Genomic DNA, 71330 nt, shown 5'->3' with positions numbered 1-71330 from the left:
GTTTCAAGTTGATTCATCAAATGATTAGCTGATGTTTCTGCTCAGACTGATTCCCAGCTTGCTAGCTTGTGAATGTTTCCTAAAAACCAAATCAGTGTGAAACTTCTTCTCTGGAGGTCGGTGATAAAAAGCTTCACTGTGTCGAAGACAGCGTGGAGAACGTGAAAGTGCACAGTTAAAAGCATGAAACTTATCTCGCTGACGAGGCACCGACTGGTTACTCAGGGTCTTTACCAGATCACAGTTTTAAGGGACACTCGCTAAATAAGCCAGTAAAGGATTAGTTGAACTGTCCTGATCCCATCTTTTATTTGCTCAGGCTTTTAGAAATAAGATTTTTTGTTTGTAGGGAAAGTCAAAGACACACAAACACACATACGTGATCCTGGAATGATTAACGGACAAGAGCCAACCTTCCATCCATCTTTCTCTTCCTGTCTCCCTCCATGGCTCATCTGTGTCCTGTTGCCAACCTCTCCTCCCCTTGACCCCGTCTTGAGACCCTGTCCTCATGCCTTTTCACAGTCCATAGACAGGAAGTCACAGTGATTTATGCCTCCTCTGTTTGTGTATGTGTGTGTGCGCTCGTGTCCTGTGTTGTGTCTGACTTATGGAGTTTCACCATGAAGAGTCGTGTCCACTTTCAAAACGCCAACATGGCGCTAACTGGAGAACAGATACGTGAAATCGAGTTTTCAGCAGCGCCTGTGCTCCTTGGAAAAGTGACGGATTGAGTCATCAAGTAAGAGTCACTTTGTCCCTCGTGGTGTCCCTGCTGTTGTTTTAGTTCTTTTAGGAGAGACACATCAGTATGTTTATTGCACCAAACAAGGGCCATTGTGGAATATTTCACAATAAAGAGGACTGGGATGAGAGAAAGTTTCATTTTTATTTGACGAAATTATTTTAAACTAACTACAGTCTGGCGATAAAATACATACATAACTCACTCATGGTCTGTTCAGCCGAATGAGACACACTCAGGGTCTAAAATGAAATTATTTCACTACAAGAATGAGATGATAAAATAATAACATATGCCATTCATTTGTGCAGGCAGATTTTACATCAGCTTCCTGTGTACGTATCTCTGGGATGTTTTTCAGCCACAGTATGCATACACTTTGGCTGCTTGGCCCGTGGATTTTCTTCATCTGCCAGTCAACTTGCCTGGTGAGTCAGAAAGTTAATTCTGCACGCTGGATACAATCCAAGCCACCGTACAAGAAGAAGAAGAAGAAGACAGCAAGTGTCTCAGCGCCGTCTCACACAAACACTGTACAGTCACTGGGACATGAAGACATAAATGTAGAGAAAAGAGAACTCTTGTCATAATTTTTTTTTCCAAAATAAAGAAATTTCTTCTTTTCTGTAGCAGAAAAGCAAACATGCCAAAGTGTGAATCCTTTTTGTATGCCTCAAACATCAGTTCACATGTAAAAGACATAAAACCTAAATGAAAACAGCTGTGTCTCCATATATCTGCAACCTCTTAGAGCCTGGGGAGCAACAAGTCTCCAGTTACTTCATTTGTGACAGAAATTTCATTATTGTCAAAGCCTATTAGACTTGATTTCCAGTGATGCTAAGCATCCATTTGTACTTCAGGATAATGTCATTTTTTTAATATCCTTGCCGGGAAGCATAAGAAGAAAAAGTACAACGGTAAGTTAATTAAATTTGGAACATTCCAGATTTTAATCATTGACTTGAGGACAGAACGGCAAGAAAAGCTAAACAGTGATTTTCTGCCCACATTCACTTAAAGAGTGGGAGAGAAATGCATGGGTTTCGTTTGCTGGGAGGTCCGTCTTCCAGAGGTTCAAAAGAAAAGCTGAGGCATCTTAAATTAGACACGGGACCCAGTACTTCTGGACTGGTTTTATCAGTAATTACATTACTCATCTCCAAATCACACTCTCATCATGCTTAATCGAGCAAAAATTGGGCACATAAGAAAAAAATAATTAAGGTGCCCTTTTCCATCAAAGAAATTCATTTATAAATACAGGAGACATGTTCTGGGATTTTCTTCTCCCTTCACACTGCGAACACTAAGCACCACTCATTTCGAGCAATTTCAGACATTTTTCTTCCAAGGACACTCACTCATTATACTCAAGATCTTAATTGTGTTAAAGTGTAAGGGACGTTTTGGTGACCATCTGCCAAGACTGTCAAATTGTTAAATAACAGCAATTAAATATTAAATGTGAAAATTATTTTGTAATGAAGTTCTTCGATGTACAAGCTTTATTTGGACATTTCAACCTGTGTGCACTTTATTTCAATTAATAATCTTTTAATAGCTCCAGAGGAAATATTCAAATTCGCACTCGAGTCTGATTCAGGCAGGCCAGAGCCCATTAAACAGTACTCTTAATAAAGCAATTATTAAATATCCTGTAGCAGACGCAAGTCGGAGGGGTAAGAGGCAGCGAGCGTCACTTTGCTACGCACCAGAAGACGCTTAGTTTGACAGATAATTAGAGTGTGAAACTGTTGATGTAACAGTAAAAGTGAGCTACCGATTGTCATAAAAGCACCTTGCAGCAAAAAGGAGGGCCAACAAAAGGAAAAGGTGCATAATAGCTTCACAGTTTAAGACCTTTCACAAGAACAGAGAGGAGAGGAAATAAATGACGGTTTATCCGCCAGCCACGAGGAGAAGGAGGAAGCACCAAAAGCAGGAGCCGAGGAGAACAGGGAGGGAAAGAGGGAGAAAGGAAATATTTAAATGATGTTATCCAGTTTCTGAACATTAAACTCCAAAAGAAAAGTAGTCAAGCAGAGCAGAGTGTGCCAGAGTCTGTTTTTGGCTGGATGTACTGGGCAGCCATGAATGGCTGGATGAAGTGCTGATCCCTGGAGCTGACTCGACTGAATATTTTTATCCTCTCCTTCACTGCTCGGCTCTCACATTGAGCAAATTCCCTTTGATCTCCAACGCCAAACCCTTCTGTTCGTTTTAACGTCATTACACACACGTCCACACACGACCTACACAACGAGCTCTACTCATCATCTGAAGGCACTGATTAATCTGAACTGTGGTTAATGGACGCTGATTATCTGTAAAGAGCTCAGATTGGCCTTCCCTTTGACACACTGAGCCTTGACTTATTGAAAAACAACAGAAGTATTTTTAGATTTTTTGTAATCCATAATTGACTTGACTGGATTTCATGTATTTACATTTTTTTGCTTGACTGTTCTGTTCATTTAAAATTCCACTGCTGATGTTTTATTGCCATCAGATGCATGATTTGTGGCAAAGTTTCTCAGAGTGATTACGATTAGCCTCCAGTGCAGCACTCAGCATCCATGGAGAATATCTACACTCGGAAACGCTGTTAATGCAACAGCTGAAGTGTAATATGAGCTACTGCACTGATACTGGTGCAGCACACCTCAAGAAGGAAGTTCACGAAAACCTGAAGGCCCTGAAGCTGTGACACACCACTCCTGTTGAGAAACACTGAGGGAGTTAAAGGAACGAATCAAAATGCAGCGTTCGTGTGTCTGCGTGTGCTGTGTGCAGTGCATTTCTCACTAAATGATTGTCTAACACTGCAGGAGTGCTGACAGGGAGGCTGTAACACTGGTGTCATCTGTTGAATGAAGAAGTGTTTAAGCACAAATTTATCTTCAAAACTGCAGGTGTCCTTTAAACGTTCCGCCCCCTGGTGGCTGCTCATCAAAATGAATCCAACACCGACATATAATCACCTTTATTATTCGACATGGTGGATGTGGAAAGCACAGAGTTGACTATTCACCCGTCCAGCAGATATGGAGCGATATTAGCTTTCATTTAGCTAACGTCATTTTTAACATAGCGTTAAGTTAGCTACCACACCGATGTACAGCTTTAAACGCTCCACATCACCCCACAGATCAGTGTATGTATTTGACTGTTTTCCAGAGGTCACCAGCCTGTGTCTGTGACACCAGACTGGGCTTCAGCAGGCCAGTGTGCTTTGGATTGCCTGTCTGTAAATAAACAATAGGACAGGAGTGCAGTGTTGTTTCCATGGCGATGGGTAGCAAACCAAAGTCAATCTGGAAACTGTTGGAGCACATTTCCCAGGCAAAGCGACAATTACAGTGGCTGTTAGAGCATCAAAGGCCATTACAGAACTGTCTCAGAGGAGGGAGTTATGGCAACTTTGGCTGCTCTTTAGGAAAAGGTGGCGAAGGTGGAAGGAAAAAAGAAAACAGTTTGAATTTAACAGCTCGTCTAATTGCCTGTCTTTTCACAAGCAGCATTAGCGTCTTTCATCTCACCAACACGGACTCAATACGAGCTTTTTTATCATCTTTTCTTTGTTTTGCTTTTAATTAGCAGACCTTCATCCTTGCACGCTGAGGTTGGAAGAGCACAGTAGTCCATTAATTCAACCCTGACATTAATTCTTCCCTTCGCCTCTGCCCTCAAAGCCACCGAATCCACTACATTATTCACTTCTCACTTTGAGCAGCAGTGGGCACAGCGTCACTCCAACAACAGCCACAAATGGTACAATATCAAAAAAACGTGACCATCCTCAAAACGATTCTCAATCTGTGGTTTTGGTAACTTGGCTATGAAACCGATTTCAACTTCCTTCGTTATAATTTGGTTACAGCGATCTTCTGTGACTATGAATTTTTTATGAACTGTGACTCAGATGTAGCCTCACATTTTATCATCCCTGATTGTCTGGAGGCGCCACACAGATTCCAATAACTGATGTAAAAGAGACCCCGGCGAGAGCAGGACGCAACAAAAGAACAATTAGAGTAGTCAGGCCCCAGGACAACAGGTAATATCTCAGATAAACCTGTTCTTTTACTGCGGCACATTATCAACAGACGCCCCCAGTGCTGCAGTCTGCTCTTCCTCTGGAAACTTTCCTGTCGTTCTGCATCCTGAGTTCATCTGAGTGTGGGGCTCTTTGGGCTGCGTCTAATTCCTGACCAAAGGCAATCAACTTTGTTAACTTTGTCTGTATGTTAAAGCCTGACTGAAATCACAGTCACTCATCCCTGTTTGTAACCAAAAATAACAAGAAAGCACTTTTTAAATGCATCAATTATTTGATAAAAATATTCAAAATATAAATTTTTCCCTTTTGGTTTACAGAGCAGGAATGTACGCTGCCCTTTAAACTTTGTAAGCAGTATATAAAGTTCACAGCCAATCTTTTTTGTTTTGTACTGTTAATATGAATATCAACCAGTGATTTGTTGTGGTTGTTTGTCGTGAGAAACTGTTGTTGTGCACTCACAAACTCGAACAACCGTGACACGTCTCTTCAGTGTCGTGTTCGTACGCCTCATGAGCACACGGATGTTCATGTGGTGCGCTCAAACTCACTGCAGCCTTTCATTGATACAAGCCTTGTTAAAGCATGCAGCCTGCCAGACGTTCTCTGTCAACTGTCCTGTTCCCATTTGTCGAAGCCTGCAGCCTCCTCTCAACATCACCATTACAAGGCATCTCAGTTTGGTGCTGGGGAAACGAGTGATGAGTGACACAGCTGGAGGAGATGACGACAAAGTCTCAAGCCGCATTCTTCCCTCCTCTGGGAACTGACTTCTTGGAGGCTCAGCTCCGCACATGCAGGGGCCACAGACCCCGGCGCTGACGGATCTCCAGGTGGTTGACCATGAGGGAGGAAGGGCCCATTAGCAGATGGACGACGGACCCTGAAGCCGACAGGATTGGTGTGAGACGCGGCACAGCTGAAGGGGGCCAACGGGGCCTGTCATCGTTACCGTGACGCCTCAAAATGGACCCCGATCCCAATGCTAATTACGATGAAACCACAGGCAGAATTGCAACGAAAATATGTTGATGACAGTGGCGTTCCAATTGGGTCTGGCCATTTGTCTGTGTCGAGTTACGTTTCACCATGTCGCCTAATAAAGATTATTCACCTACACAAAAAAGGAGACATGCACTCTTTCTTAAGATGCTCTTTAAGTCTTTGCTTTAAAGCAAGTGTTTAATATATCTGAAAGTAAAGCTGAAAGCTTAAGGTTTTTTTGAAAGCATATTTATAGTACAGTTTGCTCTTCCAGTCTAGTCCAGTCCACAGGATCTCAGCAGTGCAAACTTCTTTTCTAATTAGCCAAATGAAAATTTTTGTCCCATCTGCAGATAAGAAACAAAACTCGAATAAACATGGATGTCAGCAATTCAGGTCTCAAAGTATTAAAAAGCAGACTTTACAAATGTTTTCTGAGCAAAGTTAAAAATATATTTGAGCAACAATTTGGGAAAACATCAGAAGAAAAGAAAATATGGCAATAGATGTTCTTGTATAGCTTTTAAAATAACAGGGTATACGACACTTTTACAGAGATTTAAATCATTCATAATGCATTGCAACAGTACAAACACTACAACACAAGCACATGCAACTATTGCCATGCAAATGTGTGTCAATAGAAGTACATACAAACTTCTTCAGTATCTTCAGTACATTTTTAATGTGTCGGGTGAATTTGCTCCACATGTCTTTTTCAGTTTACGGCTTGAAATTTTTTAAATCATTTCTTTGTCAGGTAGACCCACTCACAGCTGGAAAACGGCAGCATGAGGGCTGTTTAGCAGTCACAGGTCACAGAGTCTTGACTGAATGTAAACAGGTTTGACAGCAGCACCTCCCATCAGTAACACGATACCAGCAACAAGGGACATCCCCAAAGCCCCTGAATCCCTCTATGGAGAACGTCTTTTCACACCTGCAGGCCATGAGCACCAACACCGCAATCCATCCGCTCCTCTCCCAGGCCAAGGTCGGCCATCTTAAGGGGAAGGGGGGTCACTCGCACCAGGTCAGGTCTACTGGGATGGAGTAACTTGGGGTACTTGGTTTTCACCCTCAAGGATGTTGGGCTCCTCCAGTCTGGCTAATGCTTTGAGCACCTGCGTCTACACTGTGGAGAGTGATGAGCTAGTTTTAGACAGAGAATCTAAAGGTTGCTATGATACAGACCTGTGTCAGACAGTAACAACTCACTGCCTCCAGCCCGGTGATTTACCGTCTGTCGTTATGTTCACACTGCAGGTGCAAGTGACCAAGTCACCATCTTGCTGCTCACATTCATCTTCGTATATGACCTGTACCTGACATTATAGGATCTTATAGAATAGCATATTTTATCCAGTGATAAAAGCTATAGATGGTTTTTGAAATATTTTTGCCTTCCATTTAAACAGCCCAGGTTGATGCACATCTTGGGGAGCTACTGCAAATACTGCAGTAACAGCAGAAAGTTCTATGGGTACCTTTAAAACATCTGAAAAGGTTTTAAATATTGATTGCCAGTTCTGGACAAGACCACAAAGCCATAAAATAAACTCGGTATGTCAGTGTGTGGGTTTTCTGGATTCCATTAAAGACTCTCCAGTCTGCAGATAATATTGTTGTTGTGAATTGTTTTTGCCACAATAGTCGTATTGTGAAAACCTACCGTAACAGATGTGCTGTGCCTTTCTAAACCAAATGATTACATAATTCAGTTGCCATAGCCGGTGGGTGACAACAATGTTGCCCAGCCACAAAGCAGAAAACCTGTTGCTGCGCTTACTAAGTCTCGAAAACAATAGATTGAATATATTGACTCTGATATGAATCTGTTGTTTTAGGTTAGATGCTTTTAGTAAAATGCACACATTTATATCCATGCTAAACTTAATTTTAACCTCAAAGTGGTGAAAGGTTCCGTGTGAAATAGCCAGCCACAGATTTTAATTTTACTGCTGTAGAAAAAAAATGTGCTGTCAAGGCACAGGACATTTTTAACATGTAATCTTCCCTCACAAATTATCCCGGGGGCTGGTTGCCATGGGAATAAGATCAACTTATTTTCTTCTAGCATCACCACAAAAGGAAAACAAACAGTAAAGAGCCCTCATCAGATATGGCGCCTCAGCTTCGGGTTTGTTTCATTATCACCCAAGTGCTCAACAAAAGCTAGAAGAATCCAGAGGTCCCTCTATCGCACAAAGAAGACAGACAGAAAACATGCCAAACAACTTATTACAGATACAGAACAAAACTGCACTTCATTTTGCCTCTAATTACACTAATGGAAGTCCCTTTGTAGGCCATAGCGCTTCCAAACGGTGGAGCTAAAAGAGGATAGGCACTCTCCTAAAGGCCCCATTGTGCTGGGTAAGCTCCTGGCTTAGACAGAGAGGCAGACAGGACCAGCTGTAATTAGTTTAGCTCCCTCCCTGCTTCACATCTTGCCAGGAGAGGGCTTTGCCCAGTGAAAGGTGTCTCCACAGGGCTCTCCGGCTAAAATGAGGGTGGATCATCTACTAAAGGTCCTATGGAATGGGTAGGAGATTCCTAACCTCCAATCTGACATGCTGTGACTAAATTGGACAAGAGGGAGTGACACAATATGGGTGGTTGGAACAGTGAAGGGGCCTAATTACGAAGGGAGGACAGTGAGGTATTCATTCAGCCACTGAGACCGGCAACCTACTTGTATAACTCTTGAAATAAAGGTCAAGAATCCATTAAACAGAAACATGGCTGGCTCTGGACTCATGCATGTGGTATTTGAGAATAATTCTTAGCATAATGAGCACAGAGGAACAGATGAATGGGATTACACACATCAGGACAATTCAGTGTCACTTTTAATCAAGAGTGGTGCGCAAACTCGCCTTTAAATACTTCAGTGTGATTTTCAGAAGCCTTGTTACAAACATCGTATTATTCCATGTGGGAAATCACTCTCAGCTGGTGTTTAATACAAATCTTAAGCATATTTGTAACTATGGTTACAGTTTGCAATGCTGTCTGCAGTCCATGCAGAATAGACAAAGCAAAGGTGTCTATGGAAAACATAAAAAAACATACACATAATGGGAATCGTATAAAATCGGGACCCGGTTTTCCTGGATAGGCTGCTATTTCCCAATGTTTGTCTTAAGCGAGCTGTTTTCCATTTTCATTTATTTCTTTTTCCCACTGCGGATGTTGTCTTTGGGAGGTGGGCTCTTCACACCTCAGTGAGCAGCCTCAATGGTCCCCGACCCAAAGTCGGCCATTTTTCCCAGCCCTTTGCCCTGTTTGAATGGATACCCTCTCCCCTCATTTACTCTAACCGTGAAAGAAAAGGGCCTAAATAATCTCCCCTTGCTTTAATCAGGGGAGCTCAGGAGGGTTGTACAGAACCAGAGAGTTTGTGCCTTTGTGCTGGCCTTGACCGTCTTGATTTTGTTGGCATTTTCTGGCAAGGTCCACCACCCGGGGCCTTTTTAATTTGCTCTCTATTGACTCTGTGTTAATTGGGTTGGGGAGAGATGCATCCAGATTCCAACCCCAAGTTCAGTCATCTTAAACCCTTCATTGTGTTTTTCACACATTTCACAAAAGATGCACAGCCTGCTGCGATGTAAGCAGCATGAGGGAAGGGGAGGAGTGGGAGAACGCAGGACGGGAGATGCTGGAAGAAAAGAAGGAGTTTTGATTCAGGGTTTGAACTGATGGAGATAACAGGCTGTTGGATTTCTAAGCTGTTAATCAAACACTGTCTTGCTTTTGGCAGAATTGTGATTGGGTGATCTCATAGGTTAACAGGGCCACAAGTAATCTATCTATCTGACTCCATTTCCTCCTGGTATTAACATGCAATCTACATCTGCATATCTTATCTAGACAAGCAGTCTATGTTAATAAAAGATGTAGTGTAAACATGCACAGATGAACTGCAACTTCCGATTGGCCAGACCACATCTGGAGGTTGTCTTGCCTGTCGAAAAACTACAGACAAGCTCTTCCTCCTCAGCAAAGGAAAAATAATTCGCACCCATGCAGCTTCATTAATTCGGGAGACCATCCGGGACTGTTAGGAAGTGCAAAATGAGGGTTATGTGACTGACAGGGATGGACAAGCTCCCCAACTGGCTGTGATTGACCAAGTTTCTTACAGCGTTGCCATAGTGACCAGAATATCAGATGACCATGGTGAAAAGACAGCAAACCCTTTTTCTACACCTATTTTTGTGGAAAAAATCCCCTCTAGAACACTCTATGTCGGGAAGGTTTCTCTGAGGCAGCTGTAGTCAAAGAATCATTTCATCCTCACCCTCAAAGCCTCTTCTCTTGTAGAAGTAAAACATAAAATACTACTTAAGATACTTCATTTCTGTAGTTCTTTGATGTTGGTTGGTCGCCGCCAACTCTTCATATACAGCAGCTTGGTCAGTGGTCCTGACCAAACTACAAGCTATCTGTTTGTAATCTCTAACTTGTACTTATTTTGTACTGTAATCTCTCGCATTTGTGTAAATAGACACAACACGAGGTAGTTGGGATGGATTCAGGCAACAGAGGCACTTTGGGGAAGGTTAGGAAATTGTCATTCAGTTTGTTAAACAGTCACAACATTTGACGGACACGAAGTTTCCAGCTTTAATTTGTGCTGACTGTTACAAAAAATCTGTATCTGTAGCTAAGAGTAATGCTGGTCATAGCTTCCTGTTACTCTCTCCGTATGTGGTTGTGTAAGGTTCGGGGGGCTGTGGTTTGCGGCCTGACTGATACAAATGAAGTGTCCTGGTAAGAGCGCCAGGGTGTTTAAGTGTGTAATCATTTGTTGCCTCTCTGTGGACTCACTAGCCAGATGGAAAGAAGTCAACGCTGAAAGAATCATGAAATCCCAGCAATTCGAGAATGCACCCCAAGGAATCTCATTAAGGAGCTCCACACGTCGATGGCGCAGCTTCACACTGCTGTTTTTCTTACAGAGCGGGAGCAGTCCATGGAGGATTTAACTGGATAATGGTATTGGTTTCACATCAGCGCGGGAGCAGGAAGACCACAGTGGATAAGCTGTGAGGACAGCCTCTGTTTCTCTCTCTCTCTCTGTCTCTCTCTCTCCTACTCCTTGACTGAGTAATTATTCCTTAAGCCCACCTACCCAGGCAACAAAAATAGAATTGATTTCCCATTATGTGAAGCATCACTCCTGCTGGGGAGGTCCTGTCAGGGTGACCAGGCAGCGAGCAGACACATCTGACCTGAGAGCCTGGGACCGGCAGCGCGCTGCTGCACAGGGCTATCGATGTGATCCTGTGCTTCATTTCCCAAAACAAAGCAGACACACTGTTGTTACACCTCCCTGCCCCGAGAACAGTCGCTTGACCGCAGTCAGAAGAAAGCCGAGGGGGAGGGGGGGAGGTGCTGGGTTTATTGACTTAAAAGTGTGTGAGTTTTAAAAGGTCTCTGATTCAGTGTCAGAGCTAAGATTGACTATGACGGCGCTAAGTCAGTATCATTCAGTCTTGTGTCACAGGTTAAGGATGAGACCAAGTTGCTATTTCTTGAGATGATATTACTTGGAATTTCTAAGATATGGGAGAGAGTTACATGACCAAACCACATGCTATTGAAACTGTTTGTCAAGCAGAGCCATTTATACACTGATAGATTGCCCTCTGCTGCATACTGTTGTTTATTTATTTATTTATTTTACATCTGGACTTTTTGTGTTTCTTCTCCATTGGCCTGGTATTGCCTGCTTACAGCAAACCATGCTCTTCCAAGTCATATGTATTTCCATGGTGGCCTCAAAACTGCGTTCAGTCGGTGCCAAACCAAGGCTGAATTTGGCGTGAAATTGACTGGCTCAACACGTGTGCTTTGGGTAGCAACTGGAATGAAAGCTTTGTTTTTGACAGGCTCACTGTGCTCAGTTCTCAGGGCTTTAATTTTGGATTTTAGTTTGACTCCTTCGCTCTTGGTTGCACTGTCGGATATCAGCCTTACTTCATGAAGATGTGTGACTAAGGCAAGCAGAACATTTCCTGTTGCCAGTGGCTTTTATTGTGAAGCAGGTTTAGGAAATCCTGGAAGATGTTGATAAGGCCTTCAAAGAAAACCTAACATTATCTCATACACCATGAAAAACAGTAGAAACATTTCTTCAAAGAAAGAGTAAGAAAAGTCCATTACTTACTACCTTTAGGTTTACTTCCAAAAAGCTGGAAAAGAATAAATTGAAATGATAATAATGAAAACATACTTGGAGCTAATGCTGGTGCCTGTGCAGGTACCACGCGAGGTGGGTGGGGCCTCTTCTCCTGTCCGGTCACTACCCAGAACCAGGTCAAGTAGAAGCTGAGAGCTCCTGTCAGGGACGGATGGTGGGAGGCGAAGGGAGGTGAAGCAGCAGCTGCTAGTAAAAGTGACCTGCTGGCTAGTTAGACAAGGAAGCAGTCGGGCAAACGGGTGGTGTTTACTGAATTGTGACAGACCTGCTGTGTATAAGGTGCAAAGTCTTACAGCGACACACACAAGTGTGCGTACGTATGTCGTGTGTGTGCACATGTGTCAGGTTAGAGAGAGTGTGCTGAGTGGAGTCTGGGGGATCTCATAGTTGTTGCGTGGTGTAGTGGTGTGAGTGGCCTTACTGTTAACAGTATTAACCTTGGCAATGTGTGTGTGTGTGCAAAGTGTGTATAGCCTAGTTAATTGTCTTGGCTTGGATCCATGAAATCTTGTATATTGCATACTGAGTCTGTGTAAGACTTCAGCGTTACACTGGAGCTCTAAGCAGGGGGGGCCCTCCAGTTGGCAGCTGGCATTCTGCACACAGCTGAATGTGCAAGGATAATTTCGGGAAAAACTGGAAAAATGAGTAACATAATGAAGCACCTCATCATGCATGGAGAGAAAAGGTATCAAATAAAGTACTCTAATGGTACTGGTAGAGTAGAGTTCTGGAACAATACACAGTTGTTCAAAGAAACACCCATGTTTGGGACTGGGATAGCATTACAGAAACGGGTCTGCGTCTCAGAGTCCCCACCAGTCCGGCACAACTGAGGAGGCCTTTAGGAGAAGCGAACGTCTCAGCTCCTCCAGATGCACCAGGACTCGGATGACTTCTGATTATTAGCAGTGATGGGAAGTAACTAACTACGTTTACTCAAGTACTGTACTTATGTACAGTTTTGACATACTTGTAACTGACACGAATATTTTTATTTTATTCCACTTCATACTTCTATTACACTTCAGAGGTAAATGTTGTACTTTTTGCTGTATTATGTTAATTGTACACTTAATTTACCCAGTAGTGCTCAAAACATCAAGAATACCCTCAACGTTGATTAAGTGTTAACAATGCTTTTACATGTGATCTTCAAGGATTGAAAACAGAATAATATAATATTCTACAATAACACAACACATAAAGGGGCCATTCTGCACTCTTGATACTTCAACATGTTGCTGATAGTATTTCAGCGCTTTTACTGAGGGAACAATTTGGATTCAGGGTTTTTACTGGTAACAGAACATTTTCAGTATTTCTAGATAGAAATAAAGTACCTGTGAGTACTTGTGAGTGCTTTGTAAAAACTAAAATCACTGTGCTACATTACAGAGCAACAAAACAGCAAATGAAGAAAGCTCTTAAAACACAGACCGTGACGTGCGAGCTCGTGTTGTTTCATTTCTTGTTTTGAGTCACGTCAGCTCACACTGTGAGTCACAGGCTCCTGACTGGTTGGAATCAAGCACAGGTGGAGCTGCAGCAGGTGTACTCAGGAGTGAGCTCAAAATTACAGCACAGAACAGCAGAATGCCAAACTCATTTTTCCCTTGTAGTTACTGCCAGGGTAAAAGCCTAATGATTCAGCTGGGTGTCACACACAAGTGCTGATGTCTGAAGGTAGCTCAGGCGTTTGATAGCAAAGAACATTTGTCACATCATCAGGAAGTGGAATGAACAGGCCAAAGAGGGTCATAACAAAACCATCTGACTGTCCTGTTGTCGACCTTCAGGGCACTGAGAGTATCTGTGCACAAATATCTGGAGTTTGTAATCAATAACTAAAAAATGTATTTTTTTCTTTTGAAGCACAGAAAAGCTCTGCTACATTTTTTATTGATTTATGATAATGCTGATGGCATTCGCGAGAGTCAGTCCTCTTCAGAGCTTGTTTACCGTGATGCTCTGAGGCTTATTACTGAAAGCACTGCCAGTACTCATCATTGTGCTCCGTGTGCTAATGTTGGCTCGCTCTCACCGGCTACACTTACACTCACCTGGAAAGCTTTTCCTCATATCACCTACGTATTTTGTGCCTTTTTATTATCCCAAATGAGGCTTTTAAAATGATTCCTCATGATGTGGTGGCAGGACGAACTACCTGTCAGTGTTTATGTGATTTTATTTATTTATTTCATGCATTTATTTTTGAGGATGTTGATATACTTAGACCTGTTCCCTTATTCTTATGACAGCTGCATTTATTTTGTTAGTTTTTTCCTTATTTTTTTTGTCGTGTCTGGCTGATTTTAATGTTTTTCAGCCTCATCTTTCTGCCGTCATCTCAGCTAAGACCATTTTGTAAAATATCCAAAATGCATTTTCAGTGTTATGTTAAGTAATATTATGTGTGTCTAAATGTCTTGTGTTACTGTGTGTACAAACGCCATGAAAAAGACCAAAAACAAACAACAGTAAAAATACTAATAATGAAAAACTAATAATACCACAGCCTGGACTTCAGAGCGCCCTGTAGTGTTCTGCTGAGGCAGTGCAACCTGCAAACCAGTGCAACCTAAATGCGCTCAAAAACATGAAAGATAAATGTGTTTTTCCACTGTCCCTCGGACGCAGTGACACAAAATAAAAATGACGACAATCCCTCAGCCTTCACACCACGACTTCACTGCATTATTTCCTCGAGGGGGGAGTCTCACCGGGGCTGAGCAGAACATTACAGCTGACAAGGGCAACGTACATATTTACAGCCCAGTTAACTTTCCTCCATTTTATGTTGTTTTATGTTATGATCATTTTTAGCAATCAGAAGTTGGCCTTAAGTTACAAAAGGTTAAGAACTCCTGATTCACCTGCCCATGTTTGTTTCATTCAATTCCAACTTGTTCCTTCTTACTGAACAGTGACTTCCAACACTGAGCCAACACATGTCAGCAAATTCTGATAAACAGCTGGGCACTGTAGTTTTTTACTGAACATTACTCAGACAGGATTAAAACACATGGATGGTGTATGTGTGTGTGTGTGTGTGTGTGTGTGTGAGATTGAGTGAAACTTGTTCATGTCAGTGAAGGAACACTGATGGGTTTTGGGACGAGGGAGGAGCTCACGGACACAGAGGGAGAAGGTTTTTGTCATTGTTGCTTGATGTGTTTTCATGGGATTTGAAGAAAGTGAGATAAATACAGAACTTCATCAGCCTCTCTGTTATTGTGTGTGGGCAAACTGGTACATATGCATTGCTGGAAACTACAAATGGCTGCCTCCAGTACCACTCCTGTGCTTTGGTACATCAAGCAGCTTTAAATAATGAAACATTTGTAACATCAAGCTTTGCCGTAATCTCAGTCAGTCAAATAAGACCTGGCTCTCTAACTGTTGATTGCTTTAGGATGGACTCAGTGTTCCCTCAGCTAAACTCTGCTTTCATCCCATTTCACCACCACACTGTCCTCCTAAGCAGGTGCCAATCACAGCAGGATAACTCGCCCAGAGCCCCGAGCCGCTGGAACTCATTAGGAAAAGCTGGGCACGTTTTGGTGCCGGCACAGCCCGTATTCATCCAGAACCCAATGTGAGACATTCCTTGGGGCGGGGAAAGGTTAATCAGCAGGGCAAAAACAATGAGCTCAGGTCCTGCAGGTAGGGAGGGGAAGGAGGAGGAGGAGGAGGAGAGGGAGGAAGAGGAGGGTGGATGATAGCTGGTGTCCGAGGTTGTGTGCGAAGGACGGTGTGGTGGGTCGACTGTGAAATGAGGAAATGCATCAGGAAATGCACAAGGACATCCAGAATGCTTCACATTTCTGTGTATGCAGCAGATTTTCTGTCACGCACAGAAAGTGGCAGCACGTCGAGTGAGTTACAGAAACAGAAGCGGTTGAAAGTCAACATCTGTTACGAGTGAAAGGTCTCGTGTTTTAGTAAGACTCGACTGCCGCTATTCATTTTCTCTCCTCTTTCTGTTGCAAAGCTGTCGTCGGGCTACTTAAAGCTTCAGCTGGTAATTGGGTAATAGGGACAGCTCATCAGTGGCCCCATGCAGGTGTGGCGTTTGAGGTCCTTCATTTCACTTAATTTCTGCAACCTTTTGATTTTTTTATGCACACATTTTCTAAAACCTTAGTTAGAATATCAAAACCGCAACTCCCTCCTGTCTCACTTCTAAGAAAACACCCAACAGGATCAAGAAGGAAAACTATGAACTTATATGTTATCAGTTACAGCTGTCAAGCTAGCGTGTTTAGTATTGTTCTCTGAGCGTTTGAGTTATCGGTGGCAGTCTGAGAGGAGGATGAGAGATTTTCCAGAAACATAACAAAACTATTTCCAGAATAAATTACTAACCCTTTTACTTCAGTATTATTGGGTGCTCGGTTTTTGAAAATAAACAGAAATGCAGAAACTAGACAGCCTTTCGCAGGCAGACATCATTATCCCCTGTAAAATCTAATAAACAAAATTGAGTATTTTAGATCGATTTTACTTTACTTTACTTCACTTTTTCCATCCACGTAATGTGGGAGCAGATCTAAAATATACGAGAGAGTGGAGAGCTTGCACAGTCGGGTATCTACACCACGACTCATTTTAACCGCTAATGGTTGCTGGCCAAGTGTCGATTCAAGGCGAGTCCAGCTGTAAGGCTCACTGCGGTTAGCTTTTTATGAGACACTCAGTGGACAAGCCTCTGGCCCCGGCCCGTTCCAGGGTCACCACATTTCCCTTGCACCACCACACATAGCAGACAAAAATACTGACCAGCAAACAGTTATGAAAAAGAACATGCGTCTACACATTCGTTTCTGATGGCCATAAGGAGGATAAAGAGATAACTTTACCCACATTATTTAGAGTTAAATGTCAGAACAATCGTGCTGAAAGCCTGTTGATTCACCTGCTGCAGCTGCTGGACACGCTAATTAGCATGTCGGGTCACTTTCCCTTGTTAACATGCGCCGGTCTCATTCGTTTGGGCCTTATTCGTTATCAGGCTGCACCATATGCTGTGTAGGTGGCAGCAGAGACTCTGGACAGATCCTATGGCAACTCTATCTACTGGCCCCCTGAGACTTTCCTCTCAGTTTGACTGCTTCACCACATGAGTTTATTCATCCCACTCTATGTTTGATAAGCCTCTCCAGGGCCTTTTTGCGTGTGTGTGTGTGTCTGTATCTGAAAACACTGAGGCACACACTCCTCTACAGGCATTAGTCATTCCTTTGCTAAAGTGTGCGTGTGTGATGTCTGAACTACATTCACTTGTGTTCAGGGTTTCTTTCATCTTGTTTCTTGTAAGGCAGAATGAACATGTTAAATCCTGTCTGCTGCTCCACCTGCACAACTCCGTCTTTGTTGCTCTGTGGTTTCAAGTTAATTTGACTTAAGGATTTTTCAGACTCGATCCATCTGACTTTGTGTCTTTATCTGAGTCCACTCCTTTATTCTGCTCATCTACAGAGCGCACAGATGCATATTTCTCCTTTCCACTGTTCCAGCCCCTGCTATGTATTTTTTTCTCCAATTATAACTGACCCTGCGCTGATACTGAAGCTAAAGCCCGTTGAGCTTTCCAGTCTGGTATGCAGTTCACGAAGATATCATTGGTAGATTTATGTTAGAACTTGGTGATAACTTTACTTAAGACACAAAGCAGGCTTCTCGTTTTTAGACAGTGACTGTAAATTTCACTGGCTGAGATGATGGTTGCTAGGAGATTTTAATCAGCTGTGTATAAATAGCTAACATCTCTGTTTTTAATGACTCTGTCTGACTTCCATGAGAATAAAAACCCACAAAAGGTTACTAAATGTGCTTTCACTTGCTACATACATGTGATACATGGCTTAGACTACATGACTTTCATGCATTCATACGTAATGTGAATCAGATGCTTACTATAGATCAGAAATAAATAAAATATTATTTGTACAACCAACAATGCCATGAAATGTTGTTCCATACAGAACAAATCCTACTGACCTCAGTCTGACCTTTCATCTCATGCCATCATGAGGTCTGTTGGAGGGACGGCCACTAAATATGCAACAGAAATTCTTTTTGTCCGTTGAATTGTAATCATTTTGGTCACACCATAATTCTTCATCTAGCTCCACCGTTTGGAACAAAATAAGAATAAAAAAATCACGGTTAATAAAAGTTCATGAAATAAATATCAGTGAGCAATTGAAAAACCAATGATTAAAACTTTTAATTTAATAACTAAAAAAAAAAAACAAAAACTAATTTAATAAAAAGGAAATTGTTAGCTGTAATGTTAGCAAGCTAACATGTTGAGCTAAGGTAGTAGCGTGGTAAACATTAGCCTATACGTATTAAATATCAGTATATTAGTTGACAGTCTTGAATGGGGCTTTATGGTAAGCTAATGATAAGCTATTTCTTGGAAAAACATTTTTTTCATTATTGTTATTTTTGGTTTTGGAAAGGCAATAAAGAGACAGAATCTCCAAACTCTTGAGATGAGAAGAATCAGCACTGCAGGACACGGGCCTCAACGGGCCTGCTGCTCCTGCTGGTTTCAGCTGCTCGGGGAATGAATGGTCAGTTAGCAAATGGTTGGTTATATCCTCGTAGTTTGTCCTGACTGTTTGGCTAGACAGATAATGAATGAGGCCTCAGAGGTCATTTCCCTTTTCTAAAGTCATCCTAAAGTCAGTTGGCTCTCAGTTTCATTGTGACGCCCTCATAAATCATTGAACACAGACATCAATTTACAGCTAATAAATGTGTGTCCAACGAGAACTGGATTCCTCCAACAGTTCTTCCAGCATACGTTATTTTGTTGCCAGATGCGCTGTGGGTTCCCTTTTTGACCTGATTATGTTCTATATTTATCAATTTAATTCCTCCTTTGTGGTTAGTTTTCATATAAACCTCAGCTTAGCTTTCACTAACATGGGAATCGATAGTTAATGACTGAATGACAGAGATATTCTATTGAAAGCATATGTCTTTAAAAACACCAGATGGAACATGTAGGCTTGTGGTCAAATCCATGTTCCCATTAATTTGTCAAAATATTGTCCTACAGCAAGTACAAGACTGATTATTATATGGCACAGAGTTGATGGGATTTTACTTAGTGTAGCAGCATGTCCACTCTTCACACCTGTCTCTCGTCTGTTGGGGGGAGCAGTTGGACCTCACCCACCAACAGCAGAGAAGTTAGCAACGCGACATCGGATCTCACCTGCAGGGGCTCCATGAGCTCAGCTGAAGCCAGATTTCAGATAGAGGGGACGGGTTGCCCAGACAGGCTGCTTGGACGTGAGCCAGCCGCAGAAGCTGTGAAAAGGTCCCGCGGCCTCCCTCACATTTCGCAAGCGTTACATTTGTTCTAGCTTCTCTTCACTTCCCCCGCCATCTGTGGTCTTAATGAAGCTGTCAAGAAGCTGTCATTCACTCATGACTGGCTGTGCCTCACAGCACGATGGCTAACAATTAGCCAACAGGGAGTCAGCAAAGCCTTGAGCTGTGGCATAAAGTTCCAGAATTGCTGTGTAAAGACTTTCAGTTCAGCAGACATCATCGCATGTGAACCTGCGATGATCATACAAGCTGGTTGAGTTAAAGATCAAAGGCAGGCCTTTGTTTGTACTCGTTCTCACTGAATGACTAATGACAAACCACAGCATATAGAGCTATGGACCACTGTGACATGATAGTCGCAAGGAACAAAAGAGAAAGTCTTCCTGTTGGTGGTGGAGGAGTCATGACAACGGCAGACCGCTGGGAAGTTGATGAATGACAGAAGGGATCTTTCCTCTTGTTCACATGGCGTCACACATGGCTACGGTGGAACTGGAGGCTCCATGTGTGTCCACGTCCTCCTGCTTAGTGACTGCCAATGTCCTTTGTTTTAAAGCAATGGGGTCCCTCCCTCAGTCTAAAGGTAAAGGTAAAGATAAAGAGCTCATGAGCGTGGGCATGAACACAACACAACACCATGGTCGTTTTACATGCCCTGTAATATCGTGAGCTCGAATTAAACCATTATTTCACAGAGCAAATGAGACCTACGGTGATATGCCAGCAGAGTTTAAGGACAAGGCTGGGATCTAATGATGACGTCCAGAATTTTGGGTCCAACTCAAAACCGACTCATGAAAAACTTGCCAGAGGTGCATATCTTTTATTTTATTTTATTTTATTTTTTTTTTAAGAGAGAGCCGTTCTGAAAGAGGTGTAACAATGGTCAGACCAAATCCAAACAGATTAGAGGATAATAAGATGTCGTCCAAAATGCTGTAAACCCAAACAGAGTCAGCCTAGATTGGGTCTTGGCTAGTTTTAGCTCTTTGGAAATGCATGGCCCCGAGATGATTAGCAGTCCAAAGTGTGGGAGCACCAGTCAAACGTATCATGAGTCTAAATTCACAGCTTCTGTGTATGTCCTTGGAAGAAAAAACCTTCTCAATTCATTACTGTTCTAATTCAGTTTTATCTCTCATGACCATAATTTCCACACTAATGTCATAATCACCCTCAGGCTGTAGCACTTCTACGGTGGTGAATTGAGGAGGAGAAAACAGAGAAGTAGATTTGGATACATGTTCAGTGTTTTTGAGGGCAGACTTTTAACCATGGGAAAGTGTTGCGGGTGCCGCTTTTTTCCACTGGAGCTTGTTGGGATTGTGAGAGGTGGAGGGCTTGGAGGCTCTTTTGCGCAATGCACGGTGCCAAATGGGGATGAGTAAGCAGTCCCAAGAGCCAAGGGTTGTTCTGGGCTATAAGGAGTGTGGCCACACTGACGTTAGCCAGCACTCTCCCTTTATAGAGGAGAAGGGTAGCAGCAAGCCAAAAGAGGCCGAGCGAGCCAGCCATAGCTAGCGGCACATCTTAGCGGCTGTGGCCCATTCTCATCGGCAGGCTGCTAAGCCTGGACAGACACCCGCAACCACAGAGCTTGGAGCGGACCGCTGCTCAGTCCCTTTCATTTAACCAATCACTCTTTCATTTCTCCAACTACAGCCTCTCTTTTTCACCCTCCACACATCTGTCTCTGTCAGTTTCTCCCTCCACCTTTGGCTCCCTCTCTATCTGTCTTTTTCCTTAGCGCTTTTTTTGGCTTCACCGCTTGTCAATCTGCAAAATCTATTAAGTATTACTATGAGGGCAAAAATGTAGCGTAATGAAATAATAGAGGGAATAACACCCTGTCGTGGGTGAAGATGAAACTGGACTATTTATGAGCCCAGAACAAATAAACTAGCTTTGAGGGTGTGCCTGGACTGTGTCTGCCGTGGAGTAGTGACAGGGCCCAGCACTTTGCTGTTCAATAAAGCTCGAGGGAAAATCCATTTTACTCCCATAACTGAGGTCTTTACGAACAAAGAACATTATGGTTGGCTGTAGCTTAGCAATGTTTCTGCCTACTGTGTCTGAAGCGCAGATGTTTTTTCTAAACTGCATGTAACTAATCACAATGTCTGGTCTTCTTCTTCAGCACTCACGTTTACTATTTAACAGTTGTACACTTTAGTATGTTTGAGCTGCTGAGCGCAAATGCAATCAGCCATTAAAGAAAACATCCACTGTCAAAGTCTTCATTGACTGCAGCATTTCCAGATTTCCCCATTCTGACAGAGTATATTTCGTTTTTACACACATAGCTGACGTACTGTTACAGAGCTGCTCTGGTTTCTGTACTATCGAAATCAAATCCAAAATCCCAAATTTTTGACATCCATATTAGAAGCAGAGATACAGATTTGTCTTTCACATGACAAGAATCCAGTGCAGAAGAAAATGCTGCTGCTGTTCCCTCTCGAGCACCATCACTGCCGCTCTTTCCACATGAAAGCAACGCCTGGCGTGTTCTCTGAAGATTGTTGAAAGGCACAACTTGTAATCTAGCATGAAGCACAAGTACTGTTGCCGTGGTTACCTGTAAACACTGGTTAGAAGCAGTGGCTACAGGATGTCTGATGTATTCAGATGTACCGGACACACCTGGTCAAACTCACTGACCATGCATCAGTAGGTTAGTTGGTTGGTTGGTTGGAGAAAGATAAAGACTTTCACAGAAAAGACACTGAGGTTATTACCTTCTCCTGATTTGTCATGTCATGTCAACAGGACTGAGCCATTTCCTTTGAAATTATTGGAAGGTTTATTTCAGACACAGATAACAAATTCTTTTTCTTTTTCTTTTTTTTTTTTTGTCAGAACATTTGATGTAAAAACAATATTTTATAAAATGCTTTACCAACCCAAGCTTTAAGCCACAGACCTGTGATTAGCATCATCAGGATCACAGCACAATCCTCCATCAGTTTAACTCCTGATCTTCCACCCTTTTTCATCTCACTTTCAGGCTCTTCTCCTCTCTGAGCTGTAGTTCACTGTACCAGCACAGGGCTCACCATATGACACTTATAGCTATACAGGACAGATTTATTCCAACATGGCTGACCGTGGATGCACCACCAAAAGGATCCTCGGCTGCTCCCCGAGCACCGCTGTCCTCTGATAAGATGGAGGACGAAGGGGGGGTGGGCCACAGAGGCTCGGTGGCACGGCAAGAAAAATCAGCCCCTTCTTTCTCATTATACACCTCCCTCACTTTGTCTGAGGATTCTCTCCCTCCACTGTTTAGCTCTCTGTCAGACACACACACACACACACATAGAGGTCAGTCATCCATACAGATTACAACACCCACTGAGGAGGTCGAGGATGGGTTCTCGCCTGACGCTTGGAAGAGCTCTCACTATTACAATGTTATTTTTGGAGCACCTCTGCCTGATCATCACCAGAGTCTCTGTGTGTAATCCTCTGCACTGTAGCCCAGGGAGGAGCTACAGGCTCGACTGCGCACACTAACATGTGCCACGATGACTCGCAGGATGTTTAGGATTAAACCATTAGAATTTAGCAGAGGAGCACATGGTGGTAGCCTGTCATGATACAACCCTGATCTCTGTCATCGACACAGCCTGGAGTCGTTTTCTGGAATGATTTCTGGAATTCAGGGAGAAATAGACAGCGTTTTTCAGCAGTAATTATGACATGTTGAAGCACAGAAGAGATTTTAAAAAATCAATTCGGATGTCAAATGTCAAAATCTTTTCTGTCTCAGCTCTTCCCATTACCTTTAGGTTTATTTAAGGCAAAATAGTGAGTAGTGAGTAGTAGTGTAGTGAGTACGCGACACTAATAAGATGTATTTTTATCAGTATAAATATCAAACAAACCAGCCAAACTGACTCTTGTTTTGGTGACTGATTCATTCAACCTTGTAACAAAGATGAGGCAGAAAATTAACATCCAAGGAAACATAGTAGATCTTTTCTTTTCTTTTGATAGGAACTCATTCTTTAGTGAAAACACTGAGTTGCACTTGGATTTTTATCACTCGGAGGTTAATCATAGGTGAAGCAGCTCTGCTGACAAATCTGAAAAATCCCTCTTGAGGAAATAGGTCAACTTTAATCCCAGATCTTTACAACTGCGTTTGGCAGGCAAGCACAAACTGAGGACAGAGAATTCTTGTGGTATTTGAAATACATTTACAGTGAGGCTGGACCCTGTCCTGTAGTTTGTGTTGCTGTGAGCTCACTGAATAAGTATGCATTTTTTAAAAAATGTTCAAATTTTAAGTCTGAATCCCAAAAACAACTCACTGGCAGGCAAGTTGGTTTTGCTTTTCTTGAGTGCAGCTGTTGATTTGGGTTTTCATTTCCAAATCACGCAAAGCTACCATTATAATCAATTAAGTGTGATGAAGGCTCTGTTTTTTTCAAGTGGACTTAAATTTATCCCATTTTTCTCTTGACCCAAAGGTTGGAAAGGCGTTTCAAACCTCAGCCAGATTCTGCAATTCATGTAATTTAAAAAGCAAGCAGGAAAAACAGGGCTGAGAACTGTGGAGTTCATAATAAAAAATAATAATAATAAAAAATGGGATGAGCCAGAGTAACAAGCATTAGGTCTACCTCCCGTGTCTGGCATCTCCTGGGAACTCTTGCAGAGCAACAGATGGTAAACTCAGAATGACTCAGGCACGGCTCGTTCGTGCATGGTCCTCTACTGCCACCTGCTGGTTTCATGCAAAAAGGATAAACGGTGCATTCAAACAAATTTAAGAGAAGGTTGCTTAAATAGATAATCCGTCGACGTGTGAAATACTCAATGAAAGCCATTTTATGACGCATTCCTGTGGCCCAAAACCGGCTGAGGAATGACCGAATGAACTGATTCAGTTATTGAAACTTGGACATCCATTGTGAGTGACGATGAAGAGATCTCCTCGCTGACTCTAATCATGAACACATGTGAGTCTTCCCACTATCTGGGCCAATTATAGGCAGCAGACACTAAACAATCTATCACAGCCGTATAGAAAAATGGGCCCCCTGATACAAAAAGTAGGATGAAAAATGATATGGAACTTGAAGAGGTGAGAGCAGATGGATTATGAACTATAAATGTATAACAAATGAACCGAGCAGGGGGCTCAGGACTGCCAGGCCAACTCAATCAATCACCGCCCTAACAAGACGGCAGGCAGCACGCTGTCGCTTCGAGGGGAACGACTCACAGGCGGCACATTTCTAACTCAGAGATGGCTGGCACACAAAGGCACATGTCTGCATGGAGAGGGATATAAGGCTGAGAGCAAACACACAGGTTTCCCCTCTGTGGGCTCTGTGTCGGGTTATAACATTTGAGCCGATAGCAAAACTGCTGTCTGGGATTCAGTACTGGTTCCAAACTGTATCTTCTTATTGTATTTACTGACTGATCAGTGATGAGATAACCTAAAAATGATCACAGAGCTGCTTGTGAACCTGCCATAACAGCTGTAGGCCTGTGGACTTCAACAAAGGAAAAGTAGAATAAAGTAGAAGCTTTATGGTTTTAAACAACCTTTAGATTTCTGAGTTTACAAGATTCACCTGAATGCACCCTGAAGTCAAAGACAGAAGCAACATGAGTGAACCACGATGAGAAAAGAGAAAAGCTGTTCCAGGCCTTCCTTGCGTGCTCATTGAATAGGTGGGCTCTAGTTTGAACTGTGTGTCATTTTTGTACCACTGACCATTTGCCTTCATATAACAACGTTTATGAAGTGGACTTTATGTATTTTACCTCCCAGAAACTCTCCTCTTCATATTTTCTTACAGAATATTGACATTGCAGAACCACAAGCTGTAATTGGATTGCGCCATCCAGAATGATTAATTTAGGTGCGCAAGAATAAGGCAAATATTTTACTGTGCCTCCCCCTGGAACCTGAAGACTTTACTCTTGTTCTGTGTTTACCTTCCCTCACCTGTCCATCTCTCTCCTCTTTGCTTCTACAGATTTTTACTTTTAGCCTGCATCCTCCCAATGTGCCACCACTGTTCCACCTCATTGTCCCCATAAAGATGACCTCACCGTCCGGCCTGGGCCTCCGCCTCCTCCTCCTCCTCCTCCTCCTCCTCCTCCTCCTCCTTCTGCCATCAGCAGACTCGAAGCGCCACATGCAGCTGTGTCCAATAAACACATTGTGAGTGCAGGCTGTGCAGTCCAGCGAGTCACAATGAGCCAGCAGCACGTATACCGGCCGCCGTGAAGCCATGGGAGAGGGATGTCCTGTCGTCAGGGCCCTGAGATTTTCTATAGGGCCAGAGGGAACAGAAGGAGTGAGACACAGAGGGAGGAGGAGGAAGGGTGGAGGAGGAGGACACTGCATCCCTCCTCACCCCACCCTGCACCCGACTGTCCTCTCAAAGTCACCGAGGTGTGGAGGAGAGAACAGTGACACAGGCAGGCACAGAAACCTTTCATGTTTATTTTCCCTTCTTTCTTTCCTTCTTTCTTTCTTGAAGCAACATACAAATACTTATACTACTCACAAATAACAAATGCGTCTCTATGGAAAGACACCATGTATCTTTTAGAAGTTCAACTTGACTTTTCCCTCAGTTTGCCCCAACACCTCTAATCATTGTGTTTCGCCCATAAAAGTGTTAAAAGTGCCCAGTTCAGAGTTTCTGGGCTTTAAGTAGTTGTAGCGATAAAGTAATTCAGTCTTCCTGGTGACAAAAACTACAACAACAAGGCACAAGGCTATCAGAACTAAATGAAGGTGATATGAGCAAGTAAATCTCTGTGGCTTATCATCATACTGAAAGGGTAACTGGTTGCTGTAAATGTTTCTCCTCATGATGAAATTCTTCTCTAACATGACGGAGGTGCAGCAGTGAATGGCTGCTGAAGCTAATATGAAACCCCACCGTCTGTTAGTCAAATCAGGTGAGCTTTTTCCAGAAGTTACAGCTGATGTGCGTGCTAACCCTCGCTAACAATGCTAATGCTTGTTCTTCTTCTTTACCAAAGACATTACATCATTAAAATAACAGTGCCAGTAAACCTATCTGACTTTATTCTTTTGTAAAAGGAAATGATGCACCTCAGTTCGGTGTCTCGAGGTCAGCACACGTGCACAAAGACCGGAGCGACACCTGCAATCAGGCGTCTGCAGACTCTCCTGGACGGACACTTGTGCACATGCACTTGCGATTCCCCTCCCTCTCGGCTTCCTGGCTCAGCTTTTATGAGGAGAGCAGTGTGAAATTGACACAGCCATTATCTCTGTTGTAGCAGCTCCACCCCTCCCCTTCTCTCACCTCCCCGCTTCACCTCCCTCCTCTGCCCATCTCTCACACAACAAGGACAAGAATGTCCTCTCAGAATGAAAAGACTGCAACCGCTTTGTTAAAGATCCCGGTTTAAGGTCACTGGTTGGGTTGTGAAGTCATGCAAAATAGCAGCGTGGGTTCATAGCAGGACTGGTCTTGGATCAGTGGTTAGGCATGCTGTTTTAAGATCTCCAGAGTCAACAAATTTTAGTGCCATTTTTTTCCATCTCTGCTGTTATTTTTAGATCCTCTATAATAAAATCCCTTGGATTTTTTTGTCTCCATTTGCCATGATACTCTATCGTCCCTCCATTTGCTTTGGAGCCAGAGCTGGCAGTGACCTCCTATAGGTGGAAGAGCCATTACTTTTGGTTATGTGAAAACGGATCCTCGGGTTTCATTATTTTTATGTTCTGCTACTTTTATTTTTTCTGTCTGGGGTCAACCATGTATCTTCCTTAGACAATTGCAGCCAAGTGGAAACCTTCCCGCCTGCACTCGTGTCACCTCCCAAGGCTCCGGTGTTATAACTCAGAGAGCCTCCGCAGAGGGCCTTGCTGTGCCGCATCACCTTCATTAACCACCGCGCTGGAAGCTTCTCTGTCATCCCTGGTTCGATGACTCGCCTCTCAACTCTGGCTTAGCTTCCCCGAGTTTATTTTTCCACTTATCTGTTGTGAGGACGGAGGGAGGCAGAGACAGAGGGACAGAAAGGGGGAGATACTCGGGGCTCGGGCTGTGGTTTTTAATCTGTTATTCTCCTGTATTGGCACAGGCGTCTCCAGTGTGGGGATTAAGAATCCAGACAGAGTGATGGAGCTCGACGCTGACCCCGAGGGCGGCTGAAGACTGGAGGAGGAGAGGGGAGAAACAAAATAAATCATTTCTGTGGAATGAAAGACAGAATGAGACGGGTGGAGGATTGTGAGTTTCTTTGTGTTTGTGTGTGTGTGTGTGTGTGTGTGTGTCAGTGACAGACAAAGAGAGGTGATAGAGAACAGAGCAAGTGAGGTGTTGGCAGTGGTAATGGTCTTGTTGAGGTAGGGAGCAGTCTAAAGCCTGAAACGTGACCTGAGAGGTCACCTCACACAGCACTGTGCTGATGGGTTGGCGTGTAGGAGCACAGCTGTGCTTTAACACCTCATTTCCACATGGATGAATGCATCAGATGAATAAACAAATTCAAGGTTTTGCAGATTCAGTGTTGTATTCCTCAGCATGAGGTTTTCTATCCTTTTTTTGTTTGTTTTGTTTTTTTTTAACAGCAGCAGAAAGGCTGCAGTGTTTATCCTGAAAGAATGGTGTCCCCGCGGTTTTTAATTGGTCTCGGATGCATTTTCACATGATCCACAAAGAGAAAGGTCAAGTTTGCCCTCGTTGCTTCAAGTGTTATTTATTGTTGCAGCATGTAAAATCAGACTCCAGACTTAAACTAAACTGCATCAGGAATACACATGGGAACAGGTAGGATTTCACCTATAAAAATGCCAATCTGTGTGGGCCATCAACAATCATTGAGGAAACTGATTGATTGTTGATGGCTCACACAGGATTTCAGCATCAAGGATATTTAGCATCAGTTACTGACTTGCTGCTCATTTGGGAAGCAGAGGCACTCATGGAGTTGGATCTCATGTTGCTTAGAAAGATGTTTCGTCTTGTGGCTGGTGTTTCCACCCTGACATAAAGTTATCATTTTAAAGACATCACACCTGCTGTCATCTTTGTGAAATGGAGCTTTGGACCGTTTCTCCCACATCCACGTGAGTTTGACATCTCTGTTTTGCCAAGTCAGAAAAATATGCCGGCATCGATAAAGAGAACAGAGAAGCTTTCAAGCATATGATTATTATGGATCAGACCGTACTGGTTCTCGATTCCCATCCTTAGCCAGAAATCAAAACATCTCTCAAGCTTCAAAGGGAAATTGTATTGATTTTCAACCATGTCTGTATGATTATCGAGTGGCTAGAAGATGCAAATGAAGAGTTTTTAACTTCTCTCTATGTTGTCTGAATCCTACAGTCAACTTTAGGACTGCTGCCCTCCATAGATTGTAAAAGCTGTTGGCTGCTGTGACCACTCATACAGTTCAGCCGTGAAGTGATAGCTGAGAAAACATTTAGGGACTTAATCCAGAGTCTACGTTTCCTGCAAATGATAATTTTAAAGTTTTTAAAGTTGAAGGTGTGTATCTTCATCCTGGCACGCAGGCTCATGGTGATTTGCTTTCTGTAACTTTCTAAAACAGACAATTTGCCATTCGCGTTGACTTCAGGTGAGAAAGTAAGCTGGGTTTGAATTCCTCTCTCTCAGGCTCTCTTTCACAGCAGTGAACGTCTTTCTGGAGAGACGTGTCCACGTTTCAAGTTCCCACTGACTGCTGGAACATGTGGAACATCGGTGGAGATGCTTGTGTGACTCTTTCTTTTATATTTAGCAACATTTTATAAGCTTTTCTTTTTGAAAGATTCAACCCAAAGATGCTGATTTCACCTTCTTTGCACAGATGCACATAAATATTTGCAATACTGTAAGTCCAAGTTGAACAGATAGTTTGGTGTCAGACACACCCCTTTAAGCATCAAATACTCCAAATTCTTAATCTATGCTCTTCTCCTTGTTATCTTTCTGTAGCCCTCACAGCACCACCCCCGAGTCTCTGCACTCTGGCATCTTCAGTGTTTTGTTTCCCTGCATTTCCTTCCCCATGCTTTATTTGTCAACATAGCTTCCTGGCTCAAGGTCATTCCTCCTCATTTGACCTCCTCTCCTCCATATATCGATGCCAGTAGATCCATGGTTCTTGGCTGCTAAAGCAAAATCGATATCCGCGAGTGCTCTGCGCTTGTGCTCTAATATCCTCCAAACCACCTGCCAAAATATTTATGCTGTATTCATGGGAGGTGCTTAGAGAGAGACACAGAAGAAGAACAAGAGACGGCACAGCCCTCGGCTTGGACGGCTCTCAACACTGCAGCTCACATCACAGAGGCTTGTGATTTATATTGTATTGCAGTTCTTATTAAATGTCAGTGTTGCTAACTGAGGCCAGTCTTTCAGTCTTAGCTCAAGTTTGGTGAGCAGTGTGAATATTATTGATGTGCGGGTTACAGCTGGGTGATTCACCTCATGTGGCCTTTTTACTTTTTCCACAAGAGTGAAGGCGGCTGCTCCTCTGATTGTTCTGTTTACTTAACACAGACAGAGAGAGTAATGAGAGTGGAAACGCAGGAGGCAGCAAGTCCGGCCATGATACATGATACAATGATACAGCATTCGCTTTCAGACGTAGAGTTCTCCACTTGAGCAGTGGAACATGGAGGATGGTTGCCACAGGTGTTGGGCCCAACAGCTTTCAGCCCAACCAGATGGGGAGACAGAACAAATATACAGCCCTTGTTAATCTCTAGTTGTCTTTTTGCCCTTGAGGTGAGTGTATGTGACGGCCGTGTGTGTTTGTATGAGGCGTATTGATGGTTTGACCTCTTGACTTGATAAACTCCTCTGCACTCCATCCGCCTGAGCAAACAAAAGCAAGGAACAAGGGGGGCTTTGGTATTCTGGCGGCGCACGTCCCATTGTGCCCCTGTCACATCACGACGGGAGGTATCGGAGGCCGAGCGGGGGGCGGCTGAGGGAGTCCTGGGTGGTTAACATGCAAATGAACTGTTTAATGGGTCTGAAAAGGTCACTTGGGTCAAGCGCTGTGATAATTCAGTGTCAGATTAAAGCATCATCAGTGTGTATGTGCGGGCGTTTGTGGGTGGCCGGTCAGCATTGCAGCTGGACTTGTTCCCCATGCTGCTTTGTCAAAAAGACCACAAAGAGCCTCCAGACAGAAACTTCCCAAGTATGAAATCAGATCTTAGCTCAGTTTAGGATGACATTTTGGTATCACAGAAAAAACGTTTCTTAACTGCAGTAATCACTACAGAATGAGCCTGAGTTAGCGTAGAGCCTAAACTCAAAATAACTGAAAACACAAGTGTTGGAAATGTTAACACTGACGTCAAAGAGATTAAAGAGTTGAGTTTACAACTGCATTCGGGATTTCTCAGGATTCACTTCTGTGAGAGGAAAATCTTTGAACCTCAAGACGGGACGGGATTTATTTTTCTGAATGGGGCACAAAGTCAGTGGTGGCTGCTGCTGCAAGAAACCTGACAAACTTTGCCTGTTGTTCATCAATCAATCACAGTAAAATAACTGCAATAGACAAAGAGGCAAACAACAGAAAAGAAAAACCCAGTGGATTGGAGGGCAACTGACAGAGCAAATAAGAAAACCAAAGAACAAATGATAATGATGGCGAGAGGCTGGTTTGATGGTGTAGGTGGGCAGGTTGTCTGAGGACAATCAATTCTGTATGATATCTTTTTTTTTTTTATTGATATGTGCCCTGGGGAGGTAAATGCCATCATGGCCTGCACTGCAGATGTCTGTTTGGTGGACGATTGATTGGTCTGGCATTTGATCCTCTGGCTCACAGTGAAGGATGGAGGTGATGGAGTCATGGGAGCACCCTTGGCCTGCCTTCCCTCCGTTCCCTACCCCCCGCCTATCCTGCTCATCCCCTCCTCTCTGCTCCTTCCATCATTTATCTGTCCCTTCTGCTGCTATATATCCCTCACTGTCTTGTTTCCCACACAAGAGCCTCTTAGAAGCCCTGGCGCAGTGTGGTTTTGTGAGGTCTTTTTGTGCTAAAAGCCATATAAATGGCCGGCTACTAAAAACATCCACCTATTAAGGACCCCATCAGCTGCCCATGGTGTCCATTCCCTCTGCTCTCATCTCCCTGCGCATTAATGAAATGCTGAAGTAATGCAGCTACCAGCTGTTAATTTGCTAAGTAATCTGAGTGGCACCAAACTGCTCTTTCTTTTATTCATGTTTCAGCTGAAGCCATTTAATTAATTGGTGAACACATGTGTAACACTTATTTAATGATGCACAAGACACACGAACAATGAGGAAACACGAAAGAGAGACAGAGAGACTGAGAGGATAAATCAATCATGTGTTTAATTTTCCATTTTAATAAGGCACTTGATTCACATGAAATCTGTATTCTCTTAAATGTGTGATGAATGAAAAAGGCGCAGGAGTTACCACATGAGGATTAAAGACTCCACTGCAAAAAGGACAGGGAGAATATGAGAGCTGTAATTGGATATCTGTGAATTAATTTGCTCGGCGAACATACGATGAATCACATCAGGTCATAAAACCCAGATGGAACAGAGGGACGATTGGCACGAGTGGGTGAAGGCAGATATTTAACGAGTCAGCCCGGGTGCAAAGTGAGGCTTTCGGTGGTCTGCACTGCCACCATGTGGGGAGAAGAGGCTGAACAAACTGCAGGGAAGGCATGAGTAGATAACACTGATTTATTTTCAAGTGAGATCCCCAGAGTGTGATAAATATTCTACCTTTCAAATTAAAATTGCTTTTCAGACTATTAATCACAGCTGGATAAATGCTACAACTGATTTCTTCTCTCCGGAGGGTGGGATGTGGAGAGCACTCTTTGGGAGAAACTGGGAGAAGGAGGCTAATCAGTTTGTGTGCATGAACCTGTGAAACCTGACCGCCGCTTGAACACCAAACTCCATTTCCTACAGGGAGACTCAGTGTAAAAGAATGCAGAGTGGGAGAGAAGCCTGGAGTCACTCCTATCACTGCCACCTCCTATAACCAAATTTATGAAGACATTTCTTTGGCGTGCTCTTCATAAACTTCAGTATTATAATCCTCAGTAATCCTCACCAAGAGGGTGATGGAGGAAGTATGTGACAGCTAGAACTGTACCTCCTTTCCCTGCAGAGAGGAGACGTTTTTCATCCAAGAGCAGGAACACAAGAATGTTTCTGTATGTTTCAGCAGCCATGCATCAATGTGAAGAATGTAGCCGAATCTAAAAGAGGATTCATGCTCATTAATTATGGTCCCAGTGCCCTATGCAATATTAGAATAGCACAGGGAAACAGAGACGTGATGCAAAGCCCTTGTTTTAGCCTCCTCAGAGTCTCATTTCACTGTCTGCTGGTTGAGTCCCACTTTTTTAAATTAAAACTTATCCTCAGAAACAACAAACGCATAAATGATGATGCAATTTAAGGGACGAACATCCCAAGTGTGCACTGCTTTCCCTCATCATTGCTTTGTTTCTTTATTTGTGTGTTATAAAGCGTAGTCTGAAGGGAGCTTCAATGAATCTCTAGTAGCATTATTAGCTGATATTACTGCAATGACTCTAACAGACTCAGGCTACCATTTAACATTTAACAATGTTTCCAGACAAGTAAAATGAAGAAGTGAAAAATTTTCTAATATACACAATAAGACAAACATACTGCTGCAGCTGCTGCTATTTCTATTACTGTTACTATAACTACTTACTACACTACTAAATAAATAAACAAATAAAGTCGAAGAAAATTAAAGCCTTTAGCCTAAGCTTTTGGGCTATTTATTTTTGGCTGGTATCATTAAGAGTGTAGGTAATTGCAAGGCTTAAAAATAATTTATCCTTCCATATTGATATGTGGCAAAAAAACCCGATTTATTCTGTTACTTTATTTCAGTTTTATCTCATACTCCAGGTTTGTTAAATAAAGCTAACGAGTAAGTTTCCAAATACTTCTAAATGAAATAACTGGAAAATTAATTTGTTATAGCGGAACTCTTTACCAAGTTGTTTCAGTCGGATTCATTTGAGCGCTGCACAAAACATGGAGGATAGTGGTAACTTGCAAAGAAGGCTCTCATGATAACAGTTGCATTTTAGCCAGATGATGATGTATTATTTGTATTGTTCCATCGTTAACTAATAAAAATATTTTAATTCCGGTAAGTCGTTAAATTCGCTAAATGAATGTCGTTAATTTCAAACGTGTTGTTGGTGTAATGCTAATAACTTGCTAGCTTGCTTCAAGTCCTTTTGACCAGAACGTTGTCTGTTTAGGGACAGAATCAGGTTTACAGTCAAATATAACGTATTTCTGTACAAAGTATCGTGTTGACAGTTCATACCGTGTTTATGAATTTGTTATTCCTAAATACGGAACTTTAAATTGGCGTGTTGTTTAAACGTAGCTCTTCAGTGCTCTCTTGTGTCATTTGTCTTGTCCTAATGTTAGTATGAGGCTGTGCTGTGAGTGTGATCACAGTTCCAGGCAGGTCTGAGATCTGCAGGGGAAAATGTCTTGTCTCCGGCTGTGCTTGTGGCTTCAGCCTGGGACTGAAGTTCGTACTGTCTTCCGGCGGAGTGTCCATCAACTTGCTTCTCTTCAGAAAGCCACAGCTCTTCCCCCAAAGAAAGTCCAAAGTTTACTTTACCCCTTCAGTGAGCTGGAGGCGTACCTGGACAGGTACTGTATTTTGTTTCTACATTGTTTATGGGGCACATGTTTTTGTGCTGTCTGGAGATTCGTGGCCTTTGAGTTGGACATTTTAATTGACTGGAATGACATTTTCAGGTCTGTGGACAGGACACAGTTCCAGCTCTTTCATCCCTGTTTGGAGGACATGGTTAAAGCAGAAAAGTTCTTCTGCTCCTCACCTTCTCATAAGATTCATTACCACATCTCTGCAGAGAGGATGGACCACATTCCTGCTCTGAAACAGCCAGAGGTTCGTAGGCCGTCAGACTGTTGACAAGTGGCTCTTGTTCAGTGCTGCCAAAATGTGTGACTTTTTTTTCTATTTTATTTTATTTTGTTCAGTAACCCTTTACAAAACAATGCTCTCAGTCCCTTTATACCATTGAATGAATTGAACTGATTTAATGTTTAAAATCTCAGAATTGCGAGAACTGCAGGACTGCTTTCCGCTGAGGCTACAGGTGGCTCATTATCAGGTAACCAGAGAGAGCACCAGTTGGTGTTAGCTGCAGTTTAAATGATTTATGAATGAACTGAGACGGGTCTTTGTAGGGTGCTGAGTGTTGGGGCAGACAGTAGAGGACTGTAAAGAATGTCCCACCTCTCTAACATTTTCCCATTCGTCTGACACACAAGGTTCCTGTTGATGCTTGAAATCCTTGAATTTGTGGGGGAAAATCAAGGCGCTGTAAGTGTTTGAAAAGAGACAAGGTGCTTGAATTTATGTAGTTTTGTGTAAGAATAGAAATTGAAGTTGTCTTTTAACTTCTGTGTCTCAAACTGCCATGTTGGGTGCTTGAAGATTCATGAGTGCAGGGTTTTTTGGTTTGGATCCTCACAAATCTTGTTTCAATGTCAGATTGAAAAGTCTAGAACTTTTTCTCTCTGCAGTAGTCCAGTCAGGGTAAACCAACTAAATTAAACAAAAATACAGTTTATTCTTTCATGAAGAGGGCTACAGTCTGCTGCCTTAAAGCCACTCATGTTACAGAATAATTTATCCTACCCTTGCTTTCCTCCCCTCTTGACTGATGTACTGGCCAGGATAGCCTTGTTAGATCTGTTAATGCCAAGTGTAACATGTGCTTGACGAGGTAAACAGCAGCTGTAAAAGAAAGAGAAGGTGTGCAGTTAAGGGTGTTAGGCTGTTGAACATGAAGCTGTTCACGTTGTTCTTCCTTGACCCAGAACACTATAGATGAAAAAATGTACCATAATGTCTTTTTACTCCCCTGCAGCCTCACAGATAATTAAGCACGAGTCCTCACTTGATAAAACATGAGCAGGATTCCAACTTTGTAGACGGTAGCCTTCACCAGTGGGTTCAGATTGGAGCACTGTGTTGATTGGACAGCAGGATCTCTTTGGCATGCTGAGCTAGTTACCTCCCTGCCTCTCTGCTCCTTCAGAGGATGATGTATTTGTGGCTCACTGGCAGCATCAGCCTCCATCCATCTGTCTGAGAGATGGATGAGCCTGAGCCGTGTCCTGCGGGACTCGCTGCTTGTTTGTACTGAGGCAGTGAAATGGTAGCAGCCAGTTGGCGTGGCCTGTGACAGTCAGAGCAGGTGTGCTGGAACGACCTCAGTGGGAAAAATATTCCAGTGTATCCAGTGGATTACTGTAAAAGCCTTGACAACACAGTGACACTTGTCACACTGATAAGTAAATTACACTGGTGGAACTTGTGTGTATTCTCAGGTGTGTTTCATCGGCAGAAGCAACGTGGGCAAGTCGTCTCTCATCAAAGCTCTGTTCGCCCTGGCTCCTGAGGTCGAGGTCCGAGTCTCCAAAACTCCAGTGAGTATTCTCAACCACATTAAGTTATCTAGCTCTGCCTCCCAGTCCTCTGTCCCGTACACAACTCCCTTTGGCTGCATGGGAGTAAAGGCACAACATGCGTGTCCATGTGTTTGTGTGTAAAGATGCGCAGATCACAGTCATCTCTACCTTCTTGATTATTCAGCAGTATGTTATTTTAAAAAAATGTTTGTCTTCTTCAGAGTTTAATCTCTCTACATCTCCTCTGAGTCTTTCCCTCTTTGTGTTCATCACTCAGGGTCACACAAAGAAGATGAATTTCTTCAGAGTGGGCAAAGCTTTCACCATCGTTGATATGCCAGGATATGGTCACCGAGCACCTAAAGACTTTGTGGATATGGTGGAGCCGTACATTTACACAAGGACAAAGTGAGAAGTTGTCTTTATTTAGCTGTCGGGGGTGCAAGTATTGAACTAGTGTGTGTTGACAGTATAGTCACATGGTGTTATTTGATGGATGTCTGGAGGGCCAAAATAAGACTCTCATCAACCATCTGTCTTGTAATAAATACAAGAAGTTGAAGAAACCCCACTGTCACCAGACACTTAACCTATGCTGCAGAGGCAAGAGATTTACAGAACTGAAATTCATTCATTAAGTAAAACAATTTCTTTAATGCAAAGAGCTTTCCGTCACAAGGACACTTTTTATTATCATTTGGCTGTGCTATGTTCATAATTTCTTCAGTCGTGTGATAAATGGACAGCTTGTTGACTGTCTTTTCTCAAGCCTGATGTCAAACATCCCAGCGTGTATCAGTAATGTACCACCAGGCCAACAAGTGACAGAACATGAAGTTCATTTCTCATGAGAGAAAAACCTTGTGAATCAAAATTTTTAAAAGGCTGTGCTGACAAGAACATCTCAAAAGCCTTTCAAGGAAAACAAGTTATGTTGTATTAATTCTAATAACATTCTGCATCTCAGAAATGAAGCTTTGTTCATAATGATGACATTCCATTTCTAAGCCGACTTTGGACTGCTGTTTGTAGAATTACATTCTTTTGGTGGCTGCTCGGATTGCTTCTGACTTGTGTCATCCACATATTTCCAATAATCCAGATTCTTAAGTCCAAAAGTCAAAATTTGTTGAAAACCAATGTAATCATTTTCAAAATTTCAAAATGTCTTTATCAAACAAAATAATCTGCCTTTAATCCATATTTGTTGTTTTTTATTAAGTCAAGAACAACATTTTCACTGCAGTAAAAACTATTTGCTTTCCAACTCGGCCCACACAAGACCGGTGGGTCTCCTGTGACGTTAACAGGGCCGCCGAGCAGCACCGTCTCCTGAGACACCAATCAGAGCAGCAGAGAAGCTGTGACTTCCTGTGGGCTGCGACCCGTCCACAAGGTGGTGCTGTGTAGTCACTGCACTGTCATTCACAGTTTCTTTGCGTTGTATAACCAGCCATGACTACCACTTGGCCAACGTCTCCTTGTGATCTTTTCAGTCTGGTGAGGACGTTCCTGCTGGTCGATGGCAGCGTTGGTCTTCAGAATACTGACCTGATTGCCCTGCAGATGTGTGAGGAGATCAGATGTCCATATGTGGTAGGACGCACACACACACTTTCTTCTTGAATGGTAACATTATTTTTTATTTTATTTAGTTGGAAGATTTCAAAGTGAAAGGCTGATTTGTATTTTTGCTCGAGAAGCAGCAGATTGTGAACTGTAAGTGCTGGAGGTGGTGAGCGTTAACCAGCTTCTACCCCTCCTTTTCACATTTTCCTCATTCCTCTTACAAATCCTCATCATTATGTCCACAGTAAATTAATGCTGAACGCTCTCACTCAGCTATTTAAAAACTGCTGTCCCCTCTGAAGCGCCACCGCTGAGACACTGTAATGAAGCACCGCCACTCGCTACGCTCTCTGCAGTCAATTATTCATGCTCTTAGGTTATTAAACACTTTGATCATTATTAAGGCTGTGACACTACAGCTTTTAACAAGGATGAACTCAGCAGGAAGATGAAAGAGTCATTTTCTAACCTGAAACAGCCTTTAAAAAGGTTGCAGCTTTACTGATGTGAAGGATAAGATGCAGTTTAACAGTCGCTCAGCCAGCTGTAAGAACATTTCTTATGTATTCATTCGTTCCTGTACTGTAATTTTATTTTTAACTTAGTGGGATTTGAAGCTGAAAATTGCTGATAGTTAATTACAAGTGCTGTAAATTCCAGTTACAAATGTTCTGATGGTCTAATCTCTTAATGTTTGAGTTTGTGTCTGAATGAAGGTATTGTTCATGAAGACGGAGTTGTGATGTGCCAAACATTTTGTTGTGCAGCTGGTGGTGACAAAGATCGACAAATGCGGACACGGAAAGCTGCTGACAAACTTACTGAATCTTGTGGAGGTGGTTAAAACCGAGACCACAAGCTGCTTCCCCCAGCCGTTCCTGGTCAGGTGAGAGTCCCAACTCTGAATGTACGAGGACTCCTAAAAACTCAGAGCCTGATGTGCATCGTTTCACATTCGATCGTGTTGTCTCTTTTGGATAAAATAAATACACTAACATAATTTATTATTATTTTTTTTTACTTTTAATATGTCTCATGAAAAACCAAATGTCAGTGTATACAAACCAAACCAAATTAGTTTTGTTATCCACACAGCGTCACACGGGACACAAATCTCCTGAAAATAATGTGTTTGATCGATTCACCCGGCACAGATTATCCCGTTTTATATTCACTATTTCACACAACTTCTGAAGGCAGACTTCTCCCACATCCCCCCAAACGGCCGTAAGGGGCGCCACGTTTCTCTCCACGTACATACGTGTGAAACCATGCGTGATGTGTGCACTGCACAACCACGTCCACCGGAGTGAAAAATCAAATATTTATGGATATTTCTGAATCTTAGCGTCAACAAACCAAAAAAAAAGGTTGAAAAATGAATTGACTCTAACATGTGTTATCATGTGTCTGGTATGTGTCATCAGGATCTTTGTCCTCCGTGTGATGAGCTCCATTGTTGTCTAAAAAGTGGATCATATGTTGCTTCATAACCATGAAGTCAATAGAACACCAAATGTGGATTAATTCACAGCTGGAAATAGCCCCCAGCACACACGTGCAGCTAGACAAGGAGACTTCATAGAGTGCTATTTATGAACTGCTTTAATGTCCCAATTTTCTGTTGAGATGTGGTTTCTGTCCTGAGAATAAAATAGACTTTGCTGTTTGACAGATTGCATCCACTCTTTCTTTGTCTTTGTCTCTCTTTCTGGTGGCCAGCAGCTCCCTGCAGTTTGGGGGCGTCTACCTCCTGAGAAGCTTCATCGCCCACGTAACAGGGAGCATCAGGTTCACGGACACCTCACAGAGACCAGAGGCCAGCTTAGCTTAGCAGAGCACATCTGGGACCTGCTAAGTTCCACACACATCTGGGTCCACATACATCCAGACAGCCGCTTCACAGACTTTTATTTTCTAATAAAAAGTAAAACTCTCTGTTGTTGTTGGCTGCTTGTCCTTTACAGAGGGATGCTCCACAACCCCACACCAAAGGTCCACAGAAGTACATGGACAGAGCCAGCAATAGTACTTGAAGCCGTGTAATTAGGTTAGATGATGTATAGAGTATGTAAGACTAAATTCAGCGTGTGGGATTATGGATGTGCAGGCTTTTTTGTACTCTTGCTTGCTAAGCAGACTGGTTGGTTGGCAGCTTAAAGGGTTACTGATGTGTTGTTTGGATGACTAATTGAGGATGGTTGGGTAACTGATTAGCCTGTCCAACTTACACTTTACATAACTTTTAACTTTACGTATAGTTCAGCTTGTGAAAAACATCGTAATGACTGAAATCTGCAGATCACTTTTAGGAAGTTTTTGAGTGTGGTCCATTGATGTTCAAGATGTTCCATGATTTTTTACAAATTGATTTTATTACAAAATTTTAATGAACTGATAAATGACATTCTGCAACCACAGGCTGTTTTCTACCTCTGATAATTAACCTCTGTAGGTTAGTGTGAGACATTAAGCTTCCGTTTTTGTTGATGCATTTTCCCATACAAAACGGAATCTGTCACATTAATCAAAAACATCGAAATCAGCGATTAACAAGTTACGCTCGTTAATCCAATACACTCCAATGCCTCCTCATTACGTAAGAGAGTGATTGTGTTACCGCAGACACTGGGACCAGTCTGTCAGCCCGACAGCCTGTCTCACTGTCCGGGCCCCTGGGCCACATGTGGCCTCGTCTCTTTCGTCACTTACACCTTCATCTGAACTTCAACCAGCACCAACAAGTTCCCATACGACACTGGTGAGTGGATAATTTATGATGCACTTGTATTTTCCCACGAAGAGTACCAGGAAGTTCTTTAGAACAATGATTAAAAGACACTCTTACAGGGATCCATATATGCCTTACCACGAATCCTGCTTCATCTTTATGTCATGGTTTATCTTAATCGCTTTCACTCTTATTGTTTTACGGTGTTATATCATCACTTACTTAACAGTACGAAACTTTTTATAATCCCATGAACCAGATAGTAGAAGTCATTGTGGTGTTATGAAATCCATGACATTATTGAATGCTGCATTACAAACGGCAGATATTATAGATAAGAACATTTTGCTTCCAAAATGATTTAAAAACACACACTTTCCACTCCTGTTACGGCTGCTCGCGGGGTCCTTCAGCTCTAAACATCACTGTGACATCCCTGACACAGAACTGAAAACAACAACTGTGAACTCTCTTTGTTAACTCAGATTTCTTCGTCAGGCCCTCGTTCCCTTAACAATCTGTGTTTGTTGTGTCTGCTGAAAATGGACATGGAATCACATGCCACCTGCTTCGGTCAAGAGGAGCTGGTTGTTATGATAGACGGCATTCATGACGACCTGGGACCAAGTGACACTGAAAATGTCTAAGCTTAGTAAGTTTTTGGCATTTGGAGTTGTTCTGTTGGATTGTATTGGGCAGCATATATTCCTACCACCAAGAGTTCTGTGAGCTTATGTGAAATAATAGAAAATTGTCTAAACTTTGACAGAACAGGTGCCTACTATTTCATGCTACTTGATGCTACAGATGTGCAGAGGGAACTTAAATTTTAAGTTGCTACAGGATCCGCGCTCAGTGATGCCACCACTCTGAGGCCAATGTTGGAATAGTGATCTTCTTCTTCAGTGTTTCCCAGCCTTTTTTGAGCCGTGGCACTGCTTGCTTGTTTTCATCAATGGATTAGTTGTGCTTTTGGAAAAACCACTCGTCTTGTTTTGTTGTGATCAACAGTCCAAAACCAAACTAAAGACACCAAAAAACATTTGTTTTGAAGAAAAGCACTTTTTCCTTCTTTAAAATGACTTAAATAATTCATAGAAATATTTTACTTATGGTGCCATGTGTCACTGTGTGATTATCAAAGCAAGTGGACCAAAATGTTAACTGAGTCAGTGCTGTGCTGTTAGCGAATGAAGGAAATAACAAAAATATGTTGCATTTACTAGATTAATTTGTGAAGAACCTATTCACAAAGTATAATTAATTCTCAGTAAAAACAGGCATAAATATTGCCACATCTTTCTATCTATCTCTTTGCAGTTTTAATGAGTATATGGGGGCAAACTGGAGCACCCGGGTAAACGGGTAAAAGGATGAGTATCAGCCTGTGATAGGAGAAGATGGTGATGAAGAGGGAGAGGAAGAAAATGAGACAGAGTCAGAGAGACCAGGAAAGTCATTGTGCTCTGTGGGCCAGGACTAACTTGTATGTTTTATCTAGTTTCAGCCTGTTGTATACAATCTTACTGTCATTTTTAGAGTTTTGGAATATTTGTACTATGCGTAACTGCTGTTAAATATATGCAAGTTGCCTATATGCTCACGATTTTGGTCAATAGGGAGTCATATCACATCCATGACAATGAAATTGCTGCATTAAGCCAAATTGATGTGTAAAAAATGAACTGTTATTCCTTTTATTAACTTGAATTTATCCATCCATCCATTTTCTATAAAGAAATGCAGAACTGCTTATGTTCTGTGTCTTATTCTATAGTTCACTGTTGAACTAAATACATGTTTTTTTGTCCTTGTAAGCAACAAGCAACAGAAAAGTGATACAGAATTTTATTTATTTATTCTTATCAAATGAAATGTGTTCTTGGGTTAATATCACTCTAAAGACATAATCTGTTCATTTTTTAATATTCTGAATTCAATTCTATTTTGACACGGAAGTCGTCCTGTTGTACTCCACAGTGGACATGGTGTGAAACTAATATTATAAATATGTTCAAAAAATTAAAATTGTATGTTTTTTAAGTCCAAATAGATAGGAAATCACACGGATATGATTTTAGGCAGTGAATGCAATCTTTGACTGACAGCTGCACCAGCCAATTAGCCGTTACAACAGGTTGGTTGATAAGCAGGCCAGGTAGCCAGATGCAAACGCGCTTTTTCTGAACGGACGCTGACACGCCGGGAAGCGGTGGCGGCAGGGGACCTCGAGGGCCGACCAGATGACACCAGCAACGGTGTAGGAGGCCTTCGGATGCGAACTGCGCTTCTGCCCAAAAGCTGTGAGTCCCAGGCCGACAAACTGTTAGCTGCAGGCTGAGACGAACCTTGAAACCGTGTTTGCAGAATAGACTGCTGCCTAATCGGCGTGGCGGAAGGGACGGCGCTGGCGCTGCAGGGGACAAAGATTGGACCATGGTCGTGAGCTTTTGGACTGTTTAATTTTAGCACTGTTTTTAATTCTGCTCTTAAAAAGAGATACCCATTTAAAGGTGGAATTTGGTGGTTTGTGGTAGATATGTGGGAACTGCAAGTAAATAAAAGAGAAAACAACCACCGCCGCCCCTTTTGACACAGACGCAGTCTGGCTGCTCGCCCCGTTCGCAGGCACAGGAGGGTCCGCAGGTCCCTCGGGTCTCGCAGACGTAGGAGACGCTGGCCGACGCAGACGCTAAGCATTAAACATTAAACATGTAGCTCAGGCGTTAAAAATGACTGAAGCAGTTTGGTTGAGCCTTATACACCATTCATATTGTATAATGTCAAAGTAAACTTTGAGACATAAAGGTTCTACCTAGAACCTTATAGGGTTCACCAGCTTGTCTAATAGGAGAACCCTTTTTGGTGCTGTGTCAAAAAACAATTATGTTTTGATTGGCTGTCTGAGAGCTTCCTGTGATTGGTTGTTGTAAAACCGCTTGTGTTTCATTGGACTGCTTGAAAACCACCCAGGCTGTGATTGGCTGTTTTAGTTAGAAGGCGGTGCCACTAAAACTGGTCACGAATCCGAATTGTGACGTCATATATCCTTGCGAGAAAGTTTATAAATAGAACCCCGACACAAAGATTTGTTGTTTTATCGCAATGGACCCTAGGCACCGGGAAGTGTGTAAGTCATTGTTTATTGCTGTTTGTGGATGTTATGTGTTGACTGTTTTTTTTTGTATTGCAGGTTTTATTATTTTTAGGTTTATTTTGAAATTTTTTTTTGTTTAATTATTATATGCAAACCCTTCGCTGGAAGGCGCCCCCCTGCAGGGGACGCCTTCCAGCGATGGGTTTGAATGCTGGTGCGATGGGTTTGCGATGGGTTTGCATGCTGGGAGCCCTTCGATGGAAGCCGCCCCCCTGCAGGGGACGCCTTCCAGCGATGGGTTTGCATGCTGGTGCGATGGGTTTGCGATGGGTTTGCATGCTGGGAACCCTTCGCTGGAAGCCGCCCCCCTGCAGGGGACGCCTTCCAGCGATGGGTTTGCATGCTGGGAGCCCTTCGATGGAAGCCGCCCCCCTGCAGGGGACGCCTTCCAGCGATGGGTTTGAATGCTGGTGTGATGGGTTTGCGATGGGTTTGCATGCTGGGAACCCTTCGCTGGAAGCCGCCCCCCTGCAGGGGACGCCTTCCAGCGATGGGTTTGAATGCTGGTGCGATGGGTTTGCGATGGGTTTGCATGCTGGGAACCCTTCGCTGGAAGCCGCCCCCCTGCAGGGGACGCCTTACCAGCGATGGGTTTGCATGCTGGGAGCCCTTCGCTGGAAGCCGCCCCCCTGCAGGGGACGCCTTCCAGCGATGGGTTTGCAACCCAAAATGAAAGAAACTACAATGAAATAATAAAAATGCTTTTTTTCTCTATCAAGATGACGGCCATACCTGCAGGCACATTTTATAGAAAGGTAAGTAGGTAGGTTTATAGGTAAGTCAAATATTCTTTATCTGTTGCTATTTTTTCCATGATAATTATATATATTCTTGTTTATTACCATGTCAGTAACAATATTTTTACATCTGAAAACAGTTTTATTATTTGTGTTTTGAAATAACAGTCATTTAATGAATGTCAATTGTAGTGGACACCCGGCTCATTTTAATGTATTTAATGATTGCACTTTGTTGTAGGAGAAGTGAAGCAGAGAGGATTCTGTACCGGATAATAGAAGTGTGTGAAGTGTGTAAGTCATTGTTTATTGCTGTTTGTGGATGTTATGTGTTGACTGTTTTTTTTTTTTGCATTGCAGGTTTTATTATTTTTAGGTTTATTTTGAACTTTTTTTTTGTTTAATTATTATATGCAAACCCTTCGCTGGAAGCCTCCCCCCTGCAGGGGACGCCTTCCAGCGATGGGTTTGCATGCTGGTGTGATGGGTTTGCGATGGGTTTGCATGCTGGGAGCCCTTCGATGGAAGCCGCCCCCCTGCAGGGGACGCCTTCCAGCGATGGGTTTGAATGCTGGTGCGATGGGTTTGCGATGGGTTTGCATGCTGGGAACCCTTCGCTGGAAGCCGCCCCCCTGCAGGGGACGCCTTACCAGCGATGGGTTTGCATGCTGGGAACCCTTCGCTGGAAGCCGCCCCCCTGCAGGGGACGCCTTCCAGCGATGGGTTTGCAACCCAAAATGAAAGAAACTACAATGAAATAATAAAAATGCTTTTTTTCTCTATCAAGATGACGGCCATACCTGCAGGCACATTTTATAGAAAGGTAAGTAGGTAGGTTTATAGGTAAGTCAAATATTCTTTATCTGTTGCTATTTTTTCCATGATAATTATATATATTCTTGTTTATTACCATGTCAGTAACAATATTTTTACATCTGAAAACAGTTTTATTATTTGTGTTTTGAAATAACAGTCATTTAATGAATGTCAATTGTAGTGGACACCCGGCTCATTTTAATGTATTTAATGATTGCACTTTGTTGTAGGAGAAGTGAAGCAGAGAGGATTCTGTACCGGATAATAGAGTGAGATTCAGATTTGGAGCTGTCAGAGGAGGAAAAGGATGAGGATGAGTATCAGCCTGTGATAGGAGAAGATGGTGATGAAGAGGGAGAGGAAGAAAATGCAGGAGAATCTGATGAGACAGAGTCAGAGAGACCAGGAAAGTCATTGTGCTCTGTGGGCCAGGACTAACTTTTATGTTTTATCTAGTTTCAGCCTGTTGTATACAATCTTACTGTCATTTTTAGAGTTTTGGAATATTTGTACTATGCGTAACTGCTGTTAAATATATGCAAGTTGCCTATATGCTCACGATTTTGGTCAATAGGGAGTCATATCACATCCATGACAATGAAATTACTGCATTAATCCAAATTGATGTGTAAAAAATGAACTGTTGTTCCTTTTATTAACTTGAATTTATCCATCCATGCATTTTCTAGGGGACCTCGTAGGGGACCTCGAGGGCCGACCAGATGACACCAGCAACGGTGTAGGAGGCCTTTGGATGCGAACTGCGCTTCTGCCCAAAAGCTGTGAGTCCCAGGCCGACAAACTGTTAGCTGCAGGCTGAGACGAACCTTGAAACCGTGTTTGCAGAATAGACTGCTGCCTAATCGGCGTGGCGGAAGGGACGGCGCTGGCGCTGCAGGGGACAAAGATTGGACCATGGTCGTGAGCTTTTGGACTGTTTAATTTTAGCACTGTTTTTAATTCTGCTCTGAAAAAGAGATACCCATTTAAAGGTGGAATTTGGTGGTTTGTGGTAGATATGTGGGAACTGCAAGTAAATAAAAGAGAAAACAACCACCGCCGCCCCTTTCGCAGGCACAGGAGGGTCCGCAGGTCCCTCGCGTCTCGCAGACGTAGGAGACGCTGGCCGACGCAGACGCTAAGCATTAAACATTAAACATGTAGCTCAGGCGTTAAAAATGACTGAAGCAGTTTGGTTGAGCCTTATACAGTGAACCCTCGTTTATCGCGGGGGTTGCGTTCCAAAAATAACCCGCGATAAGTGAAATCCGCGAAGTAGATATCTTTATTTTTACTATTATTTTACAATGCAATATTGTACTATAGAATGAAACAAAACATCAAAACTTGTTTTCAGGCCTAAAATGTGTTTAAGAAATACAAATATTAACGTTTTTTTTTTTAACAAAAACTATGATATAAAACAGGATTTATTCTCGCACACGCGTATTTCACAGTCCGTCCAGCTGTGCCTCTTCGTCCTGACTCCGCTGCGCTGTAGCGTCTTTTTCCACGGAAGGCTGCGCAGGAGTCTTTCCCCGAGAGAAGAACATTGTTATGGGTAGTTGTCAATATCAACAATATCAACTTTTTCACTTCTATACAGTAAAGCCCCGAAGCCAATTAGGATTCAGAGCACAATGCACTGTAAAAAAAAAAAAGCGCGGAAAATATAAGCACTGTAAAAAAAAAAACGCGAAGCCGCGATAAGTGAAGCGCGATATAGCGAGGGTTCACTGTACACCATTCATATTGTATAATGTCAAAGTAAACTTTGAGACATAAAGGTTCTACCTAGAGCCTTATAGGGTTCACCAGCTTGTCTAATAGGAGAACCCTTTTTGGTGCTGTGTCAGAAAACAATTATGTTTTGATTGGCTGTCTGAGAGCTTCCTGTGATTGGTTGTTGTAAAACCGCTTGTGTTTTGTTTCGTCGACTGCTTGAAAACCACCCAGGCTGTGATTGGCTGTTTTAGTTAGAAGGCAGTGCCACTAAAACTGGTCACGAATCTGAATTGTGACGTCATATATCCTTGCGAGAAAGTTTATAAATAGAACCCCGACACAAAGAGTTATTGTTTCATGACGATGCCACGCAGACGCAGTCTGGCTGTTCGACCCGTTCGCAGGCGCAGGGGGGGCCGCAGGTCCCTCCCGTCTCGCAGACGTAGGAGAGTTGTCCGACGCAGACGCTAAGCAGCGGCATAAACCATGTAGCTTAGCCGTTAAAATGATTGAAGCAATTTGGTTAAGCCTTACATACCATTCATATTGTATAATGTCAAAGTAAACGTTGGGACATAAAGGTGCTGTCTAGAACCATGTAGGGTTTGTCAGCTTGTCTCATAGGAGAACCCTTTTTGGTTCTGTGTCATGACAACAGTTATGTTGTGTTTGGCTGTCTGTGAGCTTCCTGTGATTGGTTGTTGGGATTAGATTGTTATGTTGGACTGCTTGAAAACCATCCTCTGTTTGAGAGGAACTTGCGATTGGTTTTTAAGACCCACATAAAACTAATGGCTTGAAACTGCTAGCAGGCCTACCTGCTCACAGTGCATAAGCAGCTGTTCACTTCAGCAATGTGTAACTACTTGCAATAATATAATATATGAGTAGTCTTTGTTTCTCAAATTGCCACATAGAGTATAGAGAATTTTTTGAGCCCAGAGAAATAATGGAGAAGTGTTCGTCCTGGAGCCAAGACAGTGGTGATGTGGTGAAGACTGGTGCTGCTCATGAAGGTGGACTGTGGACGTCCTGGAGACGGTGGCGGAGGGGTGTAGGTGGTTTGTGGACTGATGTAAAGCTGAAATGACAGCTGAGTGACAACAGAGAGAGGACACTGTTAAAGATCATGGGAAAAGACTGTAAAAATGTAGTTTTCCTGACTGAATTTCGGCAAAGCTTAATCAGAGCAGCAATTTGAATACATTTCCTTTGGCTGTGGGAAAATATAAAATATGTGCATTTTTTCTTTTTTATTTTATTGACAGAAAGATCCCTTTATTACACAGTCATTTGTTGCAATCCTGTAATTACACAAGCAATATTGTCATGTATTGTAACCACCTCTGACTGGAGAGCAAACATGACATAAAATGGCTAAAGTTTCTTTTTCTTTTTTGTTTTATCAAAAGTGCTGTAATTTAGTAAAAACTTCTCTGTATTTCATTTGCTGTTGTAGTTTAGTCCCAATAGCTGGTATCAGTAGATTATTATGACTCATTGTGGAGCTAATTTTGAACTATTTTGAGCGGAAGTCAACTCTGGTCTGCACAAAACAGTGAGACTAAAAAGATCAACAGATGCTTGGTTGTAAACTTTTTTTTATAGAGGCCAGTCAGCGAGGGTGTCAAGGTCAGTCAAAACCTCATTGTATCCTCTTTCATTTTTTTTCCTCTCAGTCCTCTTGTTCACCAGTGGGACAGTTTGTCAAAAGTGTCTTATCTTCATTTCTTTATTTTACACTGGAGCATGAGCACAGTGACATAAAACACGGACCTATCAGATCTGATTGTTATCTGCTATCAGATCAAATGAGATAAAGGCTATGACATGACACAAACTCTCACACACTCATTGACACGTCAAGAGCAGAAAGACACTTAAGATTTACTATGGCCTGAATGAAGGACAAGTCAGATAGACAGTTAGAGATAAAAGCTGGTTGGACAGATAAAGAATGATAAGACTCCCTCTGAAGAGCTACTTTAAGTCCTCCACTGTCCCCTTTGTCATACCACAGTACTGTTTTACAAACAGAAAGAATGATACACACCTTTATGGGAACGTGAGTCACCACATGAAGCTTTTCAAAGAGCACCTCGTGTGTCATTTTAAAATTTGGAGACATTACTGTGGTATAATTACTAGAAGCTAATAAGACTTGCTGCCTTTGCAGGGCATAACTGTAAATATCAAGGACATCTTTATTGCCTTGTCCTGATCACATTAAAAATATATGGAGGTGACTTAAAGCTCTGCTTATTGTTTCTTCCTTTGGATATTTGACCTTGTCTGTTTCCTCAATGTTCAATTTAACACGTGTGCAAGATATGATTTTGTGACATCGACCAAATCAACCACCTTATTGTAGCACAATAAAAATTTTAACTGGGTAATTCAACTTTTTTAATAGGAAAAAACACATTAGACAGAGTAGTTTTATATATCTCTTAAAACATATCTGGAGAAGATCTTTAAGAGTACTTAATGCCAGACATTGGGCCATCCATTGAATTAAAAAACGTAAACAAAGATGGTTTCTGTTGTTTTAGGTAGTTCACGCTGATGTTTGTTCATGTGCGCATTTTTCTGATAAGTTTGGTTTTATGTTTGTGTTATGCTATAAAAGGGGCAGAAACATCATGACTGACAGCTTTCAGTTCATTATGAAAAAAAAGGTCATAGCCCAGAAATAATTTTTGAAATGATTGAATATCAGTTTCAGCATCAGTCTAATGTAAATGTGTACACTGAGAAGTGCAGCCACCCCCATCGTAGCCCACCCAATAACAGCCAAGTTACATCCAATGTAACAGCACCACAAACTGCACGGTTTAAAAGTCTTCACTGAAGCCAACTTTTGTGCCACAGTCAGCATATACTTAAGGTTATAAAGACTGCATTAAACTGTACAGAGGACAGTGTGTTCACTCCATTTTATTACATACGATTAAGCCTTAACAAAATGTGAGCGATGGCCGGAGAGCTTCTTAAAGCTCTTCGTTGTTCTCCACACCGTTATTTCATACATGCAGCTACAGAGTGACTCGAGCAGCTCCTGTTTGTTAAAACAAAAAACATAGTTATTATGCATTCTGGATGGTGTCGACTGGTTGTCCTTTAACTTAAGGATTAAGCATTTGCCCCTTCATACAGAGGCAGACTTTTCAATAGGATCCTGGGAAGGTGAGAACAACCAAATTTTGTAGAAATTTAAATGAAATTAAAACAGAAGAATTTTTTCCAGTCCAGCAGACTTGTCTAGGTACATCGAAGCTACTGAGAACATTATGATGCATAAAGACATTTTATCACTCTTTAACTTTTTTATTGTTTCGTTACTCAGCCTTTGCAAGATGTTGACTTAAAGTGCCTATAAAAACAGTCCCTCCAACTTGGACCCTTTTTATTGTTTTACAGCACTGAATTAAGACGCATATGTAAGATTCTTTGACAGGAAACCATGGCAACCTTTCAAGTCAAATTAAAAAAATAAATCTTTACCAGCTAACTAAACTAAGCTACTAACTAAATTAAATCCAGATACAGAACACAAAATAACTGCAATTTCACGTCAGTATTTAACCTTTAGCAGAAATCACAGCTGTGAGGTTTTGTGGATCTGTCCAGCCTCTTCAGGACCTTCTGCACATTTGGGCCTTCTGCCTTCTCCCGTCTCAGCTATTTAAACCTATAACTCACTCAGCGTCCTCTCACACATTTTTGCATATTTACAACTGTTCCCTGTTTGACCTTTCTGTACTCTGAGTAGTACTCCTCTGGCGCCTCTGGACCAGGAAAACCAACTAAAACTTAAGCAGTCATTTATTTTGTGCTTCATATTCAACTTTAAATCAATTGTTGAGACTTTTTCTATTCAGAGAATCCTTATTACATCCACCCTGTGATTTTGTGTTTAAAATAATAATGATAATAATAAAAAGAGTTCATGTGGGGTTATTTTTAATGGCTCTGTGTAAAGAATAGCCAGTGTATATAAGGTGTGCCCGTCTTTGGAAACTGCAAGCAACTTCCCTCCTTACTGGCACTGAAGGGTGATGATGCTGCATAGCGTAGTTGTCCAATAAAGTTTTAAAGAGGCCAAAGGGCAATAAAAGCTGGAGTTATGGTCAAATCACACTTTACATTTCAGAATGATTCTCTTTTATATGCATGTGCTTCTGAACACTGACCCCATAAAACATTAAGTATTGGTTAATTTTTGATTTTTTTTTGCCAAGCTATTTTCCCTCCCTGTTTTTTTTTCGGGGGGGGGACTTCAACACATTAGGCATAAAGAGCAGTGAACTGGGCGGTTCTTTGCACTCTCGCCGTCATCTTCTAGGATATCAGAGAAGGAGGAACTGGACCCTTGTGGAATCTAAAAAGTACAAGCTCTGAGGAATCTCTCCTCTCCTTCTGTCAAATTAGGAGCCTCTGGTTTTTTCTCTTCTTCTCCCATCACACGGTCCACAATGGCAACAACAGCTGACTGCAACTCTCTCGCCACAGTGTGCTCGGGCACAAGCTGCCTTGTTCCTCCCAGTAACTTCAATGCAGTGCTCAGCGTGGTGTTGAGCACAGTGCTCACTGTAATGCTTGCTTTTGTCATGTTCGCCATGGGTTGCACTGTGGATGCCATGAAGCTGTGGGGCCACATCAGGAGGCCCTGGGGCATCTTTATCGGCTTCCTCTGCCAGTTTGGCATCATGCCTTTCACAGCCTTTGCCTTGGCACTGGCCTTCAATGTCATGCCTGTGCAGGCTATTGTCATCGTCATCATGGGCTGCTGTCCTGGAGGCACTGGCTCGAACATTATCTGCTACTGGCTGGACGGAGACATGGACCTGAGGTAAGAAACCGGCTGGGCCAGCTCGGATAATCTGATGTTGACGTGTTGGTTAGATGACTGAAAACTGTCCTGTTTGGGATTATGTTCAAAATATGGAGTTCCTATGGAAAAACCTGGTTCTACATGCTCGTAACAGTGTCCGGGTGTCTGAGCAAAAATTTTGATAAATTGATCCTTATGGAACCCAAACACGTGTGCCCATTTGGGTTGCTAATGTATCTGTCAGGCGATATTGTTATTGTTGCTAATGAAGCTATTATGCAGTGCAAGTGAGGACTCATCCTCGAGGTCCTCACGGGCCCCTTTGTGTGTCGTACTGTGCACAGCAGGGCTCATGGCAGGGTGAAAATGGGCCCCACTGAGCTAATCCCTGAGTGGGGTATCAGCTATCACAGACCATCCACTTACTTTTAGAGCTGCTTGCTAAATGAAATGTCATTAAAGAAGCTTATTTGATCAACTCTGTCCATATTGACCATCCTCAGCATCAGCATGACAGCTTGTTCATCTATTATGGCCTTGGGGATGATGCCTCTTTGTCTGCTCATTTACACCACCCTCTGGACTTCCACTGGCACCATCCAGATCCCATATGACAGCATCGGTAAGCAGAGCACCAGTGGCCTTTTAAACTAGAAGTAAATAAATAAAAAATATAATGTGGATGAATATGAGGATGGTTTATTTTAAAGCACCACACATGTTGTTGTCCCACTGCATGAGATGATATGAAATGTGTGTATCCCCAGGCATCACTCTGGTGTCTCTTCTTATCCCGATTGCTCTGGGAATTTGTGTGAAGCGCAAATGGCCCCTCGTGGCAAAAAAAATCCTCAAGGTAGGAAAACTACAACAATATCGCTCTGCTGATTTTTTGTGAACCTTTCACCTTTTATAAGGGATTTGTTCCAACAACAAGCCTCCTGTGTGTCTGCCCTGTACAGGTCGGATCCATTGGAGGCTTTGCTCTCATTATCATCATAGCTGTGGTTGGAGGGATTCTCTACCAGTCCTCCTGGACCATTGCTCCCTCCCTTTGGATTATTGGAACTATTTACCCCTTTGTGGGTTTCGGCCTGGGGTTCCTCCTGGCCCGCATTGCAGGCCAGCCCTGGTACAGGTAGGGTGAAAGCATTGTGGTGATGTTTGTACAGCATAATTTTGTTGAAAAACAAAAGCCTGTATCTTGATTGCTGTACATTTCCCTAACTTGTTTAAATTTCTTTTGCCAAATTAGAATTTAATTCAGTTTCATAATGCGTAAAACCACTGCTTCATCAGCAAACATCCCTGCTAATAAATGCACTCACTGAGGAGATTGTTTATGATTCCCTGCTTTGTTCAGATGTCGAACCATTGCATTGGAGACGGGTTTCCAGAACTCCCAGCTGTGCAGCACCATTGTCCAGCTGTCCTTCAGCCCTGCTGAGCTGGAGGTCATGTTTGCATTCCCCCTCATCTACAGCATCTTCCAGCTGGTGGTGGCCGTCTCATGTGTGGGAGGTGAGCGTTGATTTTCACAAAGCAATCGATAGTCCATGTGCGCCGTCAGCCGCAGCCTGAAGCGGACAGTGAGCAGAGATTATCTCTTATCTATCGGCAGTACAGGGAGGCAGCTTAGTGTGTTACTGTCGCCATCCTGTGGTGAGGATGAGGCACTGCAGGACAACACTCAGATTGCGTATAATTCAATTCAGATTGTTTTTCATGGCATTTATTTCTAATGTTGAGGTGTATTAATTTAGAACAGGTAAGAGACAGTTTGACTGGAACTCCTGAGTAGGTGTCCACTGTTGGGACTTAATGAACACCCTGCAGCCAATCAAAATCAAGTATTCACCCACAATGGTATAAATATATTTAAATCTATGTATATGTTCTACACTAGAGATTGGTCAGCTATTGTGTTGAACTCCTCTGGGATCCATTATTCAGTATATGTATAAAAAAAATACATATACTATAATAAATGTAGGAGAGTAAAAAGCACAATACCCCCCCAAATTAAGCAGGTTGGAATTATAAAGTAGCAGAAAATGGAAATACTCAGGTACAAATACCTCAAAATTATGCATGAGTACAGGATTTGAGTAAAAGTCACTGATTTTCACCTGCCACCTGTTTATATCTGATTGGATGTGTGTTACGTAACCTGGCTGCAGTGAGTTCAAGGACAATGATCAAAGTTATATGTGATAATATGTGATAAGAAGCTAGCTTGCTGCTAGCTTAGCCTGCCCTTTCCTGTGCCATGTCACACAAGGAAATAAGGCTTGACTTCGATGCAGTAAAAATGAGAGGGTTGCAGTATAAGTTTAATAAAAATACACCCCTTTTTTGCATGGACAAGTGCCTTGATTTGTCACACTGCTCATCATCCCCCTTTCTAGTTTCTCGTTTTCTCTAAAAATAATAGTCAAGTGGCGGGACAAAAATCAAGTCAAATGACAGACAAAAAGGTCCAGATGAGTGAGTTTCTGAATCCATGTTTCTTCCTCTGCAGGCTACCAGCTGTATAAAAAACATTGCGGTGGAGCTCATGCAGACAGTGAGAATGCATCTCTGGAAGCTGGCGATGGTGTACAACAAAAAGTGAAGGGCTACTTTGAAAATAACGCCTTCGAGTCTGAAGAGAACGGGAACAGTGAAGAGAAGGATAAGAACACCCAGCTATGAGATTAGCAGGGTGGGAAAGTATGGAATCAGATTTGAATCATTTCACGGCTCTGCCCCACGTGCCTTCAAACTGCACCACCTCCAGACACCTGCAAGCAGATCAGTTTGAAGAACATGCAACAATATCTCAGAACTGTATTCAGAGCATCATAAATAACCCAATGTTAAGCTCGCGTGAACATTTATGAGTCTTGCGGTGAAGTAGTTAATGGACTATCGTTCCTGCATAAGGAAAAATATTTCAATCTATAAAATATTTAAAACTATTATATTCAGTCAGTCAATATTCAGCTCTTATTTATGAAAGAGGTTGTAAATGGGGAGGGGGGGTAATATTATTAATAATATTAGTAATATTATTTATTCAGTATGTTAAGGGAGAAGAATATGGATGTAGGGAGAAAAGCTCGACATTCCCAGATATAAAACCTGGTTGGCTGAGGAGTCCAAATGGGGAAAGAAAGCTGAATGCAAAACTGTTGAACATCAGAACAAGATGATTTACAGTAACTGCAATCTTCTGGCAGTTATTTGGCAATAGCATACATATTCAGTTAACACATATTCAGTTGGATTTTAAAAACAATTTATTCACTCAGGCTGTTGTAATCACATGTGGTCTCAGCTGACTGCACTTTGGACGTGTGCACCCACACTTTTCCCCCATTTGGCCCGAGGTTAACTTCAGAGGGCAGTGACTTCCATGAAACATGTTAAACTGTTCAGAGGTGAGACATTAGGCCCTCCCGTCCTTAATTTATTCATACGAAGTTATTTAAAACAACGTTAGCCTGTACGTTCTGTCTGAAATGCTTTTCAGTGCATTTACTCACATCCTCTTATGATTCAAACTGCTCTTTGTGTGGACTGACCACATGATCACATTCACACAGTGTATTTACTGCACTTTGCACTAAATGGTGGAACACAGCTACATACTAATATCTGACATTCATAATTGTTTGACAGACTGTAATACTTCACCTTAATAAACAGGCTGCGTGTTCTGTTATTCTCTATTGTGATGTAGCAGATGAAATCAGTGGTTATTGCAGACCAGCTTTGGCTCTCGGACCCCTGATGCAAACGTCTGTTGTGACTTCTCTGCTCTTTCAGTTCTTCTAGACCTCATTTACACTCGTGGTTAAATAGAATTAAGGTTCTTAAAAAGGAGAATGTTTCTTGGCATTTTGAAAGACATGAAGCTGGTTTTGCATATCTGTCCAAACTGAAGAGGCGAGGACATACTGAGGATATAATCGCAGTGGTTTTAGTCCTCTGTATTGTGCAAATGTGACAAAAGAAAAGCAAATTGGTTGTGTCATAATAAATAATAAGTTAAATAATAAATTAAGTTTCAGTCAAACTTTATTTTTCATGGCTTTTCTTGAATGTAAAGAAACATTTTTTTACAGAACCTCTGCACTTTTCTGTTTTAGAAATGTACCTTCTGAAATAATGTATTTTTCTCAAAAAATGTTTGTTTTTGTCTTTTGTTGTATTTTGTCATAATGATCTGTGTTTTGATATGAATATGAGTGGTGTTCAAGTCAATAAACACATGAACATTTGTAAGCTACACCTTCATGTCATATGTGCTTCTTTGATGCAGACGTGATCATGAAGGAGAGCATGACCTTTATGAACAGCTAGCACACACAGAATTTCATGTTCTATAATAATCCAGTAAAATGCAACATTTACAGAACACAAAGTCCCAGTTCAAGGTCAGAAACATGCTGCTCTGCAGTCATAAAGTAAAGTCAGCTAATGCTTGCAGTTGTTCGAAGTCCGAAGCGAAGCAGAAAAAGCTCATCCGCGGTCACAAAACCACGAAGAACACAAGTGCTGTGCTGTGATGATGAAGGACTTCAGCTGTCTGGGACTCAAGTGAAGTGCTGACCCAGGTGCTGGGAGCTCCACCAATAGCCTTCCTTTCACACGCTGGCCCCGCCTCCTGGTGAGACTCTGCTGCTGCCTTCACTTACTTTTTGAAATACCGACTCCCAGCTGTCCAACAGCAGCGAGGGAAGCGAGTCGTCCTCCCAGGCCTCCACACACAGACTTCAGATGATCGTCAAACACGTGCTGAAGATCATGAGACGCTTTAAGGCTAAGGTGACGTGCGGGGGCAAAGAAGAAGAAGAAGAGCGGCGTTAAGATGTTCTTTAACAGATATGCTTTTCCATCTTAGCTGAGTATATTAGCACTGTAAAGTGTACTAATTTGCACCAAGCACAAAGTATACCTGAGGCTGATCAGAGTGTCATTTGTTTTGCATGTATTTTGTTACCAACATGATTATAATTCATTATGTGGGGACCAAGAATGTGTCTACATAATGTCATGGCAGTCTATCTAGGAACACACCTGTGTATATGAAGTTAGTGAAGGGTGTTGCTTCATGAAGGCCTCTTCTGCATGGGTGATGTCAGAGTATGTATGTATGTATGTCTACATTACAGAGATGTCCTTCTCCTTAAAGTATGTTTTGATATATGTTGGTCATAGCTTCAACATGTGTCCTGATATTAGGAGTCAAAATTGGTCAGACCTTTTTCACAGCAGACATTTTTAAATTAGGAGAAAAAACAAACAAACAAAAAAAATCATATATATATATACATACATACATATGTGTGTGTGTGTGTGTGTATCTGACATTTCTGTTTTAAAGTCTGTCTTCTGATTTTCAGCATAGACGTGCATGTAAATCAGATTAAGTTGTGCTGGTAGAAAGATCAGATTATTCTAACTGAAATCATCATGATGAATTGTTCTGAATGAACAAAGCAGATGGTGGTCAGTGCTGTATTGATGTGTCTTTGAAAGGTAACATGAAAAAAGAAGTGACCACACCTTACATGCTCCTGACAGACAGTGAACACAGCATCACTACCTTCGCAGAGGAGGCCTTGGTGACTTCCTCTCCTCTTCGTCAGAGTCGGCACAATTGGAGCAACCTCACACTTCTGTTGGTGGAAAGACAAACAGTCATGGATCAAAAATGCCAAGTCAGAATACTGAACAATACAAATTTTCATGCAGTTCTGACTGACACATCCTTGGTTACATGAGCTCTTTCTGTGAAACGTAGCCCACAACATTTAATCAACCGACCCCCCACCACGGAGTCCTCATGGCTGGCGCTGCTGCACGTCATTTGTACTGAAAAGTGACACACGGTTGGTCATTTTATTGTGAACTTTTCAGAAGCCACTTTTCTTTGTCTTTCTGTCAGCCTCAGAAAAGCTGGCGCTAACAGCAGGCGTGTCTGAGAAGGTCACCCTGTTGGGTAGTCGTGGATCAGCGGACCCGTAACCGGTGGATGGCTGGTTCGATTCCCCGTCCCGGTGTCCATGGCTGAGGTACCCTTGAGCAAGGTACCTAACCCCCACTGCCCCGGTTTGCTGTATGTGTGTGCACGTCACTTGGGTGGGTTAAATGCAGAGCACAAATTTCGTTGGAGTGAGTTCCCTCCAATGACAAAATATGTCACTTTCATCTTCATCTTTCATCTTAAAGAGAAAATTGGTTTTTCAATAGTGGAATAACTCCAGCGGCACGGTGGTGCAGTGGTTAGCACTGTCGCCTCATAGCAAGAGGGTTCCAGGTTCGAATCCCGGTCTGGGCCCTTCTATGTGGAGTTTGCATGTTCTCCCTGTGCCTGCGTGGGTTTTCTCCGGGTTCTCCGGCTTCCTCCCACAATACCAAAAACATGCACATTAGGTTAATTGGCTGCTCTACATTGCCCCCTAGGTGTGACTGTGAGAGTGTGTGGTTGTCTGTCTTTGTGTGTTGGCCCTGCGATTGACTGGCGACCAGTCCAGGGTGAACCCCGCCTCTCGCCCGTAGTCAGCTGGGATAGGCTCCAGCTCCCCGCGACCCTGACGGATAAGCGGTATAGAAAATGGATGGATGGATGGAATAACTCCACACCATTAAAGTTGTATGTGAAGGAGTGTTTTTCTCCCAATACGTTACTGTAAATGAACTGCACGATTTGATCTATAAAATTGTTTTACTGTTAAATATAGACCTACTCGCCTCTGAAGAGACATATCGCATCGTACATCTGAGAGGCTAACCTTTACTAAACGATGTAGTGAAACATGATCTCTTCTGTAACTCGGTGTGAACTCGTCTACTGTTGAGAAGTTGAATCGACACTTGTGATGTATTTTGTCTGTACGGAGTAACCGTATGTAACGGGGTATTAACTTATTATTCCACTTCCCACTGAGATATTATTATGACTGCATGTATCAGCTGTTCAGTTCCCCACGGACAGTGTAAACTGGCCCACCCGTGGAGCCCCTGCGGACTTGTGAAGGGGAACCTCACTGAGTAAGTTGTGTTGTAATAAGCTCTGCTAATATAAGGACGAAACTTTACTGTTTTACACTTTAAATCCAAATATTCATATGTGGTGGCTTGATGTTTTTAAAAGTAATATTGATTAGCCCGTAAAAGTTTCATTTTACTTTGATGTGTTCAAGTGCGCCTCATTGTGGGAAAGCTGCTAGCTTCAATGCTACGATAGCGGCTAATCTTGGTTTGTGTATTTTGGTGTGTGTTCGTCACGGAGCTTATTGCAGTCCTGCCTGTAAGATATTTTACTCCCGTTTTTCCAGGAGATTGACCTTAAATATCGAGTTAAGTCGATATTAAGTCGAAGTAGAAGTCGTCTTTTCATTTAAATTACACAACGCATCCCTCACAACGGTGCAGTAACCGTTACACGTACTTACGCATGACGTAAACACGTAATGTTGTTAGTGCGCCAATATGTCGGCGTGCGATGAGCTCTACCCGGTGTGCACTAAGTTTAACAAATTGTGTCGTTCCTGGGAACCGCCTGAGCGTTAGACTTAGCTACCCGAAACAACGGAAGGAAATACAACAAAAGTGGCGACGAGGAGGTCCGAACATCCGACGGTGTTATTTTTGAGTTTTCTGCGGACCGTGGAGCTCCAGGTGATAGGCGGCGCCCACGCTCGGGAGCTATGCCCAGGTACGCGGGGAACGGAGCGACAAATAAAGGTGAAGGGGATTCATGCCACACAGTGTAAAAGCTAAAGAGTAAAACAGTACAAATAAGTGGAACAAGCTGTGTAACCAGACGCAGGATGGCGGGAGTTATCGGCTCAGTCGGCCCATTTGATGAAACTGGAGCTCGTACACGGAGCGTTTTGGCTAGTTTGTGGAAGCTAATGGAAAAAGTGCCCACATGTTTGAGTGTATTAGGCCCAAAGACATTTAACTTGCTGCAACCAGCTAAACCAGACAGTAAAACGTACCAAGAGATTGTGGATACTCTAACAAACCACTTTTCACCTAAGCCCCTTGTCATAGCAGAGAGATTCAGATTTCAGAATCAGAATTCCTGCATTTATCCCCGAAGGGAAATCCTGTGTCGTACACACATTGCACTTGCAGCTTTTCCGACTAAGAAAGAAAAATGAAAGATATAAAAATAGGATAAACAACAAGAGGAAGGGGAGTCTCACCATGTTTCTAGCAGCTTTAAGGAAATTAGCTGAGCATTGTGAGTTTAAAGATGCGTTAAATGACACCTGAAGAGACAGACTGGTGTGTGGATTAAGAAATGAAGCAGCACAGGAAAACTAAAAACTATTAACTTTACAGTTTTTTTTTGTGTGTCTTGATTTCACAGGTAATATCAAAGACATCGTTTACAGCGCTGAGCACTGGCTGGAGGAACATCTGCTCAACACTGCACTGCACCTCAGTGTCGAGCATTAAACCTGACAGCGTGGGGCCATCTGTGATACGGAGGGGCTCATCCAGAAGCATGCCGATGGCGTCTGTGATTGACACCACCTCATCATTCATCTCCTCCATCACGTCCCCCTCATTGATCATTTCTGGAAATCTGATCTTGGAAAAAGGAAGACATCATCCTCGTCGAGAAGAACAAAAAGCCTGGCAAGTGAATTTATATTTAACGTACCATACAACAATTAAACAGCCCACCACACCATGGGGTCTTCTTAGATTGACAGATAGATTGATAGTTAGATACTTTATTGATCCCAGGGAAAATCCAAGCATCCAGTAACACATTACAGCAGTAGGTTAGCCAAAAAGTAAACTAACAAACAGACAAACAAGGCCTCACTGTTAGTGGAAAATAGACTAAGCATATGCTAAATAAACTAAACATATACTAAATAACTAACATATGCTACATAAGGTATAGTAAAGTGCAAAGAAAGCTGGTCGACCAGATTGACGGTGTGTGTTAAGACAAGAACTACAGTGTGAACAGAACTGTAAACATATTGCTACCCCCCACGAAAGAGTTATAAAGTGCAGGTTAATTGTGCAAAACAGTAAGGTGATAGATCAGGTGCATAGTGGAATAAATGTCCTCAGATTTAACGCCTGCTGTGACTCGGGCTCAGACTGTCGCTGGGATCGTGACCCCTGAACACCCAGAGATGTGTTGTAGAGTCTAATGGCCAGGAGGACAAAGAGCTCCTGAGTCTGTTTGTGGAGCAGGTCAGAGACAGCAGCCCGGTGCTGAACACACTCCTCTGACTGATCAGAGTCCGGTGCAGAGGGTGGGAGTCAGTCGTCTGTTAAGCTGAACACACCTCTACCTGCTTCAGCAGCCTGCAAAAGGCCATTCAAAATGGAAAGGATTTGTCTTCAGCCCCAGGAGGGCGAGACTGAAAATCAGCTACTTTTGAGAATAAACAGAAAATTTCTACGTTCTGAAAAATGGCTGTGCTTTATGCATAAAGTTTCAGAAGGAAACACGCTGTGGAGGAAGAAGCACGAGATATTTCTTCTGTTTTGTTTACAAAGAGATTTGTAATATAATGTAATATACTGTATATGTGTAATATTTTCTTATCTGTAAAGTATAACATATGAATCTGTAAAATGTAATATGGTCCATCTCCATATAAACATCTACCTGATTAAAAAAAGGAAACATTTTAACAATATTATGTTATCATTCTATTTGCTTTACAACTTGTATGTGTTAAGACCACAGTAATTTGTAAATTCTACAGGAGGAAGGATTTAAGAACTTTTATTGTCATACCAGCTCACATTTACATGTTTATGGTATGAAATTAGGACTCAGGTCCCGGAATCAAAAAGTAGAATAAAAAAAAAAAAAAAGATTCTTTTAACAAATCTTTACTGTAAAATCAACAGCTGTATTTGATTCAGTATTTTACAAAATATTAATGTAAATTAGACACTGCTTCATTGTTTTTGTATTTATAGTTTTTATGCAGCAAATATTAAAAACTTGTTCTGCTGTGCTGCAGATCTCCTCGATGACCTCAGGGTCGGGCATCACATCACCCTCACTGTTATCTTCTGCCATGAAGTGCCTGTATAAGTCTAATGGAAATCTGATCCTGGAAAAAGGAAGACATCATCCTCGTCAAGAGAAGAACAGCAAGGCCAGCCAGGTGAGTTTATGTTAAAGAATCCTTTTCATGACAGAACATCACAGCAAGATTAAAACTGAAGCAGCTCAGATGAACCTGGACAATGAATATCAGTGTTTCCCCTATAGTGCAGACACCCCCGCCCTGCCACCAGGACCCCCACCCAGAAATTCAAGTCGTAGATTTAAAAAGAAAAATCCATTGTTTAATTTTTATTTTAATCGAAAGGGCCTATAACCGGCCTTCTTTTTATCAAATAAAAAGCTAACTCTAATTTGCGCCATTTCAGAGTGTAATGCGTGGCTATGGTTTCGTCACATCCTCCTCTCCTCTGCGAGGGGCGGGCCTCCCCCCTCGCTCCTCTCTCACAACATACACACGTGCACTCACACCGGTGCAGACACACCCACCTACACTCGGAGAGCAGGGCAGAGCGTGTTGCCGACGTTGCGGTAAAAAAGTCAACAACAAACCAAGTATTAATGTACGACCGGAGGTTCCCCAAACGTTCGCCGCCCCCCCCCCCCCCCCCCACCAAAAAAAGAAAAAATCTGCATTTTTTAAACGAACTGTACGTGGCGAGGTGGGAAGCACAGTTAGCGCTACGGCAGATGCTAGCATAAATGCTAACCACCTGCCCCGGTTAACGTCGCCACATCTACCGGTAGTACTAAACTGTTGCAGCCCTCCCACCGAGACACGTAGTAAGAAGCTGCAGACGGGTCAGCACCGTCAGTCTGGCTTTGATCCGACGTGGCTGTCAGACTTAAGATACTCTCCATGGCTGTACAAGACCGAGCTTGGTCAGTGAATTGATTAATGAACGAATGAATGAATGCTGGATTCATTGATTTTTTGAATGAGTGATTGATTAACCAGCTGGCCAGGTTTAGCCTTTGGGACCACCTATTCGCAATTAGTGCTAAGTACAGTTAGTGCTCTGTGTGCATACCAAACGATTAGTCCTTTAGTTTGGGATATGCTGAGATGTGTTGACTAAGCCAGACTGAGTAAAAGAAAGCATTTGGTTGTTGTTAATCATATGTTTTTTTAATCTTATCTTGTATTGTCCATCCATGTGAATAGATGATTTATTTTATTGGATGTTTTTTTTTTTTTTTACGAGGTTACAAGGCAAGGTCAGGCCAGAATTTTTATTTAACTACCCTGCCAGTCCTACAGAAAGGACAAACTTGACCAACACATGGCATCTGATCATCACAGAACAGCCTGTAAAGCAGGTAAAGTGTTAAAATCATTTTTTAAAATTAAGATTAACATGCTTCTTGATATTGATGATGTGTTATGTTTCAGTAACTGTCCTGGAGCATGAAGCCCTGATGGGGCATTCAAGTGCTTATACTGGCTCATCAAACATGAAGCAGCACATCACACCAACTATCCAGCCTTGTTGGACCTGACCAATCTGTTGGGCTGCAGCTATTTCGACAAGCTTCATGTACGCTTAAAAAAAATTCATGTTTCATGTGATTGTTATAAATTATATTTAGCATAAATTTAGTTGAAGAAATAACATAATATTAATTTCAATGTATCTTTGTGTAAACCTTTCCAACATTTTATTTTTCAGATTGGCAAGGCTACAAACTGCAGATGACACCGCATTGTTGATGAGATGTTGGATATTCCCGCAGCCCATATTAAGGGACATTCATCAGTCAAAAGTGATCGGTATAGAAATAGATGAAACAGCAGATGTGTCCGTGTGCAGACAGATGGACATTCATGTTAGATAGATATACTTTATTGATCTCAAGCTGGGAAATTACAGTGCAGCAGTACCATTACACACAATAAGCTATACAAAATATGTTAAAAATAGCAACATACAAAGCAATATAAAAAATTGTATATACAACAAATAAGCAGTGTAATGTTGTGCAAAATAAAGTAGAAAGTAAGGTGCAGTGAACCAAGTGTGTAAAACATATAAAGTGCATAGTGACTGTATGTTATGACCAGAGTTTAGCTGTTATTGTACAGTGTGATGGCATCTGTCCCTTTGACAGTGGAGCTGTAGCAGCCTGTGGGAGGTGGTGCTCTGCTGTCTGTCAGCTGTGTGGTGGAGAGGACAGTTTGTTCAGCGTCCTCCTTTCCACCACGGTCTCAAAAGACGGCAGCCTGAGACCGAGTACAGAGCCAGCCTTCTTGATGGTCTTATCAAGTCTGTTGGTGTCGCTGTCTCTGATGCTGCTGCCCCAACACACCACGGCAAAGAATATGGCAACAACAGACTGGTAGAAGATCTCCAACATCTTGCTGCACACGTTGAAGGATCTCAGGTATGCCGAAGTGTCACACTTAAAGCTGTAAAACAATATTGTCATAAAGGTTATTTACAGTTAAAATCTGATACCATGTGAGAATAAGTAGTCTGTGTGTGAATGTACTGATCAGTCAATATAAGAAGTGATCACACCTTACATGCTCCTGACAGACAGTGAACACAGCATCACTACCTTCGCAGAGGAGGCCTTGGTGACTTCCTCTCCTCTTCGTCAGAGTCGGCACAATTGGAGCAACCTCACACTTCTGTTGGTGGAAAGACAAACAGTCATGGATCAAAAAGTCAGATTACTGAACAATACAAATTTTCAGGTGCTCTCATGCAGTTCTGACTGACACATCAGTGGTTACATGAGCTCTTTTTGTGAAACGTACCCCACAACATTTAAACAACTGACACCCCCACCCGAGTTAGTGGAAACCCATAAAATGTATTCAGAGTGGAGTGTCTCACCTTTTCTCAGCCTTTTTGTCTATCCAGTCCAGCCTCAGCAAAGCCAGCTGAGGCATCAAGTCATTCACAGCTTTGACGGGCTCATCCTGCGGCATGTTGGTGGCGTCTGTGATTAACCCCTCAATGTTATCCTCTGTCATGAAGTGTCTGGGAATGTAAAACAAACTGCTTGTAAAAATTGGCTATACAAATAAAGTTGACTTGACTTGACTTAAAACGTGCTCCTGGAGAAACAAAAAAGACATCACAGGAAGATTAAAACTAAAGGAACTCAGATGAATCTGTTTTTTTGTTTGTTTGTTTGTTTGTTTTACTGCAGAACTGGACAATGAATATCGTCATAAAGGTTATTTATGATTAAAAATCTGATGCCATGTGAGAATAAGTAGTCTGTGTGTGAATGTATTGATCAGTCAATATAAGAAGTGATCACACCTTACATGCTCCTGACAGACAGTGAACACAGCATCACTACCTTCGCAGAGGAGTCCTCATGGCTGGCGCAGCACCGCCTGGGGCATCAGCTGTGCTAAAAGGCAAAACACGGTCATTTTATTGTGAACTTTTCAGAAATATCGCAATAATAAATGAGTTAGTGGAAACCCATGAAACGTATTCAGAGTGGAGTGTCTCACCTTTTCTCTGGGGCTGGAAGCTTCTCCTCAGTTGCTCTTTTCTGCAGTCTTAGAAAAACCAAAACAATATGGAAAAACTATATCAAACATTATTTGAGCTCACTAAAAGAAAAATGTTACAGGCAATTTAAACGCTAAAAGTGAGGCTATGACACTTTCTGTCAAACATACCACAACATCACAGAAGAGGCGATTAAGCCACCTTTTCTCTGCCTTTTTGTCTCTATCCAGTCCAGCCTCAGCCTGCTCAGCTGTGTCTGAGGAGGTCACCCTGTTGTAAAGAGAAAATTGGCTGTTCAATAGTGGAATCATTTTTAGTCAGAAAGAAATCAGCAACAAGTTTTGTAACTCACATAATCACAAAACAATTATTCCTACATTTACACACCAAATATCTGTGACTCCAACATTGGTAGGCTACTTCAATCTTCTTGACTCGTATACCCAGTAAGTTATTTTTTCTGCTCCAAGATGTTACAAGACTAAAGGTAGACTATAATCTAACAGTTGAAATGAAAAAACAGTTTAGACGAGTAAAATAACTGTTCTCGGTCATCTTACCGACTCTGAGGGCTGGAGGGCTGTTTCTTCTCTGCTGGCTCGTTTTCTCCAGTTATTGTTTTTTCTGTACAGAACAAAGAGAAATATGACAAAATACTGTCTGAAAAACAACGTGCCTTCATCGCAGATACAGAAAACATCACAGGACGTGTCTACCAAACACATGAACTCAAAGTCTGAAGAGTATCAACTTTTTCAGTTCACATTAGAAGAAGCAACACCCAAAGAAACGCATCGTACATCTGAGAGACTAACCTTTCCAACTAATCGATGTAGAGAAAACATCTCTTCTGCAACTTAACTACAACTACTGTGCACTAACTAATATACTGTTGAGAAGTTGAATCAACGCTTGTTATGTATTTTGTCTATACGGAGTAACCGTATGTAACGGGGTATTAACTTCCCTTAGTATCATTATTATTATTCCACTTGCCATTGAGCAATGGGCACCCCACTAAATAAGTTGTGTTGTAATAAGCTCTGCTAATATAAATATAAAATAAATATAAAACTTTATTGTTTTACACTTTAAATCCAAATATTCACACGTGGTGGCTTGATGTTTTTAAAATTAATATTGATTAGCCTCTAAAAGTTTCATTTTACTTTTATGTGTTCAAGTGCGCCTCATTGTGGGAAAGCTGCTAGCTTCAATGCTACGATAGCGGCTAATCCTGGTTTGTGTATTTTAGTGTGTTCGTCACGGAGCTTAAGAGTAAAACAGTAGTTATTATGTAATGTAATAGTTATTATTATTATTATTTCCACCAACAATGAACTGTGTTGACATTGACAAGCCCACTGATACTGCTGTACCCGAACCCGATGTCATGCACCATTACAAATGTCAGACCCAATCAGCCCTACTGTGGTTGTCTACTTTAAATAAAGCAGTAAAAGGAAGTGTAATATCTGTACCAAAACCCAGTCCAACAAGTGAAATGACGAATGTACCTGTGGAACGTCGCTATCCTATTTGTGAAAGGCGACCACCAAGTCTGAATTTGTAGTTTGAATGGTGACCAATGTATTAGCTCATCAGCAATGTTCTAATTGTGTCACATAAGAGTTTACAAGTATAAACAATGAAATGATTTTGAAGGTAAAAAAAACAAAAAAAAACAAAGGGTGTTGATTTACATGCATGTGTGTGTGTGTGTGTGTGTTTTAATGGCTGAGCCAAATAAAAAGATTAAATCTTCTTCCTGCCTTGTTATCTCTTTCAAGAGGTTTCGCAGTCTGCACACCTATCAAATAGTTCTAGCTCCTCCTCCTCCCCCTCTTCCTGCTGCAGGTAGAGGGGGAATGCCTCAGAGAGAAGGAAAAAGATTGACAGATGGACAGAGAGGTGTTGCCCTTTGTGGACTCTACCCTCTGTTGTGTTTTCAAAAGGAAAGTCGGAGAAAGACAAGACAGAGTACAAACAGCAGAAGGGAAACTAAAAAATGGCGGCGCATATGCATGCAGGGGATCAGGGCTCTCGGCTTATGTTTGTTTTGTTCGTATTTTTGCTACTGCTCCAGTCACTGGAAGTATTAATTCAGTACGGCAGTGGCTGAATTAATGAACATAGGAAGAAACTGCCAACTTTATGCAACCACTGAACCAGATTTCATACCACCAGAGATCCAACAAAATGGACGAGATTCGGCTGAGGATCGTCTCGCAGAGGAGGGACGGCTGTGTGGCCATCATCACTGAAACCTGACTGGATAACAACACACCAAACGCAGCAGCGGAGTCAGTGGGACACTCTTTGTTCCAAGCAGATAGGACTGCAGCCTCTGCTAAATGCAGAGTCGGAGGGCTCGCGCTTTACATCCACAACTCCTGGTGTACAGCCACACACATCATCAGAATGTACTGCACACCTGACCTGGAATACCTGGCTGTGAAGTGCAGACCATTCAAGACAGTGAGAGAGTTCTGCTCCGTACTGATCATAGCTGTTTACATTCCACCATAGGCTAATGCTAAGCTAGCGCTAGAGGAGCTCTACTGTCTGATTAGCAGGGAAATAAACTCCAACCCAGAGGCAGCTGTGATTGTGACTGGAGACTTCAATCACGTGGAGCTCAAAGCAGTGCTTTAATTCATACACTTTCCCACCAGAGACAGTAACATGCTGGATCAAGTTTACTGCAACATCCCTGGAGCATACAAGGCTGCAGCAGCTCCTCACCTGGGCATGTCGGATCACATCTCTGTGGAGCTGATTCCAGCATATAAACCTCTGATCTGCAGGACAAAACCAACCACCAAAACAGTTCAGGTATGGACTGAGGAAGCTTCCTGGACTATGTGCAGTTCTGCACTGATGCTGTTCTACCCACAAAGTCCATCAAGGTGTTTCCAAACCAGAAACCATGGTGTGACAGCACAGTGCGGTCTCTGCTCAAAGCTCAGAGTGCAGCCTACAGGTCAGGTGACAGGCTGGCCTACAGCAGGGCCCGGACAGATCTGAAGAAGGGCATCCATCAGGCCACAGACTGAGGTGCACTGAGGAGCACTTTGCTGACAACAACCCACGGGAAATGTGGAGAGGCATCAGAACCATTACAGACTACCAGAACAGCAACCAGCAGATCAACCACGACCCCACTCTGCCCGACACCTTAAACAGTTTCTTCGCACACTTTGACACACCTGGCAGCAGAGCGACTGTTCATCTTCCACAGCCTGAGGGGCAGCTCCAGCTCCTCGTCCTGCAGCTACACCAGGTGAGCTGCACCCTGAGGAGGATCAACACCAGCAAAGCCGCAGGACCAGACAAGGTGTCAGGTCGGGTCCTGAAGCTGTGTGCGAATCAGCTAGCTGGAGTTTGGACTGGAGTCTGAACATTTTCGATCTGTCCTTGCAGCTCGCTTCAGTCACTGTGTGCCTCGAGTCCTCCATCACTGTGCCAAAAAAAATCAGCTGTCATCTGCCCTGTTGCTCTGACACAGGTAATCATGACGTGCTTTGAGAGGATCGTCTTTAGTCACATCAAGGACGTCATCCCTGCTACTCTGGACACACACCTGTTCGTCTGCAGGGAGAACCGATCCACAGAGGACGCAGTCTCATCAGCACTGCACATGGCGCTGACTCACCTGGAGCATCCTGACACCTACGTCATGAAAATGCCGTGAACACGCCAAATGTGTCGGGTGATGGCGTTGAAAGTGACGTTTGGTCGTCTCACCGCTGCTACCCATGTTAGCTCACAGATCCGAGGTCCTTGGCCTTGTTTCCACGTTGGAAATGAGAAAAATCTCACTCCGTCGTTTTTCTTACCGAAGCGATCATGTGAACGATTGTGGCAGTTAACGACACAACACGTTTGCACCATGTTTTAACTTGTTAAAACGAAGCAACAGAACACAAAAGCTGCGTCACGAATGAACACCTTCCTGTTGCCCGCAAAGCCCCCAGTGCATTGCGGTTTTCCCACTACGCTACGTTACACTTTCGAGCCATGTGCTACGTGTGAAACAGCAAAACACATGCTTTAATTCAAACTTACCAGTCTGAAATGCCGTGAACGCGCCAAATGTGTCGGGTCATTGCGTTCAAAGTGATGTTTGGTCGTCTCACGGCTGCTTCCCGGCCATTCGGCGTCTCCTTGCTAGCTCACAGATCCGAGGTCCTTAGCTTTGTTTTCCCGTTGGAAATGAGAAAAATCTCACCCCATCGTTTTTCTTACCGAAGCGATCATGTGAACGATTGTGGCAGTTAACGACACAGCGCGTTTGCACCATGTTTTAACTTGTTAAAACGAAGCAACAGAACACAAAAGCTGCGTTACGCATGCAGCCGGCGTAAACACACCTTCCTGTTTCCCGCAAAGCCCACAATGCATTGCGGTTTCCCCACTCCGCTACGTCACAATTTCGAGACCTATTGTTACCAATAACAGAAGCTCAGCAGTCCGTGCTGTGACACACATAGGTACATTATGAGCCCTGGTCTTACCACACACAAACTTATACCTGCAGCAAAAACCTCAAATAGCAGATAGCAAATATTTTTTAAAAATGCCCTCTAGAAATGCACCACCTCTGCAGCTAAGGGCCTCCTCCACTGATAACACGGTGGGGGGCGCTAGCGAGCAGCTAATGTGCCCACGTTTTGATTGCGACCGTTCCACAGTAAAGTACATTAGCTTCACGTAGTGCGTGTGTCGCTGATGTACTAAAAGTATCCACGGTAAAAAAAAAAAAAAAACATTTTCCCACGCACTCGAGCTATTTTATTTACTTCTTTATTTATTTTTGTGTATATGAAAAGCAACTTAAATCCAGCATATTTTTAAATGGATTTTGAAACACATGAGAGAATGGGACATACTTTTTTTTCTTCTCCGAGTCAGAAATTATCATCTTCCAAACTTATCAGGCTAATTTCTCTTTTCAGGGAAACAGGCTGAAACTTCACCCTGGACTATCAGGCTGATGTGCCTTTGAGCAAGGCACTTATCCCCCCAACTGCTCCCCGTGCGCCTGACATGGCAGCCCACTGCTCCTGTGTGTTTCACTGCATGTTGCATGTGTGTGTGTTTCAGTCAGTGATGGGTTAAATGCAGAGAGAGGATTTCATTGTATGAAAAAGTAAACTGACAAAATAAAGCTTGAAGTTTAATGACAATAAACCTTGAACCTACTATTAGTTTGCATAGAAGGACTTCTGATCTGATACACAATCCAAACACAAATCACATCTGACATTTAGACTTGACACAGTCGGAAAAGTACAGTTACAAACAATTAATGGTTGACTTTCATTTAACTGCTTTTATTTGCTTTTCTTCCTGGTATTGTGCATATTGGCTCACTGTTACACGTATGGGGCTCTTAAACAGAACAAAGCCATTGTTAATACCAAGGATTTCCTATTAATATACGATATGAAAAGTGATAATTGCCAACACTGAATGTTCAGCGTACAAGTGCCTTAAATCTGTTATTATTTAACACTGCAAACACTTTTTTCAAGTTCATTTTCTATCTTTGCCTGTTTTTGTGGTTGATTTTGTTTTATGTAATAAAAAGTTAATGTTGAAACTGAAACAAAAAAAAACACTTTAGAAAAACACACAACTCCTTAATACCGCATTTCTAGCGCTAATAAAGTTATCTTTATCTGTCAGAGGCAATTACTTTACACTGACTGATTAGGATTTTGAGGTGGTGTTCAGGAAACATATCCTGCCCAAAACAGCCCTGATTATTCAGTCCGTAAACCAGAACACACTCACTTTAATTGACTTTCTTGAACAATTATGCTGACCTTTTCAGGAACTCTCTTCATATTTATCAAGTCAAAAAGTCATAAAAACTTGGGTCCAAGATGCTAGTTACTAATTTATTCAGTTGTAACTACTTACAGTTACAACTTCCTTAGTTCACGTTAGCATAATTTCTGATAATGCAAGCCTACCACTCAGTCACATTTTATTTCAAACTTGGCTTGTTTTAGTTATTCCTACCCTTTGTAGTGTCATCTCATTTAAACGCCATTCTAACTAGTTATTATCAGTATAATAAGCGCCATAAGTATGGTTAGGACACACACGCGCGCACACACACATATTGGCTTGGATATTTTATCAATTTCCCCGTGTGCAATGAACGAGGGGACCCTGAATGCACCAGCAAATGCTCGTTTACAGAGACACAACATTGAGACGAGGTGGAGCAGTGTCGTAAGTAACAAATCATACTATACTGCAGTTTTTTTCATACATGAAACGCCTGTCACATTATTTTCGAGTATCCAAACACTTCTGCACTTAAAGATAAGCTTTTCTTTGTCTTATTTGCACCAAATAACCTTACAAACGGCAAA

At 42.4% G+C, this 71330-nt stretch overlaps 3 protein-coding genes and 4 long non-coding RNA genes across 10 annotated transcripts in view; 5 read left to right on the top strand and 2 right to left on the bottom strand.

Moving 5' to 3' along the window:
* Positions 1-22590: 22590 nt before the first annotated feature.
* LOC124067178 lies at positions 22591-25465 on the bottom strand. Its single transcript, XR_006844702.1, has 3 exons — positions 25432-25465; positions 23985-24085; positions 22591-23010 (listed from the first exon to the last, which is right to left on the bottom strand). It is a non-coding gene; the product is annotated as an uncharacterized LOC124067178 (long non-coding RNA).
* Positions 24303-25461, top strand: LOC124067177. Its single transcript, XR_006844701.1, has 3 exons — positions 24303-25047; positions 25176-25238; positions 25356-25461. It is a non-coding gene; the product is annotated as an uncharacterized LOC124067177 (long non-coding RNA).
* Positions 25466-33369: 7904 nt separating the features above from the next.
* Positions 33370-39352, top strand: gtpbp8 (GTP binding protein 8 (putative)). Of its 2 annotated transcripts, none has more exons than XM_046404891.1 (8): positions 33370-33530; positions 33821-34051; positions 34160-34313; positions 35765-35863; positions 36123-36253; positions 37342-37441; positions 38182-38300; positions 39140-39352. In XM_046404891.1, exons 2-8 carry the CDS (start codon positions 33882-33884, stop codon positions 39246-39248), a joined length of 882 nt encoding a protein of 293 aa, XP_046260847.1. In that variant the 5' UTR covers positions 33370-33530; positions 33821-33881; the 3' UTR covers positions 39249-39352. The 2 variants fall into 2 exon arrangements, with proteins under 2 accessions (XP_046260847.1, XP_046260845.1); XM_046404889.1 differs by having other exon boundaries at positions 39137-39352.
* Positions 39353-42083: 2731 nt separating this feature from the next.
* LOC124067383 lies at positions 42084-45920 on the top strand. The gene is made up of 3 exons (XR_006844746.1): positions 42084-42584; positions 44022-44057; positions 45086-45920. It is a non-coding gene; the product is annotated as an uncharacterized LOC124067383 (long non-coding RNA).
* Positions 45921-50853: 4933 nt separating this feature from the next.
* slc10a2 (solute carrier family 10 member 2) lies at positions 50854-54706 on the top strand. Its single transcript, XM_046404749.1, has 6 exons — positions 50854-51432; positions 51918-52036; positions 52182-52270; positions 52377-52552; positions 52778-52935; positions 53936-54706. The coding sequence occupies exons 1-6, from the start codon at positions 51056-51058 to the stop codon at positions 54106-54108; spliced, it is 1092 nt and encodes a 363-aa protein (XP_046260705.1). The 5' UTR covers positions 50854-51055; the 3' UTR covers positions 54109-54706.
* A 1040-nt stretch (positions 54707-55746) lies between these two features.
* LOC124067425 lies at positions 55747-58846 on the bottom strand. The gene is made up of 3 exons (XR_006844753.1): positions 58752-58846; positions 57008-57080; positions 55747-56221 (listed from the first exon to the last, which is right to left on the bottom strand). It is a non-coding gene; the product is annotated as an uncharacterized LOC124067425 (long non-coding RNA).
* Positions 58847-71110: 12264 nt separating this feature from the next.
* si:dkey-3d4.3 (leucine-zipper-like transcriptional regulator 1 homolog) overlaps positions 71111-71330 on the top strand; it is an 8879-nt gene continuing 8659 nt past the window's right edge. For all 3 annotated transcript variants that reach the window (XM_046404554.1, XM_046404556.1, XM_046404555.1), the window contains exon 1: positions 71111-71187. The gene's annotated coding sequence lies outside the window, so the exon portion shown is untranslated. The remainder of the gene's footprint in view (positions 71188-71330) is intronic.

The sequence above is a fragment of the Scatophagus argus genome, chromosome 11 (assembly GCF_020382885.2).
Source record: "Scatophagus argus isolate fScaArg1 chromosome 11, fScaArg1.pri, whole genome shotgun sequence".
Taxonomy (NCBI): domain Eukaryota; kingdom Metazoa; phylum Chordata; class Actinopteri; family Scatophagidae; genus Scatophagus; species Scatophagus argus.
Note: the sequence above shows the minus strand (reverse complement) of the source record. Positions and strands in the feature narration are given on the sequence as shown.

Coding starts and splice junctions, on each gene's coding strand:
- gtpbp8 (XM_046404889.1), top strand. CDS start 33,882: ATGTCTTGTCTCCGGCTGTGCTTGTGGCTTCAGCCTGGGACTGAAGTT. Junction 34,052..34,159: donor CTGGAGGCGTACCTGGACAG/GTACTGTATTTT, acceptor TGACATTTTCAG/GTCTGTGGACAGGACACAGT. Junction 35,864..36,122: donor TCCGAGTCTCCAAAACTCCA/GTGAGTATTCTC, acceptor TTCATCACTCAG/GGTCACACAAAGAAGATGAA.
- slc10a2 (XM_046404749.1), top strand. CDS start 51,056: ATGGCAACAACAGCTGACTGCAACTCTCTCGCCACAGTGTGCTCGGGC. Junction 51,433..51,917: donor GACGGAGACATGGACCTGAG/GTAAGAAACCGG, acceptor GACCATCCTCAG/CATCAGCATGACAGCTTGTT. Junction 52,936..53,935: donor GGCCGTCTCATGTGTGGGAG/GTGAGCGTTGAT, acceptor CTTCCTCTGCAG/GCTACCAGCTGTATAAAAAA.